Source organism: Papaver somniferum, chromosome 1, assembly GCF_003573695.1.
Source record: "Papaver somniferum cultivar HN1 chromosome 1, ASM357369v1, whole genome shotgun sequence".
Taxonomy (NCBI): domain Eukaryota; kingdom Viridiplantae; phylum Streptophyta; class Magnoliopsida; order Ranunculales; family Papaveraceae; genus Papaver; species Papaver somniferum.
Genome location: NC_039358.1, coordinates 196,349,880 through 196,421,968, shown reverse-complemented (window position 1 = coordinate 196,421,968; position 72,089 = coordinate 196,349,880). Strand labels below are relative to the sequence as shown.

The 72,089-nt window shown below is 35.7% G+C and overlaps 6 protein-coding genes across 6 annotated transcripts; 3 read left to right on the top strand and 3 right to left on the bottom strand.

The window, feature by feature from the left end:
* The first annotated feature begins 14,340 nt into the window (after positions 1-14,340).
* On the top strand, positions 14,341-15,324 carry LOC113356890. Its single transcript, XM_026600124.1, has 2 exons — positions 14,341-14,616; positions 14,776-15,324. Exons 1-2 carry the CDS (start codon positions 14,341-14,343, stop codon positions 15,322-15,324), a joined length of 825 nt encoding a protein of 274 aa, XP_026455909.1.
* Positions 15,325-35,177: 19,853 nt separating this feature from the next.
* Positions 35,178-35,972, bottom strand: LOC113356871. Its single transcript, XM_026600106.1, has one exon. The coding sequence runs from the start codon at positions 35,970-35,972 to the stop codon at positions 35,178-35,180; it is 795 nt and encodes a 264-aa protein (XP_026455891.1).
* A 2,608-nt stretch (positions 35,973-38,580) lies between these two features.
* On the top strand, positions 38,581-39,096 carry LOC113356861 (trihelix transcription factor GT-2-like). Its single transcript, XM_026600094.1, has one exon. The coding sequence runs from the start codon at positions 38,581-38,583 to the stop codon at positions 39,094-39,096; it is 516 nt and encodes a 171-aa protein (XP_026455879.1).
* Positions 39,097-57,990: 18,894 nt separating this feature from the next.
* On the bottom strand, positions 57,991-58,893 carry LOC113356857 (uncharacterized mitochondrial protein AtMg00810-like). The gene has a single exon (XM_026600087.1). The coding sequence runs from the start codon at positions 58,891-58,893 to the stop codon at positions 57,991-57,993; it is 903 nt and encodes a 300-aa protein (XP_026455872.1).
* A 2,508-nt stretch (positions 58,894-61,401) lies between these two features.
* LOC113356848 lies at positions 61,402-62,322 on the bottom strand. Its single transcript, XM_026600083.1, has one exon. The coding sequence runs from the start codon at positions 62,320-62,322 to the stop codon at positions 61,402-61,404; it is 921 nt and encodes a 306-aa protein (XP_026455868.1).
* Positions 62,323-64,740: 2,418 nt separating this feature from the next.
* LOC113356840 (trihelix transcription factor GT-2-like) lies at positions 64,741-65,595 on the top strand. The gene has a single exon (XM_026600072.1). The coding sequence runs from the start codon at positions 64,741-64,743 to the stop codon at positions 65,593-65,595; it is 855 nt and encodes a 284-aa protein (XP_026455857.1).
* The last annotated feature ends 6,494 nt before the right edge of the window (positions 65,596-72,089 follow it).

Here is a 72,089-nt window from a genome sequence, read left to right as displayed (position 1 = left end):
CATTGTCGCACAATCTTTTATGCATCGAGAAAATAGATGCATAACCTGATATGCATTTGTAAATATGGATGTATACTGCATTACGCTACATAACTTGTTCTAGATGCATAACTTGTTATACAGTCGAGAAAATGGTTGCATAATTCGTTATGTGTCTGCATAATGCGTTATGCATCCTTTTTGGTGGCTGCATAATGGTTATGTATAAAGTTTTCGAAAATTTTGCCTAAAACGATGATCACCTCAGATTTTTTCATGAAAAACAAAATTTTGATATTGTTGTTTGTATTTGTTGCGTAGCCCTCTTTAAAATATTTCCAACGATATAAAATTTGTAAATTTCCAAGGCGTGGATTTTTAGATATGTTATGTCCAAGTTGCATTGCCAATTATACACCTGATGCATAACCCGTCATGCAGTATTTTTAATAATTTCATATAATTATGGGTGTCACGAAAATAATTATGGATGTCACGCTACCCAAAATTAAATTGTGAGCTTGACAATAAAAATATTATTTTTTTTGGGTCTCTCCCTAATTTTCCTATTTTACAACTTACTCGATCTGGATGGGCTTAATTTTAGCTCTAGTTCATCCCCGATTGGTGAACCATCTGCACCGGCTTTGTTATTTTAGTGGGTGCCCTAGTTAACACCGATTTTTCGCTTACACTTCGTATACACCTCCATCTGGCACATATTAGTTGACATGACTGGCCTGTTTTTACTCACTAGTGACATGTGTGGTAAGAAGGAAGGACCACCAGCTGGTAATAAGCAAATATGGTCAGCTCGCCTTTGAAGGAAAACTGGCCAGTGGAAGAGTGACGAGTACTAAAATAACCACACCATCACACCTTAAAAAAACGACACCTACGAGATCACTTTACCCAAGACACACGTGTTACACCAAACATAAAGTTTTCCAGGGACCATGTAAGTGTACTGTGCATAAAAATCATACACGCCACCACCAACACAAAGTTCAGATAACCATAGTAAAACATCTGAACAAGCGAGTAGCTGCTACCGTTATTCATTGATCATCATGTCTGGGATAAAAGATGGATTTGTATCATTCACAGCTTCAGTGCAGGAAGGTTTTGGGCATGTGAAAGCTTTCTTTGTAGGAAACGCAAAGAAATTGATGGCAACAAATGAGAAAGAATCAAGTGAAGCTGATCTTCGGACTGCTAAGATGCAAGTTGATGCTACGAATGCTGCTGAAGGCACCAAGAAGAGGTTAGCTAATAAGTAGGTTTACTAATTTCATTAAGAAAGAAAACATGTTACTAGTCGTAGATGGATGTGATTTGAGATCTGTAAACTATTTTACTATTCAGTAGTAAGTACTAAGTGTGAAATTAATCTAAGATGTTTTAGTTTTGATCTTGGTGTTTGTTAAAGATTAAGATAGTGTTAATCAGTACTGTTTGTGATTGTTTTTTGGGCAGTTTGGGCACCGAGTCTGACTCGGTTACAGATTAAAACAGACACTTTAGTTTGGTTACAGTTCAAAATTATTTATTGATTTCTGAATTAACAGTGAAAGCTAGTCCATGCTTCCGGCTTTTATATAATCTGTGAATGTAGCAGAAGAAAGACCAAATTAGGTAAGAAATAAGATTACTGCAAATTTCTACTCGGCAGGAAACTAAAACCGGAGAAATAAAATGTTTTATACCAGCAAGAATTGATAAATAACATTGCTACAGTGAGATCCATGTCTTCGAATGGTATCGTGCTAATAACTGGCTACTTTGTCACGTCTTTGGATCATATCTTGCTAATGACAGGTAATGTTTGTAGGTAACCTTATCAAGTCTACATATCATAATCCTTGGATCATATTCCACTAACAGTCATCATTATCAAGTATTTATATCCTACTTCATATCTTATTCCGCCTCTTACAAAGAAGAATACTTTGTCTTAAGATTGGCTGTTAGATAGTTTAAGGGCTCAATTTCCTCAAACATCTTACCCACAAACTTCATAGATTATTATAATTTTAAATATCATATAGATATATGCGGTAATATGGAATGTGTGAAGACTTTGGATCAATTTCTTCGCTCTGCTCTGGTTAACGGAATGAATAACCTATAGTGGGATATATAACCACAAGTTGTACATACAAATTTTATTAATTTCTGGTCTCACGATTAAACACTGAATGTGCGCATGCATGATAGATCCTCCAAACCTCAAAAACAGAAGCTTGAATACATGGGTTGTGTGTGATAAGTATCGATTCAATGCTATTGAGCACATCAAATTGTACAACTGTACTTTTCTGGAGAATGGTAAACCTCTTACTCCTAGTATTGCTATTGCTCCTAGCCTTTTTCAACCATTATAGGATAGTGAAGATGATATTGATTATTCTAGTCCAGAGGAAGGCGAACTTGGTAACCTTGACCCTAAGAGATTGTTTAATACTTCGAAAAATTGTCCACGACATTCAGATACTATCCTAGTTTCCAAGCCTCAGAAAAATCCATCACATAATGAATCATCTAAGGTCATTTCTGGTGAGAATAAATCCAATCATCCTGTAACAAGAAATCAGCATAGGAAAAATGATGCTAATATGGTTAAAGGATGCAGTTCTTCCCAAACCTCTAAATCCAAATGAAAGTTATTTTTTCTTGTAAAGACAAAAATCCAAAGACAAACTAGTTTGTTTAGTTGATCAAAATAATCCTATTCTGGTTGGATAGCTGAACCAAAAACTCGTGTTAGTAACAAAATAAAACTGCCAGGTATGAGTCATATGGCCATCCATAACTCTTGCGATGGTAACAAGGGAAGCATTTGGTTATTTTTGGAATTGTCGAATAAAAATTAAAAATCAGAAATATAGACATTGGATGATATGAAAGCGTACGAATGCGTACAAAAGCAAATATGTATACCAAAAAGATCATGTTTCTTTTTCGGTGGTAATATGTAGATGCGAATGTTGTATTGCCTCACACTTAAACATTGAATGTGCATGCTACGTGTAGATCATTTATCCTTGAATGCGCATACGAGAATTATTTACGCGTGACAAGTACAAAATCAATACCGATGACACCCAAACTTATAGTTGGCAAACCCCAGTTCAAACATCTTTTACTAGAAAAGTGAGTACTTCTAACAAAGTAAAATATGGTTTAATCAAACCGGAATACATCGACGAGAGACTAATCAATCAATCGTGAACTGGAAACAAAATGTAGAAAATCCCCATACCCTGATTACTTATCAAGACTTGTGGTGAAGTTAGGTTGAGTAATTTCATAATGGGGCTATTGGCTTATACTGAATTTTATTTGATGAGTCATTCTGGCCTGGTTTTTGCGAGAAACAATTGGTACAGGCTTTAAATTCATTTCAACATTACAGACTGAAGTTCTTAAAACATGTAAGTTTTCCAAAATTTGATGAACACCGTAAGTAAAAGATGAAAAACAACTCATGTTTCCCTGTCATCCAACTTTGAGTTTCCTTAAGTATTGATGAACATCGGGTTTGATTACATCTTTTACTTTGTTATAAATTCTACTACTTTGTTAAAAGAGAACCGGTTAAAGATAATATTTTGGAGTTGAATGCAAAGATGGAATAGAAATTGGAGTTTGATATCCAAAAATGACTAAGATCTCATCCCAATTATTTTTTTCTAATATAAATTTGAGTTTAGTCTTTTTACATTTTCAATTTTGACTTCAAGAGATACCTGCCTTATTTTATACTTACAAGAAAAATGTTCTTATACTACATTTTTAAAATTTTGCCACAATACTGAACTCTATATCTCTTTGTAGTCTCTTACTTTGGAAATTCTAGTTCTTAAAAAATTGGTAGAGTTGGAAACTTTAAGTTTGATCATAGAGAGACATGAGTATATCGTGTTCACTACATGTGAAAGAGTCCACCAATCTGCAACTCAATTTCCTCGAATGTCTCAGCTCTTAGGTTTATCAAGAGTATAAAGCACAGTTTGGCTAAGTTTGTATGTGTAAGTGGCGGTTCAGATTTATCCTCACAAGAGATAAATATAGGGATATAATTGTTTGTCATGAATAATGGTTGTGATTGAGATTAGAAATCTATCTAACGGACAAAATTTATCATGTCATTAAGGTTTCATAGTTCTTCATAATAAATACTCTATTAATTTGCTATGATAATATTTTGTTAAATGTCAAATTAAAAATGATTATGTAAAAATTATTCTACTAATGATATTAATAAATATATTTTTATTAGCTAATACTTATGATTAGTTTGGTATTGTTGCGAGCTTTACAAAAGAGCTTTTACGATGTACGTTACTATGCCGAGTTATGTAAAAAAATAATTGAATGGTTGACGATGTACGTTACTGTGTCGAGCTATGTAAAAATAATTGAATGGTTGCAAATTATTAACTAAAGCTAAAATTATTTAAAAAGGCGATCAAATTGTGTCTGAAAAAAATATTAGGTTCAGCTATAGTTAGCGAGAAAATGACAAAACTAGACAATCTCTGAAAATCGTTTATTCTATTTTATTTTGCTTAAAATAAGTAAATATCTAGAGTACATATATGTAATATTAAATTTACTAATTAGTATTATTAATGGCGTAATATTGAGAATGTGCACCTAGCTCAGCTGGTCATCCCCGTTTCCCAAAGTTTCATGCGCTCCAGGAGGCCCCAGGTTAGAGCCCTCAATAGCGTAATATTGCAGGAATTAACATGGAAGGTAGAGTTAGCTTGCCCCCCTTGTGACACAATCTCAGCCCCCATCCGCTTCGGCTCCCTTGGCTAGGTTACCCATGAGACTCGCTGGTAGGCTCGCACAACAACCTGTTTAATTAATGTAGTAGTATGTCGTTGGAGCTTAGCTTGTTAGGCTTTCCAACTAGTTTCATGTAATGATCGTCATCCAATAATATAATAATATTATTTAAAAAGTATTAATTTTCTTAACCATTTTTTAAATTAAAGTATATTTTTTATAGTGATAAAAAGTATTATTAATAAATATTATTTTTCTTATTGTTGATAAATTAATTATATTTCAGTGATATGGTATAACAATGTAGTTTGAAAATAAGAAATAATTATATTTATAGAATAAAATATAACGAATAAAAATTGGTGATACATAGATTTAAGGATAACTTTTGTCGGTTATTAAAAAAAGATGGGACAGATTTGGAAAATAAAATATGAAATTAGGGTGAACTATAGCATTTGCTTTTAAAGCTTTTAAAAGCTCCTTCTCCCCCACTTTTAAAATGGATAGATTTTGGAAGTGTTTCGCATAAAAAACACTTTATGAAAACTTTACCAAACACTAGGATAAAAAAAAATATTGTTATAAATATGTTTTCAAAGTACTTTTTTTTTTGAAAGAAAAAAGAAGTACCAAACTTAATAAGATTGACTAACAATTATACAAGTGGATCATAGTGACGGCGGCAAGTAAGTAATTTCGCATCGCCTCACGTATTTCTTGATAAATGTTTTAAAGTTATTTTTATTCAATGATGATGGATAACATAGTTTATTGCTAGTAGAACGTATTGTTATTAGGTTAAGTACTTAACGAAATGACTTACTAACTAATCATGGTTTTATTATTTTTATACAACGAATAACCTCACATTTGGAAGTGTAATGTCGTAGAATGTAATGACCTAATGACCCTTTACTCTAGCGATAATGTTCTCACTTAGCTACTGCGGTCATCTGACAGTATGGGGTTTTCAATGGTCACTATTGCGGTCATCCACCAACAGCTTCTCAGGAGGTCACTCATCCCAGGATTGTTCAATACCGAGCATGCTTAACTATAGAGATTTTTCTCCAACTATGAATCCAATTATGCTGAAAAGGTCTCGGTGTTAAAAAAGGACAAACCATTACCTATATTCCATTTGACGAATCCTACCTGCTGAGTCGGAGTACTATAATACCACCAACTTAATTTGGAGCCGTCTTCGGCTCCAGAATATGTTCAATCCTAGACTCTGGCATTTTCTCACTCATGAGACCATTTCCCGACACAATCCGTCGAGCAAATTTTTTCACCCTCGACAGGTAACCTATGGTCGACTATAATACCATTTGTAATGACCTGATCCTCCGCCAAGATTGTCCCCACTTAGTCACTGTGGTTACCCGACAGTGTAGGATTTTCAACTGACACTGATGCGGTCATCCATCAACAGTTTTCTGGGAGGCAGACCATCCCTAGATTACTCTCTCCCGAGAACGCATAAAAACAGTGATTTTTACCAATTCTGGATCCAACTATGTTGAAAAGTCCAGAATGTTACGAAAGGACAAGCCATTACCCATATTCCATTCGGTGAACTCTTCCTGCCGAATTTAATTACGTACATAATATATCTGGGAATTTTGAAAAACTAGAACTACAATGTATGTGAGTAAAACGGTTGCCATTGAAAATGACTTAACATTTTAAAATATGATAGCTTAAGCGAATGAATTAGTTTTTCATTATGTCATTGAAATAGTATGAACATACAATAAAATATGTATTTTTGAGTCAATTCTGAGTTTTACTCTTTTCAGACTATTCTTAAATGGGGAAAAAGTAACAAGGATCTGAAGATAGTTAATATCTACACAATTATTCTTGAGACGAATGAGTTCAGGTGTTGTAATTTTGTTACAACTTACATAGTTTAGTGTTTTGGTTCCGCTCGATTGTTGGATTATGTGGATCGATAAACCACATATGTATAGCTAGGAATTGTACCTCATGGAATAAGGAGGAATACATGTGGAGCTTAATAAGCTTGGGCATCTCCATACATAGCACTGAGTCCTTTTAGTTAAAAGTCTCATACCTCTTAACCCAAAATGGTGAAGTGGGGTTCGGGGTTATGTGGTCGGGCCCTGAGTAGTGTCTGATGATCCGTGAAAATCCTAACAATTGGTACCAGAGTCCATGGTTGGGACTACTGTCTGAACATAAAAGTTCTTGTGGATGTCACCCAGTTTAGGGCACAAGTGAAGTCAGACTCAAGGTGGATCAGGCAACGCCTAAAGTTTAACTAGCGCTCAAGGTGGAGTTAGTGTCTCAACCATTATCTCCGGTGGAGAAGGGTTTTAGATCGGCAAGGCAATGCTCAAGGTTGCACTGACGCTCAAGTTGGATTTAGTGTCTCACATATTAACTCTCAAGTGGAGCAGGTTTCTAAGTGGGAAAGGAAATGCTCAAGATGAAGTTAGTGATTGATTTCTCATTAAATCAAGGTTGAGTATGATTCCAGAGCACATAGTGACAATAATCATGATCATTGGGTAGTATATACAGATGGTAATCATATGGTGGAGTCTGATTAGACTATTGAAGTGGTTTAAGCTCGCCAAGATGGAGATTGTTGGAGTATGTGGCACGATAAGCCACATACGTATCGATAGCGATAGTCCCACGTGGAATAAAGAGGAGCACATGTGGAGCTTAATAAGATTGGACATCTCCTTACGTAGCACCGAGGCCTTTTAGATTAAAACCGCACACCTCTTATCCCAAGGTGGTCAAGTAAGACAGCATCGGTGGTGTGTGGTCGGGACCATACTAGGTTCATGAAGATCCTAACATCCTTCACTAAAATAAGGAAGATGCAGAAAGGTAATACCATTTCAAATGATCGATAAGATATCTTTGTAAACTAAAAAACATATCAAAAAATATTTTTTTGGGGTGACAAAATATGTAAAAATTAATTCCGATATGATTTCATGGCTGGCTTGAGGACACAACTCGAGAAAGGAGAGGCATAGTATGAAAGAATGTCAAGGCGGAAAATGCTAGAAAGGATTTGTGGAGTGAAAAATAAAAATATTTATCGGAGGTTTCCTTTACTTTTATAATGATAAGAAGGGTAAACTTGATATTAATAAATATTATGTTTAATATTTATATGTTGGAAAACGCATAACTAAATAAAAATTATGTCTGTGCCGCGAGTCTAGAATACAACTAACCATTATAAATACTTTATTAATTAGTATCCTATTAATTGCTCATGATGAATGATTAATTAATTTTTCATGATAAATGTTCATTTAATGAATCTAATAAATGCATATTTTTATTAATAAATAAGTTTATTAAAAACTATATATATATATTGATCGGTACATAATTTGGTGTTGGAGAGTTTCGAACTCAATGACTTTACCACTGTAATACAGTGACCCCGGTTAAAAATTATATTAAATTTTTTTAATGGTGGTAGTGAAAGAAGCAGTGTGTGGTGGAAACAGTGGCAGGTATTTGTGAGTGGTGGAGGTGGTAACATTACTGGTGGTGGAAAAAATACTGGGCGTGGATGGTTTTACGTACGGTAGTGGACGTTAGTGAATAGTAGTGGACAGTAATAGTTTTGTGTCTTTACAAAATGGGAAATATTTTATTGTGATAGATGTAGTTGATTGTTTTTAGCACAACTCGTAAGGATAAAACACAAATATTTTGAGGATGCTAGATCATATAAAACAATATGATCATGACCGCTGGATCACCCAAATGGGATCCCAGCTATTTATAGTACCCGACCGTATAAATCACGGTTTTTAGTATTAAAATAAAATTGATTACATTTACAGAATACAAAAAAAAAAATTGGACAAGTTAGGCTAGATAAAGAACGATCAAAGTTATACTTGCATAACATAAATTTATCTCTATAAATGATCATGTTTAATTAATATAAAAATAAATATTCAATAAATATTTCATAATAAATGTTTCTTTAATTAATCAAATGAATATATTTTTGTTGATACATAATTAATTTATTTGATATTAACCATATCAGTAAGCATTAATGGTAGTTGTGATGGTGGGCAGTGGTGGGGATAATGGTGGTGGGTATTGGTGAGATTGGTGGAGTGGTGACGACGATGTGGTGGTGGAAGAAGTAGTGGTGGTAAGGTGAGAAAAGAGGTCCTAAGATAGGTAAATTAAGCACTAATGGTGGTTGTGATGGTGGGCGGTGGTGGTGGATCAGCGGTGGGGATAATGGTGGTGGGTATTGGTGAGACTGGTGGAGTGGTGACGATAATGTGGTGGTGGAAGAAGTAGTGGTAGTAGGGTGAGAAAATGTGTCCTAAAATAGGTAAATTATTCAGTCACCCTTGGTTAATTTTTCTTTGTTTTGTTTTAATTTGATTTTAGTTTTCAAATTACTTTTTTTTTATTTTTTAAAATTAAAGCAACTTTTTAAGGAAGGATTTTTCCAAAAAATAAGATGTTGTGATTTTAAGATTTGTCGGGTGGGGGGCAGGAAGAAAAATGAAACCTACAAAAAAAAATGACCAAATACAAGGCTACACGCGAACTAATTGTAATCGGTTCAGTTTCTTACATCTCTCTTTATTCCCCTTTTTGTGTCATGGTTTCTGTTTCTGTCATTATTTCTCCTCTACTTCAGGGGATTATGCAAGGCTATGCGTGAATTAATTGCAATCGATTCAGTTTCTTACATCTCTCTTTATTCCCCTTTTTTGTCATGATTTCTGTTTTTGTCATTTTTCCCCAACTTCGTGTAATTATGCATGCTTGAGAAATAATTCATGATAATAGGTAAGGAGACAAGAAAAGAAACTGATCAAGAATTAAATATTATTATAAAGTTTTGGAAAATGAATAAACACAAATATATATAAATTGGGAAGCCAACAATTTATATCGAAGAGAAAAATTAAATTCTAATGCTAACAGATTTTGCAAGATTAATCTAATTGATTTTAAAGTAATTTTAGGTGTTTTTAGTTTTGTTACAAGTTTGGTGAATGACCTGTAATGATATTTATTTGAAGCAGTGAACGAAGTAATGTTCTACTGCCCGTACGATTTGCTCCAACGATTAACTATGTTTGTCCCAAAGGGTTGTATGACTTACATACACAATATTAAAAGATTTGAGGATACAAACATGTTTATTAACCAACTCCTCAAAACATTTAGACCTGGATCGATCGGTTCGATTCTTCTCAGAAAATTACGACATGTATGAACGATGAATACATTTGAAACACATATCCTTGACCGTGCCATTACGGCATGGGTTGAGACCTAGTCCTATCCATAAGATAAAGAAAAATATACAAGATCAGCCTCTTGATATAGAAATGAAAAGACCTGAAAATGTGTTTGGTCATTTTATACTCTCATTTTTCATTTAGCGCCTTCAGTGCATACTAAAACTGGAACCATGACAACGAGAACTATATGAGATAAGTTCACTTACAAACTGGCAGCATTATTTTACATGACTGGACTCACTAGAGGTTACCAAATTTGATATGCTGATGTAGAGGTGTAAATTGTGCCATGCCAACGAGAGCACAGTCCAGCCTAGCACGTTGAAATTTGAGTCTAGCCATCTCAACGTGTGACTTAGCCCAGTACCAGGGGTGGAGCCAGCCCATTACAAGGGTGTGCACTTGCACCCCTGCCTAGCTGGCTCCAAAGTCCATATTAGGCCCTATAAGAATCTTTTTTTTTTTTACAAACAAGCATGTTGTTGCATTTTTGCACCCTTCAAATTTTTGGTTTCACCGATAGTAAATTTTTGTACCCCTTCTCATGATTCTTGGCTCCGCCCCTGCCCAGCACGACGCAATATGGTAGCTTCATGTGATGTGTTGGACTAGACTAATTGGCAGAGTGGCATTTCACGACACAACATACTAGGAAAGCATGTCACAACAAGCATCCAACACTATAAAATTCGTACAATACAACATATTTTGTGTACATTTCACAAAAGAGTGTTTATTCTAGTCAATTTTAACATTTTATTGAGTTATTACTTATTCTTTTTTTCCTTTTATGAAGCATATTGAGTTATTTCTATAACAACATTTGAATATCTTGATAATATTCACTTTGAAGAATATAAAATAAATGTGTTAGGCACATCAGTTCCGTGGCACAGCACAACACGTCTTTAAGCACGGCTGAACATGGCATGCTTAATTTTTAACTCGGCACAACACAACACATAGCAGGGTGGGCTCACATTTTAATAGGATGTGCCTGTATGCTGTATTACACCTCTTCGCTGGTGTGGTGGACCTTTTTCGGGATAAACTAGGCTTTAGGCCGACTGTCAGAGTTAGCACCCAAGTTAACAAGCCTATTTACTTCATATGAATGGGCTTAATTTGTTATCTCGGCCTATGTAAGAATTTTATGTTGAGTCCTCCACTCCTCCTAGATCCATCCATGACTTCACAATTCACACGATTAAGAGGTGGTTTTTTCTAGATACTGGCAGTCTCATCTCTCACGTAGAATTTGATAACCATCTGCACCTGCCATGTTATTTTAGCATACTTTGCTTTGGATTGAAGGAGTTGATACCAATTCTTGGTCCCCCCGAAACACCGATTTTTTGCTTACACTGACTTCGTATGCGCATATTAGATGACATGTGATAAGGCTTAGTTCCATGGGCTAGATATTTAGCTGCTAGATTGGCCATCCATGTCAGATAGGGCAACCTCCTAACCCCTATGGAATGGCCAATCTAGCAGCAAAACGCCTAATAATTCGGCGTTAAACGCCGAACAGTAGAGCGTTTTGGTAACGCCGAACCAAGCGACGTTTGACCATAGTCATCTAAGTTGACGTGCCGCTCTGTTCGGCGTTGAAGAGACTCGATACATTCAGCGAAAACTCGACCTTTCCTCCATTTACAGTTCTTCTCAAAAATGTTCCTTTTCTCTCCCAAAATTGTTTCTCAGAGATCTTGAGTTCTAGAAGTTGTTTTACAAATTCCTTATGTGGGTTTGCGCTTCATTGGATTTGTGATCGATTGAAGGTGGTTTGGCGCGATTCCATCCACGAAATCATTAGAGGTAAGAAATTTAAGTTTTAGGTTGAATATTTAGGGTTTTTGATTTTTGATACGATTTCATTCAAATTGATGATTGATACTTGGTATTTAGATGATGTAGATGATATGTGTATGATTTAAATTGATTATTTGTGATGATTTTCATTTTTTGGGGATTTAATTTGATTATGTTTGATGAACAAAAAATGGTTTTTTTTCTGTGTGATAAAAATGAATTAATTTGTATGATTAGTTTATTTGTAGGTAAATTTATATGATTATGAATGATAATGATAATTTGTATGATTAAAATGAATACTTGTAGGATGATTGCATTAGGTTTATGGAAAACTCATTTTCATTCCAGCTTGGAGCTCGTCAAGTCGCACGGGACGAATCATATAAAAGGGATACAACTTCATGTTCCTCATCCGGCAGATCCACATCGTCTTCTGTACCATATGTCCAATCCCATCCTCCAAACAATCCACATGGAGATAATACATCACAAGACCTCACATTAGGTGGTTCATATGAATGGGCTACAGGTCAAGAATTTTACACTTCTAGGGTCGAAGATGGAGCTACTACATCACAATATCAACAAGGAGGAAATGAATTTACTGCGTTGTTGACGGAAAGCGAGCCTAATATTGTTTATGATACTCAGTTCGCCCCACAACAATCCTATAATTTCCTTGACCTGAACTAGATTACTTGTTGTAGTGTTTATGAAACCATATGGAGTGTTATTTGTGTTTCTCTGGAGTGTTATGATTTTATGAAGTGTTATTTGTGTTTCTATGGAGTGTTATGATTTTATGGAGTGTTATTTGTGTTTCTATGGAGTGTTATAATTTTTAAGTGATATTTATTTTATGGAGTGTTATACATTATGTTTTTGTTGTGTTGGGTACATTATGCGGGGAGCTTTGAGAAGAATTTTGAAAAGTCGTCGGGATGATGAAGATGATATTGATACGAATGTTGTAGCAGTGGCTACACTTTTGGAGACGCAGAGGAGGCATGGAATACATCAACCCGTTCCGAATGAAGTCAAGACACGTCAGAGGGTGCACAGAAAACGTGTAGATGCGGATGCTCGTAGGATGCATCAGTACTTCAACTTCAATTGTACGTATGGTCCAAAGAAATTCAAAGGTCGGTTTGCTTTTCCTCGTCCACTTTTTCTGAGAATTTTAGAGCAAGTTTACGAATTTGACCATGATTTTCGCCAACAAACGGATGCTTGCGGTATTCCTGGTCATTCTCCATATATGAACATGGTTGCCGTCATGAAACATTTTGCCAAAGGCATTGCACCGGATTCCTTAGATGATTACACACAAATGGGAGCCACCACTATCTACCATTATGCTATGAAGTTTATGGATGCAATTATTTGGATTTATAATGGTCGATACCTGTGATTTGGGCACAACTTCGCTTGGAACTCACTACACACATATGGAACCGACACAGAGAAGGTCTGAGAGATGTTGATATTCCAAACATGCATATTGATGATGCCTTGCCGGAAGTTCATGAGGGTACAACCGAGGTGGACACCGATGAAGATCAATATGACCCTCAAGGAGATGGTGCATTTTATGATAATGGAGAGTAACCATAATACTCCTTTATTTTAATCAAACACGCTTTCATTAATAAGTAGACATTTTAATTAGTTCTTGTAATACTACATAATACTCTTTTTATCACTTAAGTATGTTTACAATTACATTACATATTTAACTAGAACTTCATATGCATACTTCTTCATAATACTTCTTCATGCATATGCTTCATAACCAAGTATCTCCAAAGCGGTGTTATGAATGAACGACATTCCATGATCCGTTTCATATAAAGTCCTAGCATCCTCACGATTACCATTTGATGCCCTTAATGAAATGACAAAAATCTTGCAATAACGTTTGATGCTTGATAACCGACATTGCAACACTTTTTTGCATCTTCCATTAGCATTACCATTGATTCTCACAAACTCTTCAACAACTTTTTCCCAAAAAGAGTTGGTTGTTAATTGAGTGTTGTTAACTTTGCAATAACTTCTAACCAAGTCATTGTCTTCGTCGATGGAAAATGCGGCCATGCTTGATTTTTGAATTGAGAATTTGGGTGGGGATTTTGAGTTTTATGTGATAGGTTTATATAAAGATAGGAAATGGTCTGAGTTTGAGGTGAAAATGTAGTCGTTTGAGGAAACGCCGAACCAAACGACGTTCCAAGGCCGAACCGAACGACGCTAACAAGTTTCAGCCATCCGATCAAGGTGACCGTTGCATTCTCAACGACTCAGATTTTGTAGCCGTTTGAAACCTCAACAGCTATATTTTCAGGCTTCCCTATAAATTGAGGACTACTTCTCCTTCATCCCTCACACCAAAATCAATTGATTATCTTCTTCATTGATTTTCTTCTTCTTCACATAATTTTGTTCATACAAAACTATGACACACTTTAGTACAATAGAAGAAGAGGCACTAATTTATGGTTGGGTCATAGCAAGCAACGATCCGATTCATGGAAAAGATCAAAAAGGTGCAATATTTTGGGGAAAGATAATGGAAGAATACAATAAAAGAAAAGGTCCCAATAGTGTCGAAAGAGATAGAAAGGAATTACGAACAAAGTGTAACACATTGAGAGCCGAAGTGAAAAAATATATTTCATATATTAGACCCTACTTCCGAAGTAGACCTACGGAGATGACCGAGGAGGATTATGTAAGTACCTCAATTTTTTTTAATGTTTTCTTTCTTCCATCTTGATCTCTTTCTTTCTTTCTCTAAATTTTTCTTTTCATTTTTTCCCCAGTATCGTCGTGGAAGAGAGAATTATGTAGCAGCGACTAAAAACAATGGATGCACGAATCGATTTTTCAGATCCTGAAGACTTATCAACCAGATTACAAACCAGCGGTGAATAATGATGATGGAGTCGGTACTTCTACTAAACCTAGTCAACATACTCAAGCTACTGAAGAAAATGAAGTTGATAATTTGGATGAAGAATTTAAAAATATGGCAAGGTTTGGTAGCTCTTCATATACTCATAATTCTGAAACCTCAGACATATCAAAGATAAGGTGTTATTTTGAACAAACAGATGACTTTAGAAGTGAAGGGAGAGATCAAGCAAAGAAAAGGGCTCGTGAGGCTAAAGCATCGCATAAATCAGATGAAAAATTGGATAAACTCATCGAACTTCTTGAAAACGCACAAACACAAAGAATGGCAAAATATGAAACAGAGGAAGAGTATCTGAAGAAGGACATGGAAAACTCTTCAATTTTGGCACAAACGGAGCAAAGAGAATCGGACATGAAAATCCTACGTCAACCCTTGGATGAATTACAAGAATGGGAGAAACCCGTCTACAAAATATGGAAGAACAAGATTTTAGCTCGTCATGGATTACCACTTATCCCCTAAATTAAAATGATATATTAGTAATAATTTAAGTTATTTAGAAGTAGGATTTCAATTTCAATGTACTTTTTTTTTTATGTTTTAAGTTATTTAGAAGTAGGATTTCAATTTCAATGTATTTTTTTTTGTGTTCTAAGTTGTAGAATTTCAATTTCAATATATCTTTTTATGTTCTAAGTTATTTTAATTTTAATATTTTTTTTCAATTTCTTTAAAAAACATTGTAACCGTTTTGCAATGTAATTAAAAATTTCTCTTTACTTTGATAAATTCTCAAATTTGAAACAAGCAACCATTGGAACAAATTGGAAAATCATTTGGAAATTCTCATAATTTAGAAAATGGAATTCTGAAAAAAAATAGCCGTTGGAGGAAACAATCAAGCGCCGCATGGTGCGACGTTGAAATAGGACGCCGAATGGAACAACGTTTATTGAAACGTCGAACGGTTCGGTAGAGATTCCAGGGAATATTCGTGAAACGCCGAACAGTTCGACGTTTAGACCACTTTTTCAGCGCCGAACGATTCAGCGTTTCAATCTCGCTGATAGTTGGACTGCGAGCACTTGCTAGGTGGAAGAACTATCAACTATCACTGTTAAATTTTTTCCAACACTTATTTTTTAATTTGCAATACTTTTTGGCCAATCTAGCACTCCAATCTAGTCCATATGACTTAGCCTAAGGAGTAAGGACCACCCGTTAGTAGCAAGAAATGTAACGAAGTTTTTAATATGAAGTAATGTAAGTACCCAGATGAGGCCAAAAAGAATGAAATCAACATAACGAAAGTTTTTAGTTGTGTAACAAGACCAGTTATTACTGATAGATGGTAAAAAGCGTTCAACAAAGATTGATAAAGCTGTGGAGAGGAAGGTCTAAAAATAATAAATAAAAAATAAAAAATACAAGGTCTTTTACGATAAATATATGTAAATACGGCACCCGTAATGTCGGTGTTAAATTAAAAATTGTCGTCATTGTAATTAATTTTATAAACATTAAATCTATAAAACATTAAATTTATATATTAATGAAGTAAAATCCAATCAGATTATTTATAAATAATATCTGGGGGTTCAATTTCTCAAACATCTTACGCCGACAAACTGAGTAATTTAAAAGATAATGTACATATGTGGTATATTGTGGAACGTGTCAAGATTGGCTCAATGTCTTAAATCTGCTCTAGTTCATGGAGTAAACTGTAGCGCGACATTTAAGCACAAAAAGGTACATTCGAATTTTGTTTCTTCTCTGGTCTCACATTCAAACGCTGAATGTGCAATGCATGATGGATCATTTATCCTCGAATGCACAAAAATAGAATACATGGGTTGCGTGTGACAAGTACCGATTCCATACCAATGAACACATTACATTGTAAAAGTTGTGGATTTTTTTATTTTGATGGGTAACTAAATGTTAATTTTGATGTTAGTTTTATCTGGATTGATCTCACTCGGTCAAATCTCGCATGCATTTTAAGGGATTGTAACACTTGTCTGCACTGAGTCTCATGACTGGGTTTGAATTTGACTCGGTTGTCCCAGTTAGACTCCATGATCCTTTTGTACCCACTAGTCAGTTGTTAGGAGGGAAGGAGGCCCACCGATAAGTAATCAGAAGTGTTGTTGGCTCAACTTTGATGACTGACCAGTAGAGAGCACCATTTGATCGGTGACATGTACTACTGAAATAGTAAAATAACCCAATACCTTCTATTATTCGTGAAAAATCATCCACAAAACACCGACACGGCTGCCACAGTCACCGCCACTGCAAAGTGTGAACAAGCAATAGCAGCTGCTATTGGGATTAGTTGATCATGTGTGGAGGAAGGAATGGATTCCTATCATTCACAGCTTCAGTGCAGGAAGGTTTTGGGCATGTGAAAGCTTTTTTTGTAGGGAACACAATGAAACTGATGGCAAGAAATGAGAAAGAATCAAGTGAAGCTGATCTTCATACTTATAAGATGCAAGTTGATGCTACTAATGCTGCTGAAGATACCAAGAAAAGGTTAGCCAATAAGTAGATTGTTTACTCTGTAGATGTGGTGTGATGAGAGCTTTGTACTTATTTACTAATTTGTGCTGCTAAATGTGTAATTAATCTCGATGGTTTGGTTTTAAGCTTGAATGATCTATGAAAGCAGTAATCTTGTGTGAAGTTTAGCGATTATTTATGAGAAATTTGGGAACATCTTATATATGGTAGAGCTATCTAGGAAAAATGATGATACAATGGGTAAACAATTTAATTAGCAAGCTAAGTTAAGCCCAGTTAATATCCAACTGGAGCCGAACTCAGTGAACAACGATTAATTTGATATAAATTTAACAGTACTCAAGGACGGAACAAAAACACAACTTCAGTTGCATTTCCAAATTCTAAAGTTGTCGTTAAAAATTCACCTGACATGAACCTACCCAATATTCCATAACTTGGATAACACCTCATGTGATTGTAAATATTCTTGATAATATTAGAGGATCCAGTTTCCTCAATCCCATAACTTATATCTTATGTGATTGTCAGTACCACGAGGTATCCTAGAGCCTGGAGGTTCCAATTTCCTCAAACATCCTACTTCATCATATATTTTTGGTGATTTGAAATATTATAACATGCATAATTTATAAGATAGGAGAAATTTGAATCATTTTCTCTCTCTGCCGTTAAATCAAGACGAATTGTTTTCAGGTACATATATAAGCAGAAAATGTACACACAAACTAACAAACATTTGGTTTCTAGTGTCACGCCCACACATATTCGGAAACAGTACTAGAGAAACCAAAGCATAAAAGAGTATGATAATTCATTTGTTGAGAAAATGCATAGAGACATGATTCACGTGGACAACACCTTTGCTTCTTATTTTTTGCCGGAGTTGTTCTCTTGGCTTGTGCCGTGCCCAGTCGTATCCGTTTTCAAAATTCACTCGTCTGAATCAGGGACGGGATTAGAGATTCTGTAACTAATTATCCATTAGTATTAATGAGTATGTACTGAATCTTAATATTCTAGTTTTGATCCTGTGTCCTTGCATCTGCTCTATTAGTTGGTGGAATAAACTATAGTAAGTTATATAAGCACAAGATGTGAATTTCGTTTTTTTCTTTTTCTTTTCTTGTCTCACATTTATAGTGCATGCAGGATAGATCATCTATCCTGAAATCCGGCACAAAAATAAAACCCAAGTTATGCGTGATTATTAAGGATATGCCTATTTATCTGCACTTAGTGAACAAAAAAAAAGAAGAAAGAACAATTCTATCTTTGACCCATTTTAGATGCCATGACAAAAAAAAATTGATTAGTTGACGGGTGAGTGATTAGAAATGTAGTTGGCTTACTTTTAAGAACTGACCAGTAGAGCACCATTTGAATATTAGTCGGGTACTAAAAATAACCCAAAGTCTTTTAAGAACTTACGCTATTGAAAATCTTACACAAAACACCACCACAAAGAATGATAAGCAACTAGCTAAACATTGTTGTTATCAGTTGATCATGGATGGAATCAGAAATGGATTTGTATCATTCACAGCTTCCGTGAAAAAAGGTTTCGGATATGTCAAAGCGTTTCTTGTAGGAAACACAATGAAACTGATGGCAAGAAATGAGAAAGAATTAAGTGAAGCCAATCTTCATATTGCTCAGATGCAAGTTGATGCTACTAATGCTGCTGAAAATACCAAGAAGAGGATAGCTAAGAAGTAGGGTAGATTGCTAAAGACTATGTAAATGAGATGCGTGTGATGAGAGATTTGTAATTATTACTAATTTGTACTCTAAATATGTAACTAATCCTATGGTGTTTTGTTTTTGTTGATCAATATTGTAGTTTTATCTAGCTGTTGATTCAAATTTGGTGAAGTTTGTGATTGTTTTTGGCAATTTGGTCACTGTGTCTGGTTCATCGGGTCATGGTATAGCACCATTTGATGACTGGAGAACGTGATGGCTCTTTTAGTGACCAACTACATTTCCATTTACTTACTGGCGAAAGGTGCTCATCTCAGTGACCAACTACATTTACATTTCGTTTCGCCAACTACATTTCCATTTACTCACTGTGGTGAGCACCTTTAGCCAACCACATTTCCATTTACTTACTGGCTCAGTGGCCACCTTTGTTGAAAAAATGAGCCTATATTTGTAAGCCGGGTTTCAAATAGGCCTATAGTATTTCTCAATTTCTCATTTTCTCATTTTCTTTTGTGCTTGAGGAGATAGAACTACCTAGAGTTTAGGTTAACTTAGAAGAGAACACAACAGACTAAAAGAAAGAGATAATAAACTTGAACAGAAGACAATTTTATTAATTGTAACTTGTATAGTTGAACAGTAAAGACATACATCATATTTATATACAAACTTTACTTGAGTTGTAGGCTAAAGTTTTTCCTAACATTCGATTTTCTGACATACAAGTATTTCCATGGAGAACAGATTCTTAAAAGAGAAACTATCGTGTATACCATTGGGTCATGTTATACACGTATCTGATGTTGTGCTAACACCCTCCCGCAAGTGTAACGGGTTATCCTGAATCGTTAGCTTGACCCTTAAAAGAGAAAAACGATCTTTTGACAGTGGTTTTGTAAATATATCCGCAATTTGATCCTTAGATGATATAAACCTGACATCAAGAAGTTTAGAAGCAACCTGATCACGAACAAAATGATAGTCAATCTCAATATGCTTTGTCCTTGCATGAAATATAGGATTGACAGTGAGATTGTAGAATCCAAATATCGCACAATAATAAGATCTCGCGAGAATGTAGGGAAGCTTGCGAGAGAACGTAGCATGTGTGCAAATTAAGATCCAACGTGAGCCTGTGAGAACATCGCATGGTGATTCCGAAATTAGGGGAAATGTTAGCTGTATCCCACCACATATGAGCTGTCATTCACTATGTAAATATCTATATAAAGAGAAAGGTAGGAGAGAGAAAAGTAACTTGTATTATTATTATCTTCTTATTCTTCCCCAAAAACCAGAGAGAGAGAGAGAGCTCCAAATATTCATTAATGAAATCTCAATTGTAATCCATATGTAATTACAAATAATCATAATAAAACCTAACCCAGTGGATGTAGATCAAATTGATCGAACCACGTAAACCTTGTGTCTCTTTACAATTTTAGCATTCTTATCATCATTTTTATGTTTAGATCTACAAATTATTACAAGGGGTGTGTTGTAGGATTTCCTGCAACCACAAAGATAAGTAGCACCAAGATTGTCACACCATAGAACAGAAGGAGATTGAGTAGATACACGAAGTTATGAAAGAAGTGACTGTATCCACATAATTTCAGCAGTTGCAATTGCAAGTCCCCTATATTCTGCTTCAGTACTAGAACGAGACACTGTTTTCTGCTTACGAGCACTCCAAGATATAATATTACCGCCCAGATAAACACAATAACCACTAGTTGATCGACGATCATCAAGAGAACCAGCCAATCAGAGTCAGTATATGCGCTGAATGATAACTTGAGAGAAGGAGAAGGCCGAAGAAGTATACCAAAATTAGGAGTATTTTTAAGATAACAAACTATACGCTTAACCAGTCCCCAGTGAAAGACGGTGGGTGCATGCATAAATTGACATACCTTATTAACAGCATAAGCCAAATCAGGACGAGTAAATGTTAAATATTGTAACGCCCCAACAATACTACGATACTCAGTGGCATCAGTTAATAGGGTACTACGAAGATCATGAACATACCTTTGTTGAGAAAAAAACAATCCTGAGGAAGTACGAATCGCTTCAACTCCAAGAAAATAAGACAAGGAGCCAAGATCTTTAATAGCAAATTCTTGTTGCAGATGATCAAGAATAGACCGAATACCAGCAGAGTTGGAACCCGTGACAACAATATCATCCACATACACCAACTGATAAATAGTACCACATGAACCATTGTAGATAAATAGAGATGTGTCACATTTTGAAGTGACAAACCCAATTTGTAATAGAAAAGTACTGAGCCGGTGGTACCATGCACGAGGAGGTTGTTTGAGGCCATAGAGAGAACGATGCAACTTGCAAACGTGTGTAGGGAATCGAGAATCAACATAACCTGGAGGTTGTTTCATGTTTCTTGAAGTTCGACATGTAAGAAAGCATTATGTACGTCTAGTTGATGAATAAACCAATTGGAAGATAGAGCCAATATGAGAATAATACGAATAGTACATGGTTTAACAACCGGACTAAACGTTTCAGAAAAATCAATTCCCTCTAGTTTATTGTATGCTTTAGCAACTAAGCGAGACTTGCGACGTTCAATTTCACCATTAGGTTTCTGTTTGATACGAAATACCCATTTACATCCAATAACATTCATAGAAGGGTGATATGGTACTAGTGTCCAAGTGCCATTTCGGATTAATGCATTGATTTCATCATCTGATGAAATACTCCAATCTGGTTCTTTATGAGCCTCTAAAATACAAGTTGGTTCACGAAGAGAATCACATACCAGAGCATATTTAGAATTGGGTTTAAAAATTCCGTCCTTGGCCCTAGTCACCATTGGATGTGATCCAATATTAGATGATGTAGATGAAATATGTTCAACAGAGGTGGAACTAGAGTCAAGCCCATTACGTTAGATGGAACACCGGTTTCTGACGTAGAATTTGTTTTGGAACTTGAAGCTGATGTTGTGCTAGGAGCTGCTGACGAACTGGATGATGATGTTGGACTGAAAAAAGGTGCTAGAAAACGCAAAGCAGACGCTGACGGACATTCTAAAGGACTTGATACCGATGCTGGAAAACTGGAACTGGTAGCTGGAGTACTGGACTGTGCTGTCATAGTATCCAAACAAGAAGCAGGATTGGAACAAGTAACTGAAGCTGGCGGTAATGAAGTCGATGGGGGTGAACGAATTTTTACCTGTGAAGTGACCGATGTTGGCGAAGGTGTAGGGGAAAAGATAAAAGTAGTTTTATCAAACACAACATGAAGACTTACGTAAATACGACCCGTAGGAATATGATGACACTTATAGCCCTTTTGAGATGGACTATAACCAATAAACACACATGGAGAGGAAAGAGGCTCCATTTTGTGAGACCTATACGGACGTAGGTGAGGATAACATAAAAAACCAAATACACGAAGAAAGGTGTAATCCGGTGAAATACCAAAAAGAGATTCATATGGAGATGAATTATTAATAGAAGTGGAAGGAACACGATTCATTAGATAACAAGAAGTGTAAAAAGAATCATACCAATACGAGGATGGTACAGAAGACATGTTTAAAATTGTAAGTCTAGTTTCACGAATATGACGATGACGACGTTCCACTAAACCATTTTGTTCAGAAGTGTGTGGACATGAAAAACGATGAAAAATACCAAGTTGTTGAAGATGCGGAGTAAGTTTACGATACTCAAGTGCATTATGAGATTGAAATATTTTGATCTTTCGATTGAAAAAATTTTCAACATGCTTTTGAAACACAAAGAATATAGAAAAGACATCAGATTTTTGAGACATATCAAACATCCAAGTAAAACAACTAAATGCATCAATAAAAATTATATAATATCTGTATCCTTCATTAGGTAAAATACGAGAAGGTCCCCATACATCTGAGACAATTAAATCTAATGGATTTGAATAAGTAGTTTTACTAGGATTAAAAGGTAACTTATGACTCCTATGTTCATGACAAGATGGACAAAAACCGATAGTCTGACTTGAAACTGGAAGTGAAAACTGAGGGACGACTTTACGAACTGTACGCATCATTGGATGACCCAACCTAGAGTGCCAGTCTTGTAAACTAGCACGTTCTCCTATGCAAACTTTGGGAGACTTAGACGAATCAGCAAGTTGATAGAGACCACCCCTCATATTGCCGCGAAGAAGAACCTTCCCGGTAAATCTATCCTTCACAAGACAAAAATTCGGATGAAATTCGAATAAAACATTATTGTCGGTGGTAAGACGAGAAACATATAAGAGATTATGAGATATTTGTGGTGAAATTCGAAGCTTCAACTTACGATTAGGAGTTCCCAAAATAGAGGATCCAATATTAGAAATTGGAATAGAGGAACCATTACCCATTTGAATTTGATCAGGACCAGTGTACTCGGTTGGAAACTGAAGAAGAGATAAATCATTAGTTATATGATCAGTAGCACCACTATCAGGAGTCCACGGAGGAGAGAGTAGTATTCCAGATGTATGTGCAGTGTATGCACGAGGTGTAGAAGACGGTGGATGACGTCGAGGAGGACGAAAGCTTTGATCAAAACGATTCCAGCAGTTTGGGGCTTCATGGTTTTCACGACCACAAAGTTGGAAGGGTATTTTTGAAAGACCAGCAACATACGAAGATGTACCAGGTGCAGCAGCTCGTTGGGGTTGAGAAAGATTAGTAGGGAAGCGAGACATACCAGGTGCAACAACATACGAAGATGTACCAGTTGCAGACGGATTGGTTGGTGCAGAGAAGCGAGACGTATTTGCAGTAGAGGAGCGAAACTGTGCAGCAGTAGCAATGTTGGCAGCATGATGCGAATTTAGTGCCTTAGTCTGATGTTCAACTCGCAGCTCGAAAGTAAGGATAAACGTAAGAAAGTCTTCCAAAGTAAGAGGACCCATTGTGGTGGTTAAAGACGTGACAATGACATCATATGAACTCTCCAGGCCAGCAAGGAGAAAATGTCGAAATTCTTTATCGGTAACAGTGGTATTAGCAGCGGCAAGATTATCTACTAAATCTCGAGCATGATTGATATACTCTCTCATGGTTTTGGATCCTTTCTTAAGAGCACGTAGCTCACAGTGAAGATGGTGAATTTGAGCATCAGACTTGGAAGCATATTGAGCTTCAAGAGAGTCCCAGATTGCTTTGGAAGTTGTAAGATGATGAACATGACTAAAAACAGCAGGTGTAAGAGATGAGAATAACCAGTTTACCAGGATTTTACCCTGTTTTTTCCATGAAAGAAACTCTGGGGTAGGAGCTGCATCGGCAACAGGAGATGCTGGGCAGGGTTTTGTACCAGTAATATGACCATCGAGATCGTAACCTTGGAGATACGGAAAAAACTGAGCTCGCCACAAAGAATAGTTGGTTTCATCCAGCTTAACAGTGATGATGTGATGTGGTTGAGAGAATTGAACGGAGGCCATAGTTGAAGTTTGTGAGGGTATATAAGATGAGATAACTGCAGAGATTGTAGAAGATTCGGTAGACATGGTTTTGGGAATCTAAACCCTAACTGATACCAAGATAGAACTACCTAGAGTTTAAGTTAACTTAGAAGAGAACACAATAATAAACTTGAACAGAAGACAATTTTATTAATTGTAACTTGTATAGTTAAACCGTAAAGACATACATTATATTTATATACAAACTTTACTTGAGCTGTAGGCTAAAGTGTTTCCTAACATACGATTTCCTGACATACAAGTATTTCCATAGAGAACAGACTCTTAAAAGAGAAACTATCAGGTATACCACTGGGTCATGTTATACACATATCTGATGTTGTGCTAACATGAGGCTTTTCGGTTATAGTTTCTTCATCTTGAGCATATCCAGTTTTTTCTTTAGGGGGTGGATACGTATGTTCCCCTTCGATCGGAAAATTATAAGTCGTAATTACCTTTACAGTTGTTTCTTGCATATTTTCAATAAACAAATTTACCGATCAAAAGATTAAAAAGAAATGGATTTCTATAACTCACAACTTCTTCTGTGGAAAATGGTTTTCTGTATGTGAAAGTGTATTTTATAGGAAACACAAAGAAAATGATGGCAAGAACTGAGAGAATCAAGTGAAGCTAATCTTCAAATTGCTAAGATGCAAGTTGATGCTACAAATACTGCTGAACACACCACAAAGAGTTTAGTAAATAAGTGAATATCTTAATATCAAGATGACGTGTGATGAGAGATTTGTGATTATTTACTAATTTGTACTGCTGAATGTAATTGATTTAGATGGTTTAGTTTTAATCTTAACATATATAATGAGTGGTTTATGAGAGCAGTACAAATAAGGCGGGTACCAGAGTTTAGATCGTCATGCCTTGGTGATCCAGAAAAATAAGATAGTAAATGATGGGTCAAAAGTTTATTTGTAAAATAATATGGCTCAGAAAGCTCCATAGTTGGCCAAGTTGAGCACACTTGGTATCTGATTCATTCCGAAATGACAAAAAAATATCAAATAATTTGATTTACAATTCAGGGATTAGATTTGATAAACAAAAATAAACACCTATGCGCTCATTAACATTCTGAGTTAATGATTTTAATACACCAGAGAAAACTAAAAGATTTGGTTTCCTCTAACATCTTACTTCACATCATATATATTGTGGTTGGAATACTATATATAAAATCGAATTATATCTGACGTATGATAAAATAGGATCATTTCCTTTACTTTTTATATCACGGAAAATTGTTATCTACCGGTTATATATTTATAAGATGAAATTGTCATGCTCATACGTATTTAATCGTAGTAGAGAAACTGAGAAACCTATAAGCACATAAAATGCGAGTGAAAATTTATTTGTCGTGAATATGTTGCATTGAGACATGATCATATAAGACTAGTTCGATCCGATTTCGACATTGCTTTGATTCTTAACTCACAGAGGAGGTTCTGAGTTGCTCCTTAAATCTTAATGACATCTTTGATTTTTTAATGAAATTTTCCTCTTTCGAGTCAAAGAAAGAAAAAAAAAAGTCTAAACAGTATTGATTTTGGTCTTGATTTTAAGCTCAAATAAGAGCCCAAGGCAGTGCTCATGTGTGAAATTTAGTAACACAGCTGAGTCTGGCTTAGAGCTGGCAAACGGGGGGGCCGGGGCTGGCTTGTGACCAACCCGCGAGTTACGGGTTAATACAAGCCTAAGCTTGGGGGTTGAAATTCTTCACGGGTGGTCATTTCTCTAACCCGCTCCCGTCCCGGATAAAGCTTGCGGGTTCACGGGGGCTCACGGGTTAGCTGGTTTTTGTTGAGTCAACTCGCCAGAAATCGATTTCTGGGCTATTTCCGGCCACATTCAGGCCATCTAAAGCTCCTTCCCAACCTAAGTACTTAACTTAACATTCATCATTTCATCTAATTCATTTGATATTTCGATTCAAAAACTCAAAATTGCAAAACTAAACTACTTTTGCATTTAAAGGATTAAAGGAACACAAATACTAGTCATTAGTAGTTTAATACTTTAGTTACAATACTTCATCAGTTCATGCTGATATTTTCAACAAAGAAAAAAAACCTCCGAGACTATAGCAATACCATTGTTTGTAATTTGTATCACCAAGTGCGACAATAAAGATATTAATAACCACTTCCTGCACAAAATATATATTGTGTGGTTAATCAAAAAAAGTGTTAACTGTCCAAAAAAACATCTCGATTCTCTTTTCTATGCAATATTTGGAGACACTGGTAAGTGATAAATAACTTTCTGTCCAAAAAACATTCTCATATTCCATGTCTATCTTTGAGTTGCTCCAACTATTCAATATGAATCTGTAATTTCAAGAAAAAATAAACCAAAAAAATAAAAGATTCGAGTCAAAAACATGGAATTTGCATAATTATCCCGCTTTATATTGAAGAAGTACGCATACTAATTAGACGCATAAGAACTTACTTCCTCCACATCCTCCACTGCATCAAGTTCAAATCCTAATACATCTTCTTCAATAATCCCATTGTTCTCATCCATATCTTCTTTTCCTACATGGATAAAAACAACCAATGTTATATATAAGATTTAGACATTCAACTAAAAAAAATATTACTGATTTGCTTACCAATTCCATATTCCCAATCACGAGTTGTTATCAACGCCTCAGCATTTTCAGGTAATAAGGAACTGCGAAATCGATCAATTACCCTTCCTCCAATGCTAAATGCAGATTCTGAAGCGACAATTGAAATAGGAATTGACAAAATATCCCCTGCCATTCTTGAAAGTACCGAAAATCATTGTTCATGGTTCTTCCAATAGTTTAGGATGTCGAGTGGTGAATTTAGACAACCCCTGTACGACTTGCCAAGATATTCATCTAACTCTGACAAGTTAGTAAGTACATCACCACCACGTTCCTGTGTTGCAACATATTCTTGCATGAAACAACCTAGAAGTGAGTGAACTATGAATATATGAATCTTAAAAGTCTTAGAAACAAGCTAACACCATCACATACTACATCCACAGTTGACAGTAATTCAAAAGACAAACAATATTCTACTACAAGGTTTTTAAGATGAAAAGCAATAATTCAAAAGACTAAAATCTTTGCAATATAACTGGGCACCACTAACATGAATTAGAGTTAAGTAAGCTTTAAAATTACCTGAAAAAAATCACTCCCTTCTTCGGCAGCAGAATTCCCACCATTTTGAATACCCAAATTCTGAGTTGCACAACTATTGGAAGCTCTTGAACTTGACAAGGTGTAATACTCATTAAAAAGTGCTGTCATATTACTATGCACTTTCTTAACTTCACGTTCTAATTCTCTCACCTCAGAATACAACTTGGAGTAAGTAAATTTTACAAAATTCATGTTTGATCTAGGATCTACCACAACTGCCATAGCCAGTATATGACTCAACTCCTAACAATAACTATCAAATTTTGCTTGCATCTCTTTTACCATGTTCCTAATGAATTCAATATCATTTCTGCTTTCTTTCTTTAGTAACACCTGAACTTGACAAATTCTTTCAAAATACAGATTGGAAGTAGGATACTTACTACCAGAAAATATCCTTGTGAGATCATGAAACACCTTGAGAAACTTTGTGACTACTTCAATTTGTTCCCATTCTTCATCAGTTGGACAGTCTTCATAGTCTGAATCTACCAACTTCAAATGAGAGAAAATTGGCTTATACAGGATACAACTATCTAACATAAGATAAGTTGAATTCCACCTGTATAAAACAAACATTCAGTGAGTATATAATAAACATTAATACAATTATATAACTTTATAAGTTATAACAGAATAGAAGTGGAATCCCACCTTGTCTTTACGTCTTGACGAATACCCTTTTTTATTCCAGACATTCCTAAAGTATCAACAATGTCCAAGAACTTTTTTTCTTACTTGGGACTTTTTAAGGGACTTCACTGACGCTCTTATCTTAAGCACGGCTGGATCAATCTTCTTAAGTCCTTCTTTTACAATAAGAGCTAAGATATGAGCACAACAACGCACATGAAAGAATTTTCCATCCTTCAACAAGATCTTCTTTGCAACAAGTCTACTCTTCATAATTCCAGCACAAGCTCCGTTATTTGCAGCATTATCCAAGGTGATGTTGGATACCTTGTCTTCAATTCCCCAATCTTAGCAGAAAGGTGTTCACCTGTTTTGAGGTAGTAGAAAGGAGAAAAGTTAACATGAATTTATATTGAAGATAAAGAAATAAAAGTAAGTGCTTTACCTGTATGAGGTGGTGGAAGAGGAAAGAAATTCAGAAGCTTCTTTTGCAACACCCAATCTTGATCAAGATAGTGCGCAGTTAAGCTTATATATCCAGTAGTTGTTACAGAAGTCCACATGTCTGATGTTAGACATATCCTACCTGTAAGGGTGAGTCATACACATTAGCACATCATATTAATCAATTACTCATACATAAAAGTATGAACAAAACATATGGGTCATTAGGATTTGAAATTTTGAATCATATCTGGAGCAAGTTTCAATCTGTTGCGAATAACTTCTTTTTGTGCTTTATGTTTCTTTACTACATCGGCTTTCCCAGTTTTCCTTGATATTGGTTTAGCATCCTCATTTAAATAAGTACATATATCCCTAAATTCTTTCCACTCCACCAAAGCAAATGGAACATTTCTTGCAATGAGTAATGGTGAAAACAGATCTCGTAATTTCATCTGATCAACTTTGCGTACGTGGGTAGATAACTGGCCATTGTTTGCAGATAATATCATCTGCCCTACGTCCATAGACTGACGGTTAGGGCACTTATGCCTTTTCATGGATGAGGTTCCACCTTTTTGGATTTCATATTTATATCCTACATTACAAGCCTTGCACACTCCCTTCTTTGTTCCATCTTTATATTTAACGAGTTTAAAAAATTCCCAAACTTGGGATCTAAGTTTATTTTTCTTTCCACGTGAAACTGGTGCAGGACAGGCAGGTGCACAACCAACAGTTGGATTCTTATTCACAGAATCTAGCATCTCAACATCATCATCCTCACCATCACTACTCATAACATCATTATAATGGTCTTGTAACTCTTGTTCTTGTACACTTGACATACTGGAATGGATGGAGCCACAAAGAACAGGTCAAAGAGTCATTCAGAAACGTGAAAAATGCATAAACAAAAAATATAAGCAAAACATCTCATTTGCAAATTACAAGTAACAAGGTACATCATACATGTAAAGAAATTCCAACAAAACTATTACAGTACATGTATTTGCAAGTAACCTAAAAACAATAGCACAAAATTAGAGCTAAACACATCAGAGAGAGTGACTAATTAGAGCTAATTGAAAATCACCAAATACCAATGCTTCTGCACCCCTAATTTGCTAGTATCCAATTCAATCTAAGTGCCAGATTCAAAATTCAACAAGTTTAACATTTATTACAAACAGAAAGAAACAAGTATCATTCTTGCAAGTTTCATCTAACAAACAAATCCCCTAAACCTCCGTAAAGAATACTAATGAGTAATGATACAAATATGAAACAAACAACATAAAAAATCCAAGTAAAAAAACCCTTTTTTTTTCTTTTTGTGGAAAGATTGAGCAAATATTTAGATGTTAACTTGGCAGTATATGAAGAGTTAGGTAACGAATACGGTAGAGGCCAAATTAGAGTTAGTTTAAATAGGAAAACTAACTTATCGAAATGATTATGTAGAACAATGTATGTTTTATATGGTAATCCTTATGGGTACCGGATACGGTAGAGGCCATATTTATTTCGATAAGTACAACTGACATGTCTAGATAACAGATTTTCTTTACTTCTTTCTGGCTAGAGTTTCCAAACTCTCTAGTTTTAAGGAACTCACGATAAGGTTAACTTGGATACCCCTAAATAAAATAAAATTATTTGACCAATCACCGGGAATAAATTGGCCAAGAGTGAAATAATTATATAATTAAAGCTCCATTCGTTTTTAAAAAACAGGGTTGTTTGATTTTGACAAAGATAAAAAAAAACTAATCATTGCAATTGTTTTTCCACATTTTTTCCTAAATTATCCTTGGTCCCATTTGATTACAGAGAAAAGGAGGAGGGTGAAGCGGTTCCCTTTTGTAATAAGAAATAAAAAGAAGAGAGATAAGTGATCTCTCAATGAGTAGATTAGTAAACCCATAATATTTGATTTTCCATTTATGGAAACCAGGATATTTTTGACATACGCAAATAAGAAAACCAGACCTATCTTCTAGAAATGGAGGGAGTATATCATTATGGTTTATGCATAATGGTCAATTACTAAACTGGTGCAGTTGTTCTTGCTTACAGAATCTAATTGATCATATTAAATTGATGAATTTTCATTCATTATTTTAACTTCACTCAAACCCATATCAAGTCATCGAGTAAATTGGAACTGTCTGGACTACATGTATCAAAGATTTGTCTTTGGAACTAGGTAGAGAAGCTGGATTAAAGGATGCCTCAAGCCGACATACTTTTCGGTTCTTGTCTATGGAAAATCCACTGAGAAGTTTAGAAGTTCAAGGGATTTAGGGCAGGGTGACCCATATCACCCTTCCTCTTCTTGGTGATTGCAAAAAATCTAGCCAAAATGCTTGATAAAGCAAAGAGTTGGGTTTAATTTCTGGTTTCAAAACCAGTAGAAGTAGGGAAAGTATCACTCACTTACAATTTGCAGATATACTCTGCTTTTTGTTGATGCTAAAATGGAAGAAGTGGAGAATCTTAAGGTGATCCTTATATGCTTTGAGGCGGTGACAGGGCTCAAGGTTAATCTAGCAAAGAGTAGTTTGATGGTGATCCGCAATGACTAAAAGTATATGTCTTTGGGTGCTCAGGCAGCAGAGGAATTGGGGTGTGCTATACGGCCACACCTTATCCAATTATTTTAAAAAATCGCTAATTTATTCCTTGATTAATTAGCATTAATCGGGTGATTAATTGATGTTTAATCAAATTAAACTAAAAATTAATTAATTTTGATTCTTCATCAAAACGTGAATTTAAAAAAAAACACAGAATCGGTTTTTACAAATGTACACAAAAAACCGATTATGGGAAAGAAAAAAATCAAACATAATTTAAAGCATACTCGATCCGAAAATGAGTATGATTTCATACTCGATTTCAGTTCGCGTATAAATTTAAATACTCATTTTGAGATCGAGTATGAAATCATACTCGTTTTGAAATTGTGTAAAATCATAGTCATACTCATTTTCAATTTGGGTATAACCAGAATCGGTTTACACGATACACACATAAAAACCGATTACTGACATTGCACAACAGGAATCGGTTTATAAAAGTGCTCATGTAATTCGATTCTAACAAAAAAAGGATACAAAAAGATTGTGATTTTTTTCTTACAACAATCGGTTTACTCGACACACATATAATATCCGATTCTAGCATATTATACATCAATAATCGGTTTTTATAAGTGCTAATGTAATCTGATTATGGGATAAGCAGTTATGAATTCAAATGGTAGACAATCGAGCTATATGTACATTAATATTAACCGATTTTGGTTCAAATTTCTCGAACCACAAAACATATCCAGGACAATCGGTCTTTGTGGGCATGAACATAAACCGTTTCTATTGGCAATCGGATCACATGTACATTAACGTTAACCGATTCTGGTAAACCCCAAAAAGTTTGATTTCAAAATTTTCAATTTTTGAGCGATTGCATGTTACTAAAACCTAGTTTAGATTGAGAAGAAGAATCAGTTGAAGTGGAGATGAAGATAAATTTGATTTTGATTTTGATTTTAGTTTTTAATTTTATGATTTTAGGTTTATGATTTTGATTTTGATTTTGATTTTAGTTTTTAATTTTATGATTTTGATTTTAATATTTAATTTTATGATCAGGATTTAATGGGGACAGATTTGTAGTATTAGTATTTGATAAAGGGTAAGTTGATAGTTTCATCTCTTAATAAAAAAAGTTTGTCCTGTAGTGTAGGCCTAAATTAATGGGCATATGCCCCAATTTAGCCAGGTAAATTAACTCTTCAGTTTAAAGGAATTGGTCGCACATTTATACATCCCAAATAGTTCCAAGGAATATTTTCCTTACTTATCTGTACCGAGTTTCACCATTCGGATTTAAATCTGACTCACTTGTTGCTATCTCATAATTTATACATTTGCATTCTGAATCAAAACCCACAGTATGTATCGTGCATGAGCTACATAGAGGATAGCAAATTACATTCAGAAGCCAGAGTAAAAGTTATATAATGTTGTAAATTATCAGGCTTCTGAATGTAATTAGCTATCCTACGTGTACTTCATGCATAATACATTTCTCAAATTATGAGGTTTGCTCAAATATTAATATTTAATATATTCTTCAAAACTGAATTAGAGAGAGTAATAGTTACAATTATATTCCTCGATATAGGAATATCAAACAAGTAACTTATGGATCTACGGAATAGTTTCCTCAAACATCTTACTTTCTAACTCTAATTATAAAAATCATAAATCTAACAAAATGTTCAACTTGGGTCATTTTGTTTTTTGGACTTTTAATTGGACTAATTCTTTCAACATATATATCAATAAGAACATATGTAATTGTGAACCTTGATTTTTTTCAAATTCTGAATGTTTGAAACGGAGAAATTTAAGCACAATATGAGCATGAAAATTCATATGTTACAAAAATATCTCTGGGTGTTACAAGTCATATTCTGCTTGTTTCCTGTCGTTCCATATAGCAGCGTGCCATATAGTTACCGTGAATATTTAGACACGTCATCATTAGATAAAACGGTGTTTCTCAGAAAAAAAAAACCCTAAATTGCCTCTTTCATTTACTCACTCTTGCAAAACAAAATTTCACGGCTTTTTTTTTCTTCCTCTCCTCTTTCAAAATTTTCCATTTTTTTTTATTTCATCCTCTAGAAATTTTCGTGTCTTGTTCTTCCTCTTCTTCAAAAGTCAGTAAGGATGGATTTATCTGAAGAAATTTCACCATTATCAGTAACCTGCAGTTGTTATTCACTAAACACTTATCTTCAAACACATTCATCACAACTACAATTTCGATCAGATTTACGTCTTCATAAACGATCTCATTCTCGAAATAATCAAATCTTTACTGAGATTGCAAAATCTTCTACAAATGTTGAGTCAATTTTGCCTGACGTGAACAATAAGGAGGGGTTTTGTTCATCACTGAATAACTTAGTTGGAAAAGACGATGCTACTGGAAATGGTGGTGCAAATGATGGGTGGATGCAGTTAGCTTTGTTGAAATCCCGGTCAGGAATGGATTCTCAGGTTAGGGTTTCTTCAAACCCTGAAGGTCCCTGTTGGATATTTGTAGGAGCTGTAATTTTGTTGCTTTTTGAACTATTGTTATTAGTATTTTCTGAGTTACTCTCTCAAATATTCTTTTGTTATTCACTCACTTCTCTGAACTTATCTTGTATTTTCATTCACTAACATTTTTTTTTTATTTCTCTCTCTTTCAAACTGAGTAGTACAAGTACCCATACATATAGGCAGTATAGCCGACCTTAGACAACTCTAGTGTTTTCTACAACTTTCTTTTCTCTCTGACTATTTTATCTTAGTTCACACTGATAACCATCTTTGACCAAGATATTACAAGACTGTTCTACACTCTTCTTTTTCTTTCACCAGATATTACAAGACTCTTTTACTGACTTCACACTAACCACTAACTAGTAAATTCTAGACTCGTTTCTTATTGTTTTACTACCTAGGTAATTTTTAGAAAATGCATTAATTCCAACACTCCTCCTTAATGCATTTTCTCTTTTCTTCTTTTCTAATGAGCCGCTGCAATTTTTGCCGCTGCACATCGTTTTCTTTGTTGTCTTTCCTTAGCACTACAAAGCCGTATGATTCGATTGTGCTTGTTCTTGATTTTTCTCTCCAAACTTTCTTGTACCTTGGAACTGTCTTGGACTGTTTACAACCTCCACTTTCTTTTGTTGGAACCTGTTTTTGTCGCCGATTTAGTAAACAAAATTGCGAGCCTTTATCAACTTCTGCCTTTATAGCTGCATTGTGTACATAATTCCATTAGATTGGAAAATTCCTTTCTTTTACTTTTACTTTGGAAATAACCTGGTGCTTGTTTTTCTTATCATATATGAAACACGTTCCATTATCAAAGTATAGTGAATACCCATTTCCTACCATCTGACCAACACTTAACAGATTGGCTTTTAGATTGGGAACAAGAAAAACATCTTTGATAAGTCGCATACCTTTTCTAGTTTGGATAGCTATCGTACCTTTGCCTTTCGCCTCAACCAAGTCGTCATTTCCCATCCTAATTAGAGTCTTCATAGACGTATCTATGTCGCGGAAAATGCTTTCGTCTCCCGTCATGTGATTGCTGCAACCGCTGTCAATATACCATGCTTATTTTTTCTCTTCCACTGTTGTTTGATGGGCATAAAACATTTGCTCCTCCTCCTTTTCAGCTTCATGAAAATTGGCTTGATTGTTTTTTCTAAAACGACATTCTTTTGCGAGATGTCCATGTCGACGACAATTGTAACATTGGGGCTTGCTTTCATCAAACCAACAATCTTTCACTAAATGGTTTGTCTTTTACAAAATCTACATGGTGGATTATCTTTCCTCCATCTTTCCTCCCCGTAGTTGTCTTTTACTTCTTTAGAAATATTTTTGTCTTCACATTTGTCTCCGTAGCTTCGAGTATTCATACTAAATTTAGACTGAAATGCACTCTCAATTGGAGTTTCATTACGCCTGCTTAACCTTTGTTTATAGGCTTCAAGCGAACCCATAAGTTCCGTCGCCGAAAGATTTGCGATATCTTTCGACTCTTCAATTGCAGTGACTATCGGGTCATATTTGTCGGTGAGGCTAATCAGAATTTTTTCCACCAACTTCTTATCACCAATGTTTTCTCCATAACTTTTCATTTGATTGACTATCTCCTTTACTCTCGAGTAGTAATATTTTGAAGTTTCTGAATCTTTCATTTTAATGTTCTCTAAATCTCTTCTTAGTGATTGTAATTTAACCGTTCGTACCTTTTCGTTTCCTTGAAACTCATTCTTCAGCAAAATCCATGCCTCTTTTGCTGTTGTAGCTCCCATAATTCGCGGAAAAATTGTGTCATCTATTGCCATCTGAATTGTGTACAAGGCTTTGTGATCATTCAATTTCATGTTTTTCAGTTTCTTTTGTTGCTCCGGAGTGGTTGCTGTAGTTTCAGTCATTGTTGTTACACCGCTTTCGAAAACATCCCATAAGTCTTGAGATAGGAAGTACGTTTTCATTTTGACACTCCAGAAATCGTAATTCTCTCCAGAAAAAATTGACACAGCTACTGATTGATTTGAGCTGCTACTTGTCGACATGATTGCAAGTGGAAGTTATCGCCCAACTTCAATCGAACGAAGCTCTGATACCACAGTTGGATATTTGTAGGAGATGTAATTTTGTTGCTTTTTGAACTCTTGTTATTAGTATTTTCTGAGTTACTCTCTCAAATATTCTTTTGTTATTCACTCACTTCTCTGAACTTATCTTGTATTTTCATTCACTAACATTTTTTATTTTTTATTTCTCTCTCTTTCAAACTGAGTAGTACAGGTACCCATACATATAGGCAGTATAGCCGACCTTAGACAACTCTAGTGTTTTCTACAACTTTATTTTCTCTCTGACTATTTTATCTTAGTTCACACTGATAACCATCTTTGACCAAGATATTACAAGACTCTTCTACACTCTTCTTTTTCTTTCACCAGATATTACGAGACTCTTTTACTGACTTCACACTAACCACTAACTAGTAAATTCTAAACTCATCTCTTATTGTTTTACTACCTAGGTAATTTTTAGAAAATGCATTAATTCCAACAGTTCCCTTTCGGAAATTGTTTCGAGGTACTTTTGTTTGTTTGTTTTTCGTGTGATTTTTGGGTTTTATTTTACATGGAAATGTGTTTAAGGAATTTCTAAAACCCTAACCAGGAAAGCTTGAATAGATGGAGAAATCCTCAAAATTGTGAACAAAAATTAGGAAACCTTTTCAATTATTACAACTTGAATGTTGCTATTAGTATTTCAATGATGAAAAAAATTTCGACAATTCTTATTCATTCATCTGATTAATTACTAAAAAAATAGGGTTATTTGGTTTTTGGTACTCAAGTTTTGTCCAACTTTTGAATTTGGTCTAACATTTGTCCAGGTTGGTGTTTGGTACTTGGAAAAGACGTTGACCCGAGTTGACTATGTTAAATATTGACTTCTGTTTAGTAATTACAAAAAAAATTAAATAATATCTAATAGCTAAAAAAATTTACTCTTGTACCCTTAACTTCATTTGCTGAATCGTCCAAGTCTACTCGCCGATACATAAATTCAACAGAGTTATATCTTAAATATGATCAATTTCGTCCACAATTCCAGATCAATTCCGACCACAATTCCAAGTCAATTGTTTCTAATGCTTTCTTGCACAATCATTCATTCATATACATATCCTATCATTCATCTATTCAGAATTTCCAACAATCCTCCAGTTCAATCAATCAGCAACCAGTAACTTCATTTTCTCAACTCATAAAAAGCATCACAACTTTATCCCTTTCTATTGCATTAACACCAACTTCTATCCTCCACAACTTCTTTTGCAATTCCAGCTGAAACCATTACCACTTCCATCTACTGTATGAGCTCATATCTGACCTGTAACCACCAACACCATCTGAATCTTCCGGCCACTATTCAATCTCTTCAATTTTATCCTTTCTGATTCATCACACTGCTGCAACCCTCTTTCATATCTCAGACCAGAACAATTGCACAAAAACCCTTTTCAAAAACAATATCCCCATCTTTCAACAGCAAATCACAGCATCTCAATTTCTTCCCTGATATCTTCTTCATATTCTTCAAACCCTAACCTTCTCCCAATTGATTTGTTGAATTAATTTCACCAAATTTAGATTCATCTCACCCATCTTCAAACTAAACGAACATCAATTTTCCACTTTCATCCAACCATTCAATCACAACATACATCGAAAACCCTAAAACCACAAGAGCATCCACTTCCTTGTTGCAAAATCAGAATCAATTCACATAAACCCAAATTCATCTTTCCTTGTTGTAAACCCTAATTTCATGTATTTACAATTTTCATGACCCATGGATTTGATTCATCGATGGATATCGTCAATAGTTTTTGAAAATCCATCTGTGGTTTCTTCTTTTTATCTTCACGAACTAAATAAGCTCAAATAAAAGCACAAACCCTAGCCATCTCTCAAACATGACCACGAAGAGAAAAGATATGTATTACTGAAAAATTCCTAACTCTCGATGTGATTTTTTCTGGTCTCTTTTTCCTTTGTTTGGGAAGATGAATAGAAGAAGATGAACCGTAAAGAGAAGATGAAGATTTTTAAGCCCCAGATCTATACTGTTGGTGTAAGACATGTGTTTGGATAATTACCGCATGTTTGATAGTGACATCATAGCCATTAGATGCTAAGCCCAAACCAGGGATATATTTGTAAACTCATATAATTTATTACATAAAATTAATTAAAATCAAGTCAATAACAGTCAACTCAGGTCAACGTTTTTTCCAGGTACCAAACGTCAACCTGGACAAATGTTAGACCAAACTCAAAAGTTGGACAAAACCTAAGTACCAAAAACAAAATAACCCAAAAAAATAATAATCTGTTTTTGATCAAGTCAGATTACAGGATACAGTTCAAGAGCTAAATGTGATTCTAATTGAAGAAAAAGTTGGTGTGAGAACAACACGCTCGTGTTCAGCTCATACTGTATTGCATGAATCTAGAAATGAAACTGTGGATGATGAATTGGCCGAAATTCTGTGTAGGAAGAAGAGAAAGAGAGAAATCCTCAACGAACTTAAACGTCACTCTGAGGATTTGGTGAATGAAGAAGCAAGAGGATATGTATAAGGTGTTACTCCAGACTATGGAGCAGAAGGAGAAAGATAGGATTACAAGAGAAGAAACTTGGAGGAATCTTGAAAGGGAAAGGATGAGGAAAGAAAAGGAGACGAGGGCTCAAGACACTCATCGAAGTTTAGCTCTCCTTTCGCTCTTAGAGAAGTTCTGCGGGCAACAGGAAATTTATACTCCACAATCCAAGGGGCAGCAGGTAATCGCGCCGTCTCCAGAAATAGTTTTGCCTGATCAGAGTGGTCAGGAAAAGCAAAGGCTTAAGAGATGGCCTAAACATGAAATACAAGCCTTAATCTCCCTTCGAATGGCAATGCCGCAGAAAATGCTAACTGGTGCCACAAAATTTGGAATGTGGGAAGAGATATCTCTGCCAATGGCTTCAATGGGATTCACTAAGACTGCGAAGAAGTGCAAACAGAAGTGGGAGAATATTAACAAGTACTTTAAGAGAGCAGCGAGAAGTGGCAAAAGGAGAGCGGAAAATGTAAAGACATGCCCATATTTTCAAGAACTGGATATGTTTTAAAAAAAAGGTCTCATTAGTTTTGAAAAGGCTCCCTAGGCTGAAATCGGAATTAAGTAAAAAAGGTTTACCAGTTAACGGATCAATCTATCTTATTTTGTTGGGAGAGCATCATCCAATCTTTTAAGAGGGTAATTTTGTGAACATCCTTAGAAATATTACCTTTTTGCTTAGTCTCCTTCAGGATGCTTCAGTCTCTGTCTTCACTATCGAGATGGTAATTTTGTAGCCCATCTTCTGTCTCAGAAGAAGGCTGTATCAGCTGATGTATATCCTCTATGGATTTACCAATCTTCTCCCTTTTTTGAATACTCTTATGGATAAGGATGCAATGGGGAGGGCTTTCCCCCGTGCTGTAAAGGCCACTTAGTTTCTAATATAGAATATATTTACAGAGATCCTTTTTTAGCTACTGATATTAAAATGAAGATCTCATTAGTCATATGTCATATTCATAGTTCGGCATTTAAATCAAATCATAGATTTTTCTCTCGTCTTGTTGATTATGGTCGAAAAATGGAATGAATATTGTTGAATTCGTTTTTGCTTTCCTATAATGCTTCGTTGTGTTTATCCAGGGTTTTCTTTCATAGTATTTTTTGTTATTTGAATCTAGAAATTATCATGAACTCGATAAGCCATAACATTTTAATTCGATTTTTCAGTCCCTTCAATTAAAATCAGTAATTTCTTCCTTTATCTTTCTTTGCTTATCCATATGTGTTTCATAACTCCATTTGCTTATTCTCAAATTCACACTATTTGAAATAGAGAACATTAAGCATAACATGAATTTGCATGTGACAATTGTTTCACGGTGGAGGTTATTTTCTGATTTATGGTTGTTGAGTTCTACATCATCCTTCTTTTACTGTGCTGTGAGGCGCTGTATTGCATGCAATACCATGCCGTATGCTACTGCACTGTTTAGATATTCTGAAAACTGTAATCTCGTAGTGTTCAAAAAAATGGTTTTTTTCCCAGTGTTACCAAGAAGGCTGTAAGTCTAACATAACTTTTCACCATTATAGCAAGATGGTGATGAAATATATAAATGGATCACAATTCACTCCCTAATACACCACAAGGTTTAAAACTCCCCTAGGGCCTCATCATAGCTGTCAGATCAACATACACTTAATGTTATATTTACATGTCAGATAACTGTACGTGGTGACGTCCTATGAATCTGGAACAATAGATGGTAATATTTAGGAGTTCCATTTCCTCAAACATCTTACTCATAAGTTTTATAGCTCGGTTTCTGTAGCTTTGAAGAGCACAAACATTGAGATAATACGAAATGTTCAAGATTTGGATCATATCTACTTTGGTTGGTATTGAACAAGCCGTAATGACACATATCCGTAAAATGTTCATACGAATTCTGTTTCTGATCTGGTCCGACATTGAATGTGCAACCGTGATACATCCTTTATGTGCACAAAAACAGAATGCATGAGTTATTTGAGACAAGGACAGATATAATGACAACGACAAAATGGATAGTGGAAGGTTAGTTTTCATGAGTGCACAAATATCAATTAGACGCTGGTTTATTGTTCTAGTTATCAATTAGACGCTGGTTTAGATGAGAGATTCGTAATTATTTACTTGGTAGTACTACACGTGATATCAATCTCGATGTTTTAGTTTCAGTGATTATGCTAAATTCTAATTAACAAAAGTTGAACAGTATGGTTTATCATGAGTGATCTATGTTAGAAGCTCTACGTGAAGTTTGGTGATTATTTTTCGGCAATTTGGGCACTGAGGCTGCTGGCTCATTTAGTCTTGGTATATGGGGAGAGCAATCAAGGAAATGAGATGGTAAAATGGGTCAAAGTTCATTTGCAAATATGGTTAGACAGCACAATGGCAAGCTTAGTTGAGCACACTTGATTAAGGCTGGGTTTGGTAATGCTTTTATTTTTCCAAAAGCACTTTCAAAACCTATACATGTCAATAATTTTTGACATTGGTGTTTTGGTAAAAAAAAAATCAAAGTGATTTTTACCCAGAGCACTTCCCAAATTCCTCAATTTTCAAAAGCTGGGGAGAAGGAGTTTTTAAAAGTTAGAAAAGTATAAGCTTTGGTCCCACCAAAATTTAATGCTTGATTTAACCTTTGTGTCCCTATTTTATTTGTAAATGACAAAAATTACCCTTAAATATATATATAATCAATTTTTTATTTCATATATTTTATTCTTTAAATATTATTATATTTTATTTTCAAACTATTTTATGATACCATTTCATTAATAAAAATAAACAAATATTAAAATTACTATGAAAATTATGTATATAAATTAAAAAGTGGTTAAGTAAAATAAATTTTTTTAACAATCATAATAATAGCATAATTAGTAAATTTAATATTTAATATATATATATATATTTTTTTTTGGAAACACTTGTACAATACTTTATTATAATAAAATATGTTTACATATCAGGGACAACATCGGTGGTAGGCAAACCAATAAAATTGAATAAAACTTTTTTCAAAATATGTCTGTTTTTGTCATTTGCCACAACAATAATGGTTGAGTGTCACATTTTACCAAACATACTTTGATTACTTTTTTAATCAACTTTAACTTTAATTAATATTTTACCAAACGGCTAACTGCTTTTTCCCCACAGCACAGCACAACAACGCACAACAGAAAAGTGCTTTATAAAAGCCGCAGCAATACCAAACTAAGGCTGGGTTTGGTAATGCTTTTATTTTTTCAAAAACACTTTCAAAACCTATATATGTCAATATTTTTGAAATTATTGTTTGGTAAAAAAAAATTAAAGTGTTTTTTATCCAAAGCACTTCCCAAATTCCTCAACTTTTAAAAGCCGGGGAAGAGGAGCTTTTAAAAGCTACAAAAGCATAAGTTGTGGTCCCACCTAAACTTTAATGTTTGATTTATCTTTTTTATCCCTATTTTATTTTATTAATGACAAAAGTTATCCTTAAATTTGTTACAATCAATTTTTCATTAATTATATTTTATTCTTTAATATTATTATTTTTTATTTTCAAACTATTTTATATACCATTTCCTTTGATTTGCAAATAATAAAAATAAATATTAAATAATATATAGTTCGATTTTTTGTTCGAAAATATATATATATGTGTGTCAAAAAATGGTTAAGTAATTGTTTTTTAACAATCATAATAATAGTGACAGTTAGTAAATTTAATATCATACATATTTATATTTAATAGTAAAAATAAAAATAAAAATAAAAATAAAAAAAATTTAAACCCCAAAAAATTGAATAAAACTATTTTAGAAATATGTTTGTTTTTGTCATTAATAATGGTTGAATATGATATTTTACCAAACACACTTTGGCTGCTTTTTTAATTAGCTTTAACTTTAAGTAATTTTTTACCAAACGTCTAACTGCTTTTTTCTCACAGCACAACACAACAACGCACATCAGAAAAGTGCTTTTACAAAAGCCGCAGCAATACCAAACTAAGCCTAAGCCTAAATAAAGTCAAATTATTTGATTAAATCACGGGGAGTAATATGGGCAAGAGAAAAATAACTAGAACTCTGTTGCCAAAGTGAAGAGGGCAGACAGAAGAACAGGGCAAACAGAAGAAAAATGAAACACCGCTGATTGCTTAATGTGTTATACATCTTTTATTTTGTTGGAATGTTATTTTTAAGTCATACACCGTTAATTGTGTCTAAAAAACTAAACACCTCTGAGTTTCTCGTAAAATTCTAAATTTGATATTGTTGTTTGTACTCATTGTGTATGTTCTTTAAAATCTTTCCAATGAGATAAAATTTGTAAACTTCGAAGACACTAATTTTTAGATATGTTATATTTAGTTTGCTTGCCAATTATACCCCTGAAAAAATAGGATATATAAAAAATTATAATACAATTTGACTTTTATACCTATTTGTCGTTCATCTTAGGTTTATTTACAAAATTATCTAATACCTATTTGCCTTTCCTATTGGTTTGCTTAGGAAAATGTCTAATATACCTATCTACCTTTTCTCTTTGGGTTATTTATGAAAATGTCTAGATTCTAAAGAAAAAAAGAAATTAAAATGAGGAGCATTTTGGTTTTTTAATAACAACCATTTCCAATTTTTTTATCACATTGGATCCAGTTTCTTCCAACATCTTACTTCAGATATTCTGTAAATGGAAATATCAGAAAATGCGTAGAGTATAAGAGATGGAAATTTAGCTTTTAAATGAAGAGAATGTGTTATCAGACATATAGTTATAAGCAAAAAGACTACATACAAACTGACAAACCTTTGATTTCTAGTGCCACACTCACACATGTTTGAAAGTACTAAAAAAAACCTAAGCACAAAATGAGTATGATGATAATTAATTCGTTATGAAACGCATAGAGGCATGATTTACTAGTGTAAGACAAGTTTATTCCAGTATGGGAAACTGTTTATTTGTTACATATTTATTATTTTATTTTATTTTTGGCTTGTCCATACGAGGTCTGATTTGTGTTCGAATTATTACTTGTCCGACTAATCATGGGCAAATCCCATTAAAAACATGGATTCCTCATTCCATTGGACGCCAGTACAACAAATACTTAGTTCTTTCCGACTAGAGTTGTCTACCTCAGTTATTAGGGGCGAGTTCCCTAGTTTCGTGGAACTCACCATAATTACAACGTTTCCAACTGTTTAAGATGTGAAATTTATGGAAAAATATTTTCTCTTGCAACACCAACACCTAGCATTTGGCATTTTATGATGCCACCAAACTATAGCTTAACCTATAATTACATTCCGGTTAGGTCAGAGCATATATGTGCTTGTAGCTTATGTTTCTCAGTAAGCGCTTGGATACAACTCGGCAGTATAGAAGATTACAAAAGCAAATAAGATTAACCCTATTACATAATAAGCTTTAACAAACAATTTTACGGTGATAAATGTTAGTTATTGAAGACTAATTAATTATTTTCTAAAGTTAGCCGTGGTTATTTAGGGAAGGGGTTTCCTAAACCGGTTAGAATTCTTGGTGGCCAAGTTTGTAACCTATATAAATAGGTAGTTAGGCCTTGTAGAATTTGTACATTGTGTAGAAAACGATTAAGAGATCGGTGAGAGATTTCTTGTATAGCTTTAGGGCTAAAGCTAGGGTTTCGTTGTGATAGCATATTGGTGAGGAACATGAGACAATGTTATCGTCTCGGGTAATTGATGCGGTGTAACTAAGGGTTTGCTGGGATTCACACGACGATATATTCGTTTTTTTCTTCATAGTGGATTTGAGTTGGTGCGGCTCAAAGTGGACGTAAACAATATATACAAGTTGTATGTATTGGTCGAACCACTATAAATCTTGTGTCTTGTGAGTTGATTTATGTTTCTCGTATTATTATGTTTGCCTGTGCTTGGTTTACTTATTATTCATCATAATATCTCAAGATCCTTTATTCCGCGGTTGTCAGTGATTATTCCCTAAGAAAATCATGACAAGTGGTATCAGAGCTCGGGTTAGAACTTTAGGGTTTATCGTAGTACGATTGGAGTGGGAGTTATGGGTGATAATAACGAAAGTACGGTAGCTAGGGTTAAAGTTTTTAATGGAAAGAACTTTGCGTTTTGGAAGTCTCAGATAGAAGACTACCTATATGAGAAAGACCTTGCTGATCCATTGGGTGGAGTTGCGAAAAAGGGAACACGCAAAGACGATGAATGGAATACTCTTGATCGCAAGTGTATAGCCATGATCCATAGATGTCTAACGGAGGAAGTCTACAATAACGTATAAGAGGAAACTAGTACGAAGGATCTTATGGATAAACTTGAAAAGTTGTATCAAAAGTCATCAGCCTCGGGAAAGATTATGTTGTGTGAACAATTATTTAATCTGAAGATGCAAGAAGGCGAAGCGATTTCAGCACATCTTGGGAAGTTTAAATCAATTATTTCTCAGCTTTCAAAAGTTAGTATTACTTTTGATGATGAAGTTCAAGCTTTACGGTTGTTGTCGTCATTACCAAAGAGTTGGGAGACTGCAAGGACAACCATTAGCAATTCCACAGGGAGCGAGAAGTTGAAGCTTGATAATGTGCAACAAAGGTTAATTGATGAAGAGGAGAGAAGAATAGAACAAGGTTATGTTTCTAGTTCTTAAGGCTCGGCCTTAAGTATGCATGAAGAAGATAGAGGCAGAAGTTCAAATAGGAACAACAACAAGACTAGATGGAAGTCTAGAGGAAAGTCTAGGGGGAGATCTCAATCCCGGCCTAGAGGTGTTGTTGAGTGTTGGGCGTGTAAGAAAGTAGGACACTACAAGCGCGATTTTCCGGAAAACAAAGGTGCTAATAATGGTGGAAACAAAGGTAATCAAGAAGAGGTCAACGTAGTTGCAGGTGAGGAACAGGTGAAGGTCCTTGTTGATAACAAGAAGATGATTACGGAAGGTTTTCTACCACTCTCTTAGGACAAGCAAGATGAGTCTTGGATTATAGACTCGAGAGCTTCTCTCCATGCAACGGGTGATAAGAGTATTATGATCTCTTATAAAGAAGGATACTATGGCCAAGTATTATTGGGAGACGGTGAAGCATGCGACATCATCGGTTTCGGTGATGTTATCTTGAAAGTCAATGGTTCGACTTGGAAATTGAAGGATTTACGACACGTTCCAAATTTGAAGAAGAACTTGGTGTCTGTGGGCCAAGTTTGTGATGATGACTGTGAATTTGTGTTAACGAAACACAATTGGAAAGTAAAGAAAGGGGCTATGGTGTTAGATCGTGGAGTTAGAGTCGGTACTCTATACCGGACTTCAGATGGAACTACTGTAGCAGTGGCTAGTAATGGTGAAGACACTAACTTATGGCATAGAAGATTAGGGCACATGAGTGAGAAGAACATGAAGATTCTATGTTCGGGAGGATATCTACCTAAGGTGAATTCTGTTGATATGAGTTTTTGTGAAGACTGTGTTCTTGGAAAGTAAAAACGAGTTAGTTTCAGCAGAGGAGGAAGAGACTTGAGAAGTAAAAAACTTGATTTGGTTCACACGGATGTATGGGGACCAATTGATGTTGCATCTCACAGAGGTTTCCAGTATTATGTCACCTTTATTGATGATTACTCAGGGAAGGTGTGGCTTTACTTCATGAAGAATAAGTTCGAGGTGTATGAAGTGTTTAACAAGTGGAAAGCTTTAGTTGAAACAGAAACTGATCTGAAGTTGAAGTGTCTAAGGTCAGACAACGGTGGTGAGTATGACAAAACAGAATTCTTACAGTTATGTGCTACAAATGGAATTCGTTTGGAGAGGACAGTTCCAAGGACACCACAGGAGAATGGAGTAGTATAACGTATTAATTGAACGTTGAATACACGTGCAAGGTGCATGAGGTTGCAGTATGGTTTGCCCGAGACCTTCTGGGCACATGCAACAGAGATGGCTGCTTATCTAATTAACAGGACACCTAGTAGTCCATTAGATATGAAGATACCAGAGGAGGTTTGGACTGTCAAAAAGGTAAATCTTTCCTATTTGAAAGTTTTTGGTTGTGTTGGTTATGTTCATCTTAGTCCTGGTGAGAGGTCTAAGATAGGTGGTCAAGCAAAGAAGTATATATTTCTTGGTTATGAAATTGACGCTTTTGGGTATAAACTTTGGGACTATGAGGGTCACAAAGTTATTAGAAGTAGAGATGTCACTTTTAATGAGAATGAGATGTACAAGGAAAAGAATACATCACAAGTTGAAGATGTCAGGTCAAGCAACGTCGATAAGGAGTTGTATATCGATATTGATGATGTTTCTGGAAGAAGTGTGGAACAAGAAGAACATGATGTTGCTGATGGCAGAGAAGTACAAGTTGAAGAGACTTCTACTGCAGTGGGAGTTATTCCTACAGTTTCACAAGAAGTACGAAGATCGTCAAGAACTCCTAAACCAAACCCAAGGTATGCTTTGAATTATCTATTACTTACGGATGGAGGCGAACCTGAAGATATTAAGGAAGCACTAGCAGCTGATGATTCAAGAAAATTGAAACTTGCTATGGAGGATGAGGTAAATTCACTTGATGAGAATGGCACTTGGGTGTTAGTAAAATTACCAAGAGGTAAGAAGGCGTTGCATAACAAGTGGGTTTTTCGGATGAAGTCTGAAGCAAATGGAGATATTCGCTACAAGGCGGGGTTGGTTGTGAAAGTTTTCCAACAAAAACATGGTGTTGATTGCAACGAGATATTTTCTCCAGTTGTGAAGATGACTACTATTCGAGTAGTGTTAAGTCTAGTGGCTTCTGAAGATCTCTACCTTGAACAGTTGGATGTAAAGACAACTTTTGTTCATGGTGACCTAGATGAAGAAATTTACATGAAGCGGCCAGAAGGATTCATAGTAAAAGGCAAGGAAGAGATAGTGTGCAAGCTAAAGAAGAGTTTGTATGGTTTAAAACAAGCCCCGAGACAGTGGTACAAGAAGTTTGATAACTTCATGCATAAAAGTGGTTACTCACGGTGTAATGCAGATCATTGTTGTTACTTCAAAAGAAATGGTTCTGACTACATCATATTACTACTGTATGTGGATGATATGTTGGTTGCCGGAACATCTCTACAAGAAATTGAGAATTTGAAGAAACAATTAGCAAGTGAGTTTGCTATGAAAGATCTTGGTGAAGCAAATCAGATTCTTGGTATGAGGATCATAAGAGACAGAGCTAAGGGTGTTATGCTTAGTCAGGCTGAATATATTGAACGAGTTTTGAAATGTTCAATATGGAGAATGCTAAACCAGTTAGTTCTCCACTTGGAAGTCAAATTCGAAGACAGATGAAGAAAAGGAGTACATGGCTACCGTACCATATTCTTCGGCTATTAGGAGTCTAATGTATGCTATGGTGTGCACGAGACTGGATATGCAAGCATCCCAGGAAAACAACATTGGGAAGCTGTGAAGTGGATTCTCAGGTATTTGAGAGGTAAAACAAACGTACCATTGTGCTATGGAAAAGGTGGTTCTATTTTGAGGGGTTATATGGATGCAGACTTCGCAGGTGATGTAGATAAAAGGCGAAGTACGACCGGCTATGTTTATATTATTGGGTCAGCTGCAGTGAGTTGGAACTCACGTTTACAGAAGTTGGTGACATTGTCTACTACGGAAGCGGAGTACGTTGCAGTAACAGAAGCGAGCAAGGAGATGATTTGGTTACAAGGTTTGTTTGATGAGTTGGGAAAGGAACAACGAGATAGTGTTCTGTTTAGCGACAATCAGAGTGTTATACATTTAGCCAAGAACTCAGCCTATCATGCTAGGACGAAGCATATAGATATTCGTTGTCATTTCATTCGGGATATCTTAGAAGAAGAAGAGTTAAACTTGAGAAGATTCTTGGTTCGAAGAATCCGGCGGATATGTTTACCAAGGGAGTTACGTCAGACAAGCTAAATCTCTGCAAGGATTTAGTTGGTCTCTCAGAATGAGGAACTGGGAGGGGAGCCGCACTGACACGAAGATGTTTTAGCACCATCAATACAAAGTTGAAGAAAAGAAGAATTGAAGACAATCAATGAGTCTTCAAAGTGGGAGATTGTTAGTTAATTGAAGACTAATTAATTATTTCCTAAAGTTAGCCATGATATTTTAGGAAAGGGGTTTCCTAAACCGGTTATAATTCTTGGTGGCCAAGTTTGTAACCTATATAAATAGGTAATTAGGCCTTGTAGAATTGTATTGTGTAGAAAACGATTAAGAGATCGATGAGAGATTTCTTGTACAGCTTTTAAGGCTAAAGCTAGGGTTACGTTGTGTTAGCATATTGGTGAGGAACAAGAGACAAGGTTATCGTCTCGGGTAATTGTTGCGGTGTAACCAAGGGTTTGCTGGGATTCACACGACGTTGTAATCGTTTTTTTATTCATAGTGGATTTGAGTTGGTGTGGCTCAAAGTGGACGTAGACAATATATACAAGTTGTATGTATTGGTCGAACCACTATAAATCTTGTGTCTTGTGAGTTGATTTATCTTTCTCGTATTATTTTGGTTGCTTGTGCTTGATTTACTTATTATTCATCATAATATCTCAAGATCCGTTATTCCACGGTTGTCAGTGATTATTCCCTAAGAAAATCCTGACAACAAATCCTCTAATAATTCAAACGTATAAGATCATTACAGTTCATAAATGTATACACGACAATGAATTTCATATACAATAGCTAAAGATTGTTTCCACGACTACAATCGTCTAGCTAAGCTTCACATGCATGTTTGTTGTTTGTTATGTTATCATCTAGACATGCATATTGGGATCATATTTTAGGTAACAATTAATAACAAACACTTAAAATGATTCCTTGAATATGTACTTTTGAGTTTCATGACTTATTTTTCATAACTTGACAACATCTGCTAATTATACATGTAAAATCAAACTACATGAGTGTTTTCTGACAGAAATAGCCACACCAAAGATAGTGTTAATTTTCTACCCATCAATTAAGTTTCAACTCAAGTGTCATGTCTTATTCAGTTCATGGTGAAGACTTTTTTATTTGGGGAAATCTATTTATTTAGGCTGCAAGAGTTTCTTTCAAGGTTGTATTCGAATTCAAGTGTCTTAAATGCGAATCAGAGGACCTAATGTGTAGCAAATATCAAAACTACCTTTGATCATTTGGACATAGATATATAAATAAAACCTCAAATCTAATCTTCGCCATCTCTTCTTTATCTGTCTCTATTTTTCTCCCTCATTTGGTTCTCAAACGACGATTTGTCGAATCGAAACAATTTCTATAACGTAAGAATAAAAAAACCCACCACTTTTTGTGCTTTTGATTGCTTAAATATGTTAGATTGTTTTGAATTCAATTTCAAGTTTCAACTTTAAGAACTACACGTGGCTGATAATTAATGAACTCCCAACCGTAAACAACAAATTACGGTTGAGAATTGATAAGATCCCAGCAGTATATATGTTAGGTAATAGTGAAATTACGGTTGGGAAATGAAAAACTCCATGCTGTAAGTTAGATCTAATTTTTTTATTAAGTCTAAAAAATATGGGTTCCTGGCCTTAGTGGTTCCGAAATCTGTTACTACAGTTAAAAAATTGTAAATATCCCGCCATAAATACATTTATATTGCTAGGTTCTCTCGAGTCCTAGCACAAACTGCACAGATGAAGTACTGATTATGGTGTGGGTATTCGATATTAGTTGAGATGTATAGATTCATGTTCTAACTCTTCAAAAATACTAACATATACAACATGCTTTGCAGTTATGTATAAATAGATCAGTTTATATGACAAAATTTTGATGACAGCCTAATACACCACCAGGCTTAAACCCACTAGGGAGGAAGCCTTAGGATCAATCCCCTTTCTAGGGTGTACTGTGGAGTTAGAAATGATGGGTTAGGCAGGTCGTGCCTGGCCTCCCACTAACACAAAAAAGAATAAAGATCATCTTACGATGAATATTAGATCTTACTTTAAGAGAGACACATAAAACCCTAGACTTTACTCATTACAACAAATCTCATTTCTCAAATTTTCACGGCTTTTCTTTATTTTCCCCTCTCGGCTTTCAAAAGTTTCAATTTTTTTCTTTACTTTGTTGATCTCGTCAGTTAATCCTCTTGAAAATTTTCTTTCTTCTTCATCTTCTTCAATGTCATTCACAGATTTACTAAACACTACTTTGTTAGATATTCTCAATATTGTTTGCCGATACGCGGAGTTTACGGTGGGTTTAGGAGGCAACGCCCCCTAGCAGAGTCCGAGACAGTGTCTCCTGGAAATTTTTTCTGGTTTTACTTTGGAAAACCTAGAAATTTCCTTTCAAACTTGAGCAGACTCGTCTCTTCCCATAAGTCACCATTAATGGCTTTTGGAAGCGTCTGTTGGTGATGAAACGACATAACCAACATGCATGAATATCACTATAAGTAGCGAAGACGTTCTCCCATTCTTCACAATCAATTCAACTTGTTTTCTCTCTTTCTAAAGCATCATCAGAAACATCTCTCGTGTGTTCTTGGTTGGGTCAAGGGGTGCAAACCTTGAATCCAATTTCTCTGTTATAGGGCTTTCATTGTATCCTGAAGGCATTATTTCACATACCTGTTGCAATCGCCAATTGATATTGGGAGGGTAGAAATAATCGTCTAAAATAAATCTATTCTAGCCTTGAAAGTCAGGAGTACAACAATTTCTTTTCTGTTTATTTCATCTGTGTGGGTAAAATACCCGATTGCCACGTGTCGACATCCCAAGGGATGAATATATGATGAGATGATGAGGTTGGAGCACCAAATCACTCGATGAGAAAATGATTTGTCTTAGTCGAGGCAACTGCACAAGCGCCACATGAATGACGCGTGTATTTAAAGGTCTAATCTGCTCAGACGGCCAAGTCTAAAAAGCAAGACCGCATTTAATGAAGGATAAGAACAGGACTTGGGTAGTTGGGCATCGTGACGGAAGACTCAGACGATCTATACTACGACCCAGAGGTGATGGAGCACGAGATTCTCCACAGAAGGGCAAAACGATCCAAGGGAGAGCAAGACAACTCGGAGGGAGGACCAAGTACGGCATCGCGAGGGACGGTATAGAACGAGTCCGAGGGAGCCAGGACGATGGATGACAGCTTACCCAGCTCGGACGATCAAGCGACTACGAGTTTATTCTGTATATAAATACCAATCCATGTACCAGGAGGTGGACAACTTATGTAATCTTTGATGGTTTTTCTACAGAGAATTCCTGAGAGAGACTTAGATAGAGAGAAAGTGAGAAATCTAGAAGAGATTTGTAACACTTTCAAGGGTAAGACCTTATAATCAATAAGAAAACATCTTCTTCTCCGTGGACGTAGGTCTTCATGGCCGAACCACGTTATATGCTTGTGTTAATCTTTACATTTCATGCTATTTACATCTTGTTCATGATGAATCTTGTATGTTTCAATAGTTTTTAGTCTTTAATCTTACTTGGGTGTAGTAGTCAGAAAATATGCAGCTACATCATCCTCTATTTGAACCCATTTTCCAACATACTTATCAACAACCACCTTGCCTCCTGTTACAAATAAGTTTACAACTTTTGACTCGATTTCGCCTGATCGGAACGATGACAAATGGTTGTGCTAACTACTACTAGGAAAAGAAGACGATGGTAGTGAAGAAATGGATTCCCACGTTAGGAATTCTTCAAGCGCTAAAGGGCCGCCACCGGGCATCGTTTCCAGGTAAAAAAAGTTTCTTTTTTGTCGTCTCTATGTGAAGTATTTGATTGTGTCATTTTAGTGGTTTTAATTTACATGGAAATGGTTTTTCTAAAGAATTTCTAAAACTTTATGTTACCAGACAGAGAAATTCAATTATTACAAGGGAACTAAAGAATTGTCATCATCTTACACGGTGAATGTTTGCAAAATTTACTAGTGCATTATAGTGAGCTTAAGAATTTAGATAATTCATATTTTCTCATCTAATTATTAAAAACCTATTTTTGTTTTTTTTTTGATCAAACCAGATTACATGGTACAAAACCAAACTTAAGTCCTACGGAAGAAGAAGTATTTGGTGTGAAAACAACATTCTCGTGTTTAGCTGATTCCGTATTACATGAATTTTGTTCTGATGCTGAAAATGATTATGTGTATGAAGAATTGGGTGAAAGTTTGTGTAGGAAGAAGCGAAAGAGAGAAATCCACGACGAACTTAAACGTCACTTTGAGGAATTGGTGAACAAAATGATGAAGAAGCAAGAGGATATGTATAAGGTATTTCGCCAGAAGTTAGAGCAGATGGAGAAAGATAGGAATACCAGGGAGGAAATTTGGAGGAATCTTGAAAGGGAAAGGATGAGGAAAGAGACAGGGCAGATGGAGCAAGATAGGATTACAAGAGAAGTAAGTTGGAGGAATCTCGAAATGGAACGGATGAGGGAAGAAGAGGAGAGGAGGGCTGAAGACGCTCGTCGAAGTTTAGCTCTCCTTTCTCTCTTAGAGAAGTTCTTGGGACAGCAGGTAATTAATACTCCAGGACCCCTTGAACAGCAGGAAATTAATACTCCACAATCCATAGAGCAGCAGACAATCAATATTCCAAAGTCTCTGGAAATAATTTTGCATGATCAGAGTGATCAAAAGAAACTAGGGAATATGAAATAGACTAAGCAGGAAGCACAAGCCTTAATCTCCCTTCGACGACAATTGAACAAAAACTCCTTACTAGTCCCAAAAATTTTCTAATGTGGGAAGAGATGTCTCTGGGATTGGCTTCACTGGGATTTACTAAGACTGCGAAGCAGTGTGAAGATAAATGGAACAAAATGAAAAGGTGCTACAAGAAAGCTGAGAGAAGTGGAAAATTGCAGGCAGGAAATGCAAAGGGATCCCAACATTTTCAAGAACTGGATATGTATTACAAAGAACAAAGGCTTGATATATAGCCTCAACATGAAGGACAAGCCTTAATCTCCCTTCGAATGGCAATAGAGCGAAAATTCCTAACTGGTGCCACAAAATTTCGAATGTCGTGGGAAGAGATGACGGAAGAGATGTCTCGGGGAATGGCTTCAATGGGATTTACTAAGACTGCAAAGCAGTGTAGAGAATAGAGATAAATGGGACAGTATGAATTGGTGGTGGTATAAGAGAGCAGAGAGAAGTGGCAACACGTGGGCAGAAAATGCAAAGACATGCCCATATTTTCAAGAACTGGATATGATGTACAAGAAAGGTGTCTTTAGTTTTGAAAAGGCTCCCGAGGCTGAAACCGAAGCTAATTAAATGAAATCATCAATTAAAGAACATCAATCAATATTATTTTGATGGGAGAGCATCAATCTATCTACCGAAATGGTAATTTTGTTAACATCCTTAGAGAGATATCACCATTTTGCTTCAGTCATTTTCAGGATGATTCAGTCTCTTCTCATTCCCAAGAGGGTAATTTTGTAGCCGATCTTCTTTCCAGGATGGCTATATCAGCTGATGAAAATTATGTTTGGATTCGCCAACCTCCTCCCTTTATGAATACTCTTTGGTATGAGGATGCAATTGGGAGGGCTTTCTCAGTGCTGTAAAGCCCACCTAGTTTCTAATATAGAACATGTTTACCAAAAATCTATCTATTGAAATTAAAATGAAAATCTCTTTAATCATTCTCTTGGTTTGCCATCTTATTCAAATACTAGCTTTTTCTCTCATCTTGTAATGATTAAGGTCGAAAATCGGAATGAACGTTGATTTCATTTTTGCTTTCCTGCAATGTTTCCTTGTATTTATCAAGGGTTTTCTCTGATATCATTTTTGTCAGGGGACAGGTAGTGATTGTTTTGGGTGTTTCCGGCAATGAGAGTTTGATCCGGCTTGTTGTTAATACTTAATATTGGAGTAGGTACTCAACCAAATCAAGTCAAATTATTTGATTAATCACTGAGAATACAATGTGCAAGAGTAAAATAATTACAAACACAAAAACCAAGTCTTATAAAGGATAGAACTAAAATTATTGCATCATCTACCGGTCTAGTTGTTTTTGCTCCCAGAATCTAACCGCCTCTAGTGCACAAGACAGAAAACATTATTGTAACAAATTCAATTTGATACTGGAAATCCAAGTTTGGTTGCATTTTGCTCGTATTTCAGTTTTGGAGGGAGATTTTCTTACTTGCCCGTACTGAGTCTTATAACTGGGTTTGAAGTCGACTCATTTGTCTCGGATATATATCTCATTACTGACACAACGGCCCTCAGGCATGAATAATTCAGATTCCAGATCATTGATAAAAAACAGCTTGCACTTTGTAGAGCTCCCAAATTCAGTATGCTTCAAGCTTTGAGGCATCTATTAGTTGGAAAACGATTAATAAAAAAATAATTTTTTAAAAGTTTTAATAAAAAATTATAATTTATTGTTTTATTTTGTGAATGAAACTTTTTACACAAAATTGGTTAAAAAGACCAAAATCAACAATTTCTGGGTGAAATGGACAGTTAGGTTTTGATATTGTTTAAATGGACAAAAATGTAAAAATAGGCAGGATGTAACCAGTTTCATCGTGCCCATTTTCAAATATTTTTTCTTATTTTTAATTTACACAGGATGTATCCAGTTTCATCCTTGCTATTTTTTAAATTTAAGCTAGGATACTATTTTTTTTGGCCATTTCACCCAAACTATTTTTTACTCGTCCATTTGAACCGTGATTTATAAATATTTGGACAAATGACCCATTTTCCGAACTTTTTAGTCCCACATCGTTGAGTTTCCAATTTTTAGTAGTTTTAAGAAACTATATAAACCTTTTAGTCCCACAACGGGGAGTTTTTCTTCTTAAGTTGTACTTGTCAATTATATAAACAAATTCACTATTTTTGTAAAATCTATGGGAAAGGGGTTGCTCTATATTTTTGTGATTTACAAACAAACATATATTGCTCAATTCATTATGGAATCTGAGAGTATTGAGTTAGATAAAGCACGAGAGGGGGCCGAGTGCCTAAGATGTTTTTTAGAAGACATTCCTCTCTGGCATAGGCCTGTGCCAGCTATATCTATACATTGTGTTAGCCAAGATATAATAGCTAAAGCTGAAAATAACTAATCTCAATTGACGTTATTTCCATTGATTGGATAAAGTCCAAGGAGAATATCGCGCAATCTTTGACGAAAGGTTTATCCCAAGAGATAGTTAGAAATGCATCAAGGGGGGAGGGGCTTAAGCTCATAAATTAAACTTTCCATGAAGGATACTCAACCTTGCTGACTGGAGATCCCAAGATCAAGGTTTCGAATGAGACAACTAATTTGTGGTGGGTAAAGGTAAACACTATCAGAGAATTTTATTCTCTGTCCCTTCCCTATGGTGTAGACGTGATAGTGTGACTGCATGTGAAGGATGACTTTTAAGAAGTCTTAATGAGTTCTACAGTTTCAATTTAAGATTGAAGTGGGGTCTAGCAGTAACACTCTTTATGGAAACTCACCTATCTGAATGAGGAAGTGGGCCGCTTCCTATGAGAATATGAGCTTTGATTCTCTAGAGCATTCTGAGAAACAGGATATGTCCAGGGCCAAATTGGACAAAACGGCACGAGCTTGGCAGCAATCTTGGAGATATCACCCGTGGTTGTTATCATGAATTACATGAAATGCTAGCAGTTCAAGACATAGTTCACTGTCTCTAGCAAGTAATTCCGGTAATATCTCACTAAGCAAAGGTTCAATACCTCATGGACACCTCTGCCTAAAATGGTATTTACTGCGCTTTTTATGTGATTTTCGTTTTGATAGTTTTGGTATTACTGGAACTTAGGACCTAAATGTCACTAAGGGTTCACTAGTGCTTTTTCACTTTGGTGAAAGATACCTATAGTCTCACCATGTGAGAACTAAATATGAAAGCTCTCAATACTATTATGATTTATGCAATCCATAGTATGACCCTGGGGCAACACACTTTTGTGTGAGGGAGAGGTCGTAGAAATGACTAGTATGATTTCAACACTTGCACGATCAGTCTGTTTGGATCGTGAGGTTGGGATGTTGATTTACCAAGATCTATCTGTGTTTTCATGTTTTATTGAGTTTTCATTCATGTGGGGGATTGTTGGAAAACGATTAATAAAAAATAATTTTTTAAAAGTTTTAATACAAAATTATAATTTATTGTTTTATTTTGTGAATGAAACTTTTTAGTCCCACATCGTGGAGTTTCCAATTTTTAGTAGTTTTAAGAAACTATATAAACCTTTTAGTCCCACATCGGGGAGTTTTTCTTCTTAAGTTGTATTTGTCAATTATATAAATAAATTCACTATTTTTGTAAAATTTATGGGAAAGGGGTTGCTCTATATTTAGAGGGACCCCCAAGGAAAAAAAATATTTTATATTGTTGTCTCAAGCGTTCGAGATTTTCCTTAATGGTTTTTCGGAGTTGCCAAGCTCAAGTTGAGCATCTACTACATATGCCAGTAGTAGGTGTAGTAGGGTGTTTTATCCTGGAGATATCCGTCCTGTGAGGGCTATAGCATCACTCTTGAGTGTAGACGGGCGCTAATGTCTTAAGGGCAACGTGTTGAACACGTGACTCACTCTGTTTTTCCAAAGTTTTGCTTTGTTGTTGTTGTGGAGATATGAGAAGCTCGTTCATTTCGTCAATCGATCAATTCCATTATAAAGGAAATAAGTATCAATAACTTTTACTTATTTGATTTTTTCTTTATTTTAATTATTGCACCCAACACTATTTAGACTTGCTTGTTCCATATGGCCATATGTGATATGTGTGTGTGTCTCATAATTTCCTTTTTAGTCTTGACTGAAAGCCCATATAATATGTATCTGCACTCGAACACGAAGAATACATAATAAATTACATTCAGAAATCAGATGCCAAACAAAAATGCTCATAATGAAACAACACACAAAATCGAACTCATTTTTACTTCAAATTAAAAAAAGTCTACCTAAAACTAAATTATCCATTCAATCATCTAAACTGTGAATAAAACTAACATATTTCAATAATGTGAAACTTCGGATTTGTAGGTATTTATGAAAAACTTAACATCATTGATTTAATCTTCGGTATTTAATTTATTTATTTATCAAATATATAATAGGTGAATTGATATTTACGGAATCATTGAAATAAGTTTCCTCAAACATCTTGTTTCGTGGATTTTGTAAATGATGAAAATGAAATGTTCTACATTTGGATCTCTTGGATAATGGTGAAACTCCCATGAGAGCTTTCCCTCTTTTCATTCGTTATTATATGTCAAAAGAATGTCAATGAGTATCTCACAGTAATTGAGAATACTTCACGGTAAAGAGAGAATAATGCTAAGAAAGGAAATAAGATAATATCTAATCTATTACACCCCCTTAGTCGGAGCGGGAGAAGAGAAGACGCTCAGAGTAGCACGTAAACGAGTAAATAGCTGTCGTGGAAGCCCCTTGGTAAAAATATCAGCATATTGATTTTCCGAAGGGATGTGTAGTACATGAATATCACCAATACGAACGCGATCACGAACAAAATGTATATCAATCACCACATGTTTGGTGCGTTGATGTTGCACAGAGTCGCCAGACATATAGACGCCACTGACGTTATCACAATATACAATGGTGGCACGTCGTAGAGGTAGATGAAGCTCAAGAAGTAATTTGCGAAGCCAAGTAGTCTCTACAACAGCATTGGCCACTCCCCGATATTCAGCTTCAGCACTTGAGCGAGAGACAGTTGCCTGACGCGTAGAAGACCAGGAAACTAGGTTGTCACCTAGAAAGATGCAGTATCCGGAAGTGGATCGACGAGAATCCGGACACCCAGCCCAATCAACGTCAGAATAAGCAGTTAATCCAGTGAGTGTAGTAGCAGACGTGAACAAGCCATGATCAAGTGTACCCTTAAGATAACGAAGGATTCTCTTAAGGGCCAGCATGTAAGGCTCCCTAGGGTCATGCGTAAACAAACATACCTGCTGAACTGCATAAGAAATGTCCGGTCTAGTGAAGGTGAGGTACTGAAGAGCCCCATCCAGGCTTCGGTATAAAGTAGGATCCTCGATCACAGGACCGGATGTTGCACTTAGTTTCGAATTGGTATCAACTGGTGTGGCCACAGGATTACAGTTTGTCATAGATGCACGAGCAATGATGTCCTTCGCGTAAACTGACTGAGACAAATAGAGGCCTGAAGATGAGCGGTTAACATAAATACCAAAAAAATGATGCAGCGGGCCAAGATCAGTCATGGCAAGCTCTCGTTTCATCAATGTAATAAATTTGCCAAGAAGATGATCAGTATTTGTTGTTAAAATGATGTCATCAACATATAAAAGTAAGTATGCCATCTCGGATCCGGATTGGTAGACGAAGAGAGAGGGATCACATACACTACCACGAAAACCACAATTGGTATGAACTTCACAAATCGCTGAAACCATGCACGAGGAGCCTGCTTTAGACCATAAAGTGAACGAAGAAGTCGACATACATAATCAGGGTGTTCAGGATCAACAAACCTCAGAGGCTGATGCATATAAAATGTCTCAGTCAAATCCCCGTGGAGAAACACATTCTTGACATCCAGTTTATGTATAGGCCAAGAACGTGACGTGGCAATAGTAAGCACTGTACGAATAGTCGCTGGTTTGACAACCGGACTAAACGTTTCAAAACAATTAACTCCAATTTGTTGGGACTTACCATTTGCAACTAGGCGTGCCTTGTGACGTTGCAAGGAACCGTCAACATGAAATTTTTCGCGAAAAAGCCACATAGAACGAATAACATGTGCATCTCGTGTCCGAGGAACAAGTTCCAAAGTATTAGTTTTCAACATGGCAATGTATTCATCTAGCATGGCTGCATTCCAGTTAAGGTCCCTAAGAGCATAAAGGTGGGAACGAGGCAACATAGAGATCTTATATTTGGACTGAACATGAATATTGAGTTTGTGATTAGGGAAAAAAATGCCTCGGGAGGCCCGAGTGACTGGACGAGAGGGATGAGGGATAGGTGGAGCCGTAACAGTGGGAGGATGTACAAGAGTGGGAACTGGAGAAACTGAACTAGGGGAGGCAGATGGAATGGAGATTGTAGGCTGTTCATTTGAAGTAGTAGGAGCTGGACTGGTAGATGTGGTAGCGGAAGAAGTGGGAGCTGGACTAGTAGATGTGGTAGCGGAAGAAGTGGGAGGCACTGTAGGTCTGCGCCTGTGAGGAGGAATATATGGAATAGGGGAACTGAGGACATCAGACGAAGGGGATGAGGGAGGTGCTGACGGATAGGAAAGGGTGTCAGCAAAAGAGTGGTGGATAGGTGAGGGAGAGGGTTCTGAGTCTGTATGACCGGTGGGAGTAGGTGTTGCGAAAGGGATGACAGTTTCATCAAAGGTTACATGATGAGAGATAATGATTTTATGTGTGGTAAGATCGAGACAACGATAACCACGATGATTGACAGGAAAACCAAGAAAGACATATTTGGTCGAGCGAGGAGCAAGTTTGTGAGGTGTGGTGGAGGAAAGGTTAGGATAGAAAAGACATCCAAAAATACGAAGATGATCATATGTAGGTTGTCGACCATAGAGAGCAAACACAGGAGATCGAAAATGGAGAATTTTGGTAGGAAGAATGTTATGAAGATAGACGACCATGTTAAGAGAGTCGGCCCAATATTTGGAGGGAATTGAGGCGTGAGACATAAGAGTACAAGTAATGTCGTTAACTCGACGAACTATACGCTCAGCCTTGCCATTCTGGGAACAGGTTTGAGGACAAGAGAAACGGAAGACAAATCCATTTGTATGAGCAAAATTATGAAAAGAAGAGTTATCAAACTCACTACCTAAATCACATTGAAAACTTTTGATGTCACGCTCAAATTGAGTTTTAACGAAAGAGTGAAATTCCAAGAATTTGGTGTAAACTTGAGATTTGAATTTTAAAGGATAAACCCATAGATAATTAGTGAAATCATCCAATAAAATAAGATAATATCGAAAACCTGTTTCAACATGTGATGGACAGGTCCATAAGTCACTATGAATAATATCAAAGGGAGCAAAAGTATTGGAATTGGACTCAAAAAATGGTAATCTAACATGTTTGCTAACTTGACAAGAATGACACAGTTGAGAATGAATTTTTATTACACGAAATAAAACTTTTGGTGCATAAGACATCTAATATAGCTTTTCCAGGATGACCAAGCGGATTATGCCAAACATCTGGCGAACAAACAGCAAGAGAGATGGGTTGAGGCAAGAGCGGAGTAGGAGGAGATACGATGGACTTGGTGATAGGATAGAGCTCTCCAGAACTGTCACATCATAGAATAGTCTTCTTCGAAATCAGATCCTTCACGGAGAAACCAGATGGGTCAAACTCAACAGATACATGATTATCAGTAGTAAACTTGCGGACAGACACTAAGTTTTTGATAATGTCAGGGACAACAAGGGCATTTTTTAGATGAAGAAGACGAGAAGGAAGATGTATGAACTTGGTACCACTAGCCGTAACTGGTATACTACTGCCATTGCCAAATAGAATAGAGCGAACATTGCTAGAGTTGAAAACGTTATGCAGCGTACCTGGATTTGAAGTAAGATGTGAGGTAGCCCCGGTGTCCATATAGAAATCTTCATCAGGAGGTTGAAGACTCATGGAGCTATATGCCTCTGCAATATCATCTGGTTGGAGAACTTCAATGGTCGGAATGAAGTAAGCTTGGCCACGACCCAATCTAGGTGACCGTGCGCGTTGGGAGCGATGTTAGTGTTGTTGTGGAGGGCGTGGTTGCCAAGCAGGGGTTGTAGGGTACGGGCAGGGAGGCACAGGCCAGTAGGGAGACCAGTGAGGATGGTAGTTGGGCTGACGGGAGTAGCCTGGAGTCTGATGGGCCGTGTGATGCATGCTGGGAGTTGGCAGGAGAGGTGGTTGGGCCGCTGGGCTTTGGGTCCAGTTAACATTACCGCTGGAGGGTGGTCGTGGACCACGTTTGCTGTTGCTGGGACGATGTTTTCGCTGATTTTGGCGCTGCACGGGGGAGGCAGCAGCAGCCAGTGCCGTCGGTGTAGGATTTAGGGTTTGTTGAGAACGCCTTATCTCTTCCGTTCTCAGTTGAGATCTGGAAGAATCAAAACTAGGCATGGACTGTTGAATGAAAGATGCAACAGTGTTGTATTCCTCCGTAAGGCCATTGACAAGTTGAATAACCAAACACTTGTCATTCATCGGGAAGTCGAGATCACTTAATCGGTCGGAGAACGATTTAAGTTTATCACAGTAATCATCAACACCATTACAGTCAGTAAATTTAAGGTTAACAAACTTACTTTCAAGGGTTGCTGCGCGGCTGCCTTTGTTGTCTTGAAAGAGCTTCTTGAGGTGATCCCAGATTTCTTTAGCAGTTTTGCCTGATTTGAGAACGGTGAGCATCAAATCTTTGGCCATGGAAGAGAACATCCACTGGCGACAGAGTGCATCTAGCTTTTTTATGGTAGCGGCATCAAGATCTGTTGGAGTTGCTGAGCCGTCAATGAGAAAAACTAGATTATGAGCTTGGAGATGGAGTTCGAAAAGGAAAACCCATGAAGAATATTTATCCTGTTTGATGTCCAGGAGAATGGGTATAAGAGTTTTGATGTTGGTGACAGCAAAGGCTGGATGTAACTTTTTCGTTTCACCGGCCATTCGATTTTTTTTGTGCAAGAGAAGAAGAGGGATTGATGGATCGGTTTTAGGATAATACCATCTTGGATAATGGTGAAACTCCCATGAGAGCTTTCCCTCTTTTCATTCGTTATTATATATATGTCAAAAGAATGTCAATGAGTATCTCACAGTAATTGAGAATACTTCACAGTAGAGAGAGAATAATGCTAAGAAAGGAAATAAGATAATATCTAATCTATTAGGATCCTTTTTTTCGAATCAATTTTTTCCAAGTAAATTGTAAACACATAAATACATGCAAACCTTTCTTATTTTCTCATTTCACACCATTTGAAATTGAGAATATTGAGCAATTAACAAGTATGAAAATTTATTTCTAAAAGTGTCTTAATGATGGAGATTGTTTTCCGGTGAAATCTATTTATTTGGGCTACATGATTATTTTTTTTGAGGGTTGCAATAGAATTCAAGTGTTTTAAATGCGGATTGGGAGACTTAATACGTAGAAAATATTAATTATTTTTGATTAACTGAATCTAAATATATAACTAATTAATTTGAAGCAAAAGAAAACCTCAAATCTATTCTTCTCCGTCTCTTGTTTATTCATTTAATAAGAATCGTAAGAAAAAAACCCACATTTTTTCTTGCTTTTTATTTCTTAAATAGATTAGTTTTTGTTAAATTCAATTTCAATTTTCATTTTCAAGGACAAATTTTGTTTTGTTGATTTTGTATTTAAAATAAGCAAAATGTTCACCTTTGATCGATTTGTATTTGGATTCTTGCGCGATCAAATTCTTTTGAGCTATATGGAAATAAGCACATAGATGCACATCGAACCTTGCATGCTTATTATAATTATTTTCAGAAGAAAAACCTTGTTTCTTTCTAATTTCACACCATATGAAACGATGAATATTAACCTCAAAACTAGTGTACAACGGTCTTTCATTTTACAAGAAATCTTCTTGAACCGTAATTTCAAACTAAACAGAAACGTCGCACGCACCAAAAACCAAAAATGGGACTTGGTGGTGAGGCCTACAAAATTTATGTGTATGAACGGGTTTTTTTGTGGTTCAAGTAGATCGTCATTAATGAATTGCGGCTCATTTTGGACGTTCGAGCTTAGCTTGTTGCTAGGCTTCCGACCACTTTTTTACAAGATGGTAGTCTTTTCAAGTTGTAATGTAAATTGTAACGTAAGTTATTTCATAAAGAAAAAATGAAATAAAGATTGTCACTAGCCATTGGAGATCGTCAGATTATCTTAGTGAAAAATCAACAATCCACGATTGGGATCGTCAGATTATCTGACTGAAAAAAATCAACAGTCCACAATTCTGTTTCGAGTTACGGTGAGAATTTAACCACGTCGTCATCATCAGATAAAACATGTTTCTCAAAAACAAAACCCTAAAAATCATACTTTGACTCCTCGCTTTACTTTCCTCTTTCACAAAATTTCAATTTCACCGCTTTTTTTTTGCCTTTGAAAAACTTCAGTTTTTCTTTCATGAATTCATCAATTAATCATCCTCTAGAAGATTTTCTTTCTTCTTCATCTTCTTTATTTTCTTCAATGTCGTTCACAGATTTACTAAACACCAGTTATCAACCACCACCTTCTTCATCTGAACTCCAATTTCGATCAGATTTACCACCTCTTCAAAAATTGCCTCCTGTTCCCAACAATTTTACAAATTTTGACTCAATTCCGCCTGATCTGAGAAATGGCGAATGGTTTTGCTCATCAGGAACAAAAGGCGATGGAGGCGGTGGTGTCAACGCTACTGGTGATGATGGTGAAGAAATGGATTCTCAGTTTAGGGTTTCTTCTAACCCAGAAGGCCCGCTTTCGGACATCGTTTCCAGGTAAAAACTTTTCGTTTTCGTTTTGACTCTGTGTGAAGTATTTGTTTGTCTCAATTTAGGAGCTTTGATTTAGAAATGGTTTTTGTAAAGAATTTGTAAACCCTAAATCACCACACAGATCCAAAAACAAAATTGTGCACAGAAATTCAATTATTACAAGGAGTAATTTACTAGTATATGTCAGTGAGCTCAAGAATTTAGATAATTCATATTTTCTGTTTGATGAAACCAGATTACATGATCCAATTCAAGAACCAAACGTATGTCCGATGGAAGAAGAAGAAGAAGAAGAAATTGGTGTGAAAACAACACACTCGTGTTTAGCTGATTCTGTATTACATGAATTTTGTTCTGATGCTGAAAATGAAAATGTCTATGATGAATTGGGCGAAAATTTGTGTAGGAAGCGAAAGAGAGAAATCTGCCACGAAGTTAAAGGTCACTTTGAGGAATTAGTGAATAAAATGATGAAGAAGCAAGAGGATATGTATGAAGAGCAAGAGGATAAGTACAAGGTAGTACTGGAGAGACGAGAATATGTATAAGGTATTGCTGGAGATGATAGAGCAAAAGGAGAAAGATAGGATTAGTGAGGAAGTGGTGAATAAAATGATGAAGAAGCAAGAGGATATGTATAAGGTATTACTTGAAAAGCAAGAGGATAAGTACAAGGTAGCACTGGAGAAGCAAGAGAATATGTACAAGGCATTGCTCGAGACAATAGAGCAGAAGGAGAAAGATAGGATTACAAGAGAAGAAATTTGGAGGAATCTTGAAACGGAAAGGATTAGGAAAGAGACGGAGCAGATGGAGAAAGATAGGATTACAAGAGAAGAAACTTGGAGAAACCTTGAAAACGAAAGGATGGGGAAAGAGGAGGAGAGGAGGGCTGAAGACTCTCGTCGAAGTTTGGCTGTCCTTTCGCTGGTAGGGAAGTTCTTGGGACAGCAGGTAATCGATAATGCAGGACCCCTTGGACAGCAGGAAATTAATACTCCACAATCCATAGAGCAGCAGAAAATCAATGTTCCGCAGTCTTCGGAAATAATTTCGCATGATCAGAGTGGTCAGAAAAAACAAATGTTTCATAATTGGACTAAACATGAAGCACAAGCCTTAATCTCCGTACGAATGGCAATAGAGCAAAAATTCCGACCTGGTGCTAGAAAATCTCGAATTTCGTGGGAAGAGATATCTCTGGGAATGGCGTCAATGGGAATTACTAAGACTGCAAAGCAGTGTAGAGATAAATGGGAGACTATGATCAAGTGCTTCAAGAGAGCAGAGAAAAGTGGCAGAACAAAGGCAGAAAATGCAAAGACATGCCCATATTTTCAAGAACTGGATATGTTTTACGGAAAACTTCTCATTGATCCTGAAAAGGCTCCCAAGGCTGAAACCGAAACTAGTTAAGAAAAATTCATCATCTAACGAGCATCATTCTATCTTATTTGGATGGGAGAGCGTCAGTCTATCTACCGAGAGGGTGATTTTGTTAACATCCTTTGAGGGAAACCACCATTTTGCTTCAGTCTCTTTCAGGATGCTTCAATCTGTCCTCACTACCGAGAGGGTGATTTTGTTGCCGATCTTCTGTCAAGGAAGGCTATATCAGCTGATGTAAATCATGTTTGTATTCACCAATCTCCTCCTTATCTGAATACTCTTTTGTATGGGGATGCAATGGGTAGGGATTTCACCCGTGCTGTGAAGCTCTCCTAGTTTCTAATTTAAAGCATATTTACCAAACAAAATATCTATCTATTGATGTTAAAATGAAGATCTCTCTAGTCATATTTCATTTTCTTGGTTTGGCATCTAATTCAAGTCTGAGTTTTTTCTTTCATCTTGTTGATTAAGGTCGGAAGTCGGAATGAATGTTAATTTCGTTTGTGCTTTCCTACAATGTTGTATTTTCTTTGATAACATTTTTGTTTATGCCATGCCAATTAAGCCATTAGGTGATAAGGTAGTGATTGTTTTGGGTGTTCGCGGGACCTTAACTCGGCTGGTTGTGAAACTTAAATCAAGTCAAATTATTTGGTTAATCACTGACGTTAAAACGCCCAAGAGACAATTACAAATACTGGATAAAATTAATGCATCAAGGAACCAAATGATCTATTACTGAATCGGTCTAGTTGTTCTTGCCTACAGAACCAAATGATCAATTGCATGGAATGCGACTCACTTGTCTCGTATAGGTATCTCATACTGACATGTCGGTCCCCAGGCATGAAATAGTTCAGATGCCAAAGTCCATTGGTAAATTTTAGAGCTTTCAATTTCAGCATGCTTTGAGACATCTGTTAGACTAGCTTTGAGACATCTGTTAGACTCACTTCTCCCATATGTGAGTCTCATAAGAGCAGTTCCTATGGGATGAACAAACTCAGAGTTTGTTCATTTTGCTCCCACTATTGCATGAACAAACATGAAAAATGGATGTTCAAATCATCAAATCTATTGCTTTGAACATTGAGTCGGAACATCCAGCGCGCGTCTGAGAGAAGGACGCGCGTTCATGCCAAAAACGCCAGCGACTCTTGTGTTGACGCATGCGACTCTTGTATTCACGCCAAATACAATCTCTGATTATTTTACTAATTTTTAATCTTATTTTATCTCACTTCATCCTATTTTATCTCACTTCATCCTATTTTATCTCACCTAAATATTATATTTTATTTTTCATCTTTATCCTACAAAACATTTTATATTAAAAAGAAATACTAGTCGGGCCCTAGAAAACCAAATCTGTTCATTTTGCCCTGCTTTACCATAGTGGAGAAACCCGTTTGGCCATCCACGTGGCTCAACAAAATTTTGAGTTTGAACATTATCATAGGAACTGCTCTAAGAGTTGTATGGCTAAAACAACAACATACTAAACACTCTCATAATGTTTTGTGAAATTGTACTCAGTCATTTTGGTCCACATTTTTTACGGCAACCAACACAAGATGATGTGACCGACTACTAGCTCAAAATAAGAATAGAGGCTTTCCTGAAATCATAGGTAGCCTCGATTGAATACATTGGGTGTGGCACGGATATCCGTATGCTTGGCAAGGTCAATATAAGGGCCACTATGGCACGTATGTTTGTATACTTGGCAAGGTCAGTATGAGGGCCATTACACAAAATCAGTTGTGGTTCTGGAAGCGAAAAATCTTTATAATTGTTGAATATGACATGTTTTTTTTTTCCCCTGGATTGCCACAACGACATTAATATCTTGCATAAATCACCATTGTTTCGAAAATTGAAGACTTTGTGCAGAGGTAGTGAAATTTGAATGGAACTCGGAATTAGAAGTCTTGTGGAATTAGGAATCCCATGAAAAACATAACTCCAACGCCAAGTAAACGTCATAAATATGAAATATATACGATTGTGCTTATGTGATGATAACGATTATCCCCTGAAAGCACAACTTTAACCTGCTACCGTATGGAAGAATGGAAGAACCGCTTCTAATAAGTTCAGCAAGTAAGTGTCGCAGTAGATTTTTCACATGCAATATATGTTTTACAGAACTTCCCTTAGAGAGGAAATTCAAGGGATGCCGGCATCCTTATTGTACTAGCTGTGTAGCTAAGTATATGAAGCACAGGTGATTTACCGCAACATCTCGAAGATAACATGCCCTGAATTCAACTGTAATGTTATGTTGGATGCTTCATCTTACTAATCAGTTCTCCCCAAAAGTGTCTTTGAAAAGTGGTGTCGTGCTCTCTGTGAATCAGCAGTATTTTTGGATGCATCAACAGGTGGGGTAGCCTATGGAAGATCTTACTGCCCTTATCGAAATTGTTCCAAATTGGTTTTGAATGAATGTGTTGGATATTCTAGTTCAAGCAAGAGTACAGAATCAAACTGTCCTAGTCGCAAAAAGCCAATCTGTTTCCATTGCATGGTTCCATGGAAAGAGATCCATCAGTGCAGTAGTAATCGTGAGCTTGTTATCCATGTCTCATATTTGGTCATCGTTTCCTCTCTCCAAAATCGTTTTTCCAGAGGAAAAAAAAATCCTTAATTTTCTCTCCTAATCTTCCTCTCTAATCTAGATTTACTCAGATATAGATCTGAGATTTCAGATCTACCGAGAAAATCTAGAATATATTAGTCTGTTTTTATCTTTATCTTTCAATAAAAATATTGCGTTTATGCAATATTAGGTTTAGGTTTTTTATTTCTTTTCTTGTTTGATTTCAGTGGCTATTACATGATGTGTGTTCTTTCAAAATATGGAATTGTTATTCTTCAGAACTTGTCTCAAGAACTTCAACTGTCCATATCAGTGGAACGAAGAATAGAGAAGATATGTCATGTTGGACGAAATCTTTTTTTGCTTTTTCTTGAATTTTATTCAGGATCTTTTGGTAAAACAAATGGGATACGAGATTGATCTTGATACAATTTCTTCTCTAAAAGATGAGACAAAGGTATGTGTTTTGCAATTCCAATTGAAGAAAAATCTTAATCATACTGATGTGACAATTCAGGGGGATACAGTCAATGGTCAACAAGTCAGTTTAGAGAATGATCAAGGATTCAAGATATCCTTTGGAACATCATTTCTCTCACTTGCAGGATCAAAACTTCTATTTGTTTCTTCCATGTTTTTTGGTTTTATGTAATCTCAAAAAATGTAAAATTCATTATACAATTGTTGTGTCACTACATGTATGATGATGAAACAAGAGGGGGTGTCTATCTAACACCTCTTTTATGTAATCCTCCAAACCTCAATTTGAATGAGGTAGTCTAATAAATAAATCTTAGGGGCTCTTTGAAGCCCCTCGTTCCTTCAAAAAAAAAAATCGTGAGATTGTTATCGACATCGACAGTAAAGATGATTCATTGTTCATGAAGATTGTTAAAAAAAAAAAGAGATGGAGACGGTGCCCGTCTTGCAAGCATTACGTTGAGCGCAACGAGGGTTGTAAGATGATTACATGCAGGTACTCACATTCTGTATCGCATATATGTCCTCTTCAGTCGTTTTTTTTAACGTGTCGTTATTTCTTGATTTAGCTAACTTGTTTAAACATGGAACCAACTCGGAACAGGGAATTAACTCATGCTACTTATAATTTTTTATTACAGGTGTGAAACAGTTTTTTGCCACGACGGTGGAAACATTAGCTTTAGAAGCACTCGATGTAATTGCAAACCGTCGTCGTCGGTGCATATAATTTTTTTGTGGGTTGCTTTGATTTCCTCATGTCTATTGACGCTTTTCATAAATGGTATATCGATTTATATTATTTTGGGGGAAACTGGGTTGATTCCATATGATTATCCAAGGAATTTACAATCGAAATATTTATACCCAACCAACTTGAATTGGCCTTGTTGGCTGGGATTTTAATTTCTTTAAAAGAGATTTAGAAATTTGAATTCTTGTTCTATTTAATGTAATTTCATAGTGTTTGGCTACGTACTGACCTTCACTCATGTGCATTATATATTTTTGGCGGCTAATAATTTCTTTTCTTTTTTCGAGAAAAGGGCTAACCTCAGCCGATATATTGATAAAGCCGATTTAGAAAATCGGAAACCTTACAAGAATTTTTCAAGATTACATAAGAATCATTCAAGTTATAGTATCTCCACCAACAAGATCCTGAAACGTATACTTGAAATTTTAAGGAAACCATTTAGTTCAATAACAACTGAAATTCAAAGTTATACAGTTTGAACATGAGCTAAAGATAACACAAGCTAATAAGGACCAATTCCACTGGCTAGTTTAAAAGTTAGAAAGAAAGAGTTTCAAGTACTTGCCAAAAACCAAGACGTCACCAACACATTTAAACATTTGATTGACATACATATTGCTTTCATAACAGAGGAGAACTAAATAATATATAGAGTATAAATCCAAAGATGTACATATTTGAGAAGATTCATAATATAGCAGAGGAAAATATACGTATGATTGTTATTAAATCCAACTCAACCAATGAAATTAAGCCCTTATTAGGCATAACACAAGGATTAAACAGAATCTACAACATTCTAATTTGATCAGTTGAAAACTTAACGAAGGATAAAAGGGAAGAAAAGTTGCTAAGATAAATATAAGGAGGTCAATAAACATCAAAAACTAAACAGAAAAACTAATATTACAAGCAGAGGAAAATATACGTATAAATCCAAAGATTTACATATTTAGGAAGATTCATAATATAGTAGAGGAAAATATACATATGATTGTTATTAAATCCAACTCAACCAATGAAATTAACCCCTTAGGCATAACACGAGGATTAAACAGAACCTGCAACATTCTATATCGATCAGTTGAAAACTTAACGAAAGATAAAAGGGAAGAAAGGTTACTAAGATAAATATAAGGAGGTCAGCAAACATCAAAAACTAAGAAGAAAAACTAATATTACAAGCAGCCCCGTATACGCCTAAAATTAGACCTTTCATTTGTGGCATAACCAAGTTTCCCATACAAACAAAATAAAGACTTTGCATAAGATTCCAACAATATATACACAACAAAAAGAGTTGAGCATGTCCTAATTTAGATAAAGATCGACAATATTCGAGAGTATTATAAACAAATAATAATCAACCAATGGTAAAGCTTACAGACAAGTTTACCTCTATTAACCTTAGATAATCTACCTCAAAAAAAATGGATTCTACTTAGAAAATCAACTCTCAATTCGAAACAATAAGGGGGAAAGCTACATCACTAATTCGTTTAGGGGGGAAAACTAAAAAAACCCGAAATAAAAATATACTACAATATCAATTGTTATAATGCAACTTGTTTTATTTAAAATTAGATAGATAATTCTACCCGGAACTTAAACTCAATTAAAATCAGAACAGAAAATGAGAAAATTCAATGGAGAAGATAAAGATTATTACTAGTGGATGAAGATAACTGTAATTATATAAGTGTACACCGCTCTCTATTTATCATTTTTTTTAAAGAATGAGGAGCATGAAAGCCCCAAACTTTATCGGCAATAAAATATAATTACATAGTATTCAGTTATATCCATAAAATTGAAATACATGATTAGTACAATAATCTTGAACCGAAAGAAATCTAAAACAAAATATTATACCAAATATACCCGAAAAATGAATGGAAATTTGTTAATGATTTATCACCATTTTGTTGGATACTCCCCGAAAAGATATGGTGCTTCCATAAAAGAAGTAATAAGCCCAAACTCAACATCGAATTCTGTAATCTCTGATCATCATGTCCATAAATGGTTGTATGAGAGATTGAACGAAATCGAAGACCCTCCAAAAGGTATGAGAATCTGTTATGACGTTCACTTGCCGTATGCATGTGAACTGAAAGATATAATATGGATATATCGACCATTGCTACAATACAATTTTGTTAATTCAAAACATAAAATAAGAAACTAAAGTGCTCCACTCGAATCTTAACAAAATTAAGATCCGGATAGAAATGGGGAAGAAAATTTAAAATACTTCATATGATGACATGTCTTACAAAATAGATTTTTTTCCACAACATAGTTATATTACTTTTCTGCTTGTCTAAACTGCTTACTTTTTCTCAAAAAAGTAAATCAATTACGGGTATTTAGAAGATGATGATAACTAGTTTTTGGATGGCAATACCTACTAGGATGATGGTAACTACCTAGTCCTACTAGGATGTCGATATCTACTTATTGAAATATATACTTGCGCAACGTTTTTCTGAGAGAGGTTTTCACTCCATGAACGCTCCCTCTCTATTGTCGAAAATGTTAAATATACCCTAATTTAATCTGCAAACCCCGATAATGTGATGCATAAGTGATGATTCATGGTTATTCAACAAGACCCACTGTCGGCGGCCCAAATTCACCGTTCCCAAGTGGTGAGTATTCATGCCACGTCAAGGGAAG

Bases quoted from the DNA above. Each gene is read 5' to 3' on its own strand.
- LOC113356890 (XM_026600124.1), top strand. From the start codon at position 14,341: ATGACACACTTTAGTACAATAGAAGAAGAGGCACTAATTTATGGTTGG. The intron at 14,617-14,775 runs GTAAGTACCTCA...TCGATTTTTCAG, and splicing joins AGATGACCGAGGAGGATTAT to ATCCTGAAGACTTATCAACC.
- LOC113356871 (XM_026600106.1), bottom strand. From the start codon at position 35,972: ATGTCGACAAGTAGCAGCTCAAATCAATCAGTAGCTGTGTCAATTTTT.
- LOC113356861 (XM_026600094.1), top strand. From the start codon at position 38,581: ATGGAGCAGAAGGAGAAAGATAGGATTACAAGAGAAGAAACTTGGAGG.
- LOC113356857 (XM_026600087.1), bottom strand. From the start codon at position 58,893: ATGAAACGAGAGCTTGCCATGACTGATCTTGGCCCGCTGCATCATTTT.
- LOC113356848 (XM_026600083.1), bottom strand. From the start codon at position 62,322: ATGGCCGGTGAAACGAAAAAGTTACATCCAGCCTTTGCTGTCACCAAC.
- LOC113356840 (XM_026600072.1), top strand. From the start codon at position 64,741: ATGATAGAGCAAAAGGAGAAAGATAGGATTAGTGAGGAAGTGGTGAAT.